This window comes from Gadus morhua, chromosome 19, assembly GCF_902167405.1.
Source record: "Gadus morhua chromosome 19, gadMor3.0, whole genome shotgun sequence".
Classification (NCBI taxonomy): Eukaryota; Metazoa; Chordata; class Actinopteri; order Gadiformes; family Gadidae; genus Gadus; species Gadus morhua.
Window position 1 is genome coordinate 8,425,337 of NC_044066.1, and position 72,089 is coordinate 8,497,425.

At 43.4% G+C, this 72,089-nt stretch overlaps 3 protein-coding genes across 7 annotated transcripts in view; 1 reads left to right on the forward strand and 2 right to left on the reverse strand.

The window, feature by feature from the left end:
- klf4 (Kruppel like factor 4) overlaps window positions 1–4,059 on the forward strand; it is a 6,239-nt gene extending 2,180 nt beyond the window's left edge. For 2 of the 3 annotated variants that reach the window (XM_030341868.1, XM_030341867.1), the window contains exons 3-5: window positions 1–264; window positions 1,035–1,205; window positions 1,949–3,215. The exon at window positions 1–264 is cut by the window's left edge and continues 688 nt beyond it. In XM_030341868.1, coding sequence (XP_030197728.1) covers window positions 1–264; window positions 1,035–1,205; window positions 1,949–2,124 — 611 coding nt within the window. In that variant the 3' untranslated portion in view covers window positions 2,125–3,215. Of the gene's footprint in view, window positions 265–1,034; window positions 1,206–1,948 lie in introns of all 3 variants that reach the window. The other variant, XR_003974000.1, reaches the window with a different exon arrangement.
- Window positions 4,060–4,645: 586 nt separating this feature from the next.
- On the reverse strand, window positions 4,646–14,144 carry rad23b (RAD23 homolog B, nucleotide excision repair protein). Of its 2 annotated transcripts, XM_030341869.1 has the most exons (10): window positions 13,919–14,144; window positions 11,811–11,892; window positions 10,625–10,704; window positions 10,096–10,271; window positions 9,900–9,955; window positions 9,395–9,522; window positions 8,610–8,739; window positions 7,712–7,845; window positions 7,168–7,356; window positions 4,646–4,983 (listed from the first exon to the last, which is right to left on the reverse strand). In XM_030341869.1, the coding sequence occupies exons 1-10, from the start codon at window positions 13,982–13,984 to the stop codon at window positions 4,870–4,872; spliced, it is 1,155 nt and encodes a 384-aa protein (XP_030197729.1). In that variant the 5' UTR covers window positions 13,985–14,144; the 3' UTR covers window positions 4,646–4,869. The 2 variants fall into 2 exon arrangements, with proteins under 2 accessions (XP_030197729.1, XP_030197730.1); XM_030341870.1 differs by lacking the exon at window positions 11,811–11,892 and having other exon boundaries at window positions 13,919–14,135.
- Window positions 14,145–16,280: 2,136 nt separating this feature from the next.
- znf462 (zinc finger protein 462) lies at window positions 16,281–52,439 on the reverse strand. Of its 2 annotated transcripts, none has more exons than XM_030341193.1 (13): window positions 52,314–52,439; window positions 39,227–39,486; window positions 33,931–39,113; window positions 33,648–33,782; window positions 31,818–32,386; window positions 29,782–29,900; window positions 28,369–28,566; window positions 26,412–26,664; window positions 23,135–23,274; window positions 22,166–22,389; window positions 20,266–20,617; window positions 19,670–19,808; window positions 16,281–19,191 (listed from the first exon to the last, which is right to left on the reverse strand). In XM_030341193.1, exons 2-13 carry the CDS (start codon window positions 39,444–39,446, stop codon window positions 18,945–18,947), a joined length of 7,779 nt encoding a protein of 2,592 aa, XP_030197053.1. In that variant the 5' UTR covers window positions 39,447–39,486; window positions 52,314–52,439; the 3' UTR covers window positions 16,281–18,944. The 2 variants fall into 2 exon arrangements, with proteins under 2 accessions (XP_030197053.1, XP_030197052.1); XM_030341192.1 differs by having other exon boundaries at window positions 33,648–33,785.
- Window positions 52,440–72,089: the final 19,650 nt, after the last annotated feature.

A 72,089-nucleotide genomic window follows, 5' to 3' on the forward strand; every position in this document is an offset into this window, starting at 1 on the left:
TCCAGATGACCCGGGTGGGCTCCCAGGGCAGGGGGGACCCCACGCGCTGCTTCCCCCACGGGGGCGGGCGCCTGGCGGGCACGGCCGGCAGCAGACTGTCCTCCACCTCCCCGGACCACCAGGTCCTGGGTCATCACCACCACCAGCACCAGCAGCACCAGCACCACCACACCCCACTGGCCCAGCACGCACAGGGCTTCCACCACAGCTCCCCTCCCCAGGGCTACCCTTCCCCCTTCCCACAGCTGTCCATGCACTACCAAGGTCAGTACCTGTCTGTTAACCCCCAGCCCCGTGGTGAGTGAATGTATCGGCATTTCTTTCACTTTATTAAGAGACAAAATGGTAACCTAGCCGTCATACCCTCGAACGCATTTCGTTTTAATCAGGTGCTGGAAATGAAAACCGATTGCAGGTTTCCTTGTATAAACGTGTTGACCCTCGAAGCTAAAAATGAAATTCAAGCAAATTGAATTTACTTACTCATTTAGTTAACTTGGTCTTCTGGGCTTTTTGAACACGTATTACCTTAACAAGCAGGTTTTTTATGAAATAGAGAAAGCTACTGCCTTATACTCCCTGGTTCTTTTCTGATAATCTGCTCTCAGATGTTTTTGTGGGGAATAAAAAAAATATGTATAATACAGTGATTCTGTGTTATATATATATAGGTAGCCTTAAAACGTCAAACCACCAATCAAGATAATCATGTTTTTGGGTTTTTTTCGTCTCTTTACATAGAAATCCTTTACATAAAGATTGTCCTGAAGAAAGCATACGTGCCCTGTTGACACCTCAAGACCTCAGTTATGTTAGTTTACAGTAAACGATTGTGCTTCTTCCGAGATCAACAGCACACATCCATACTCATGCTGTTAACGTGTTATAATGACTTTGCGTTCTGATCAAAAACAAAGCTGAGAATATCTTCACTCTTGAGACCCTCGTCGATTGGGTCACGGGTTTAGAACAAGGCCAGGCGAACGACTGGTGCTGTGAGGTGATGGTGGCCTGTGACCTTTGACCCCCTGCAGAGCCCCACCTGATCTCCACGGGGGAACGGGTACAAGAGGAGACCAAGCCAAAGCGTGGACGGCGCTCCTGGCCAAGGAAGCGGATCGCCACGCACACCTGTGACTACGTGGGCTGTGGCAAGACCTACACCAAGAGCTCCCATCTGAAGGCACACCACCGCACACACACAGGTGACCTTATGAGCCATACCTATATCTACAAGTATTGTTATTACACATTTTGGATGTTATTGTTATTACGCTTCATATTGTTAACATATTCATATAATATATTATGAATTATAATTAGTTCTGTTATAGACAATTTATAATGAAAAAGTTATGTTGGTTCGGATCTCCTCATGATTTATTACATTATTACTATTATATTATTATATTATATATATTATTATACATAACACACGTTTAGTTGGACTTTGACTTGCTTTTCACCTGCTGAGGGCCAAATGTTGCTTGGTTCCTCCCCTGAATCTCCACCAACCTTTTTGGACATGTTACTCGGTTCATGTTCTGGTGTCGGTTGCTTGAGTGATAATCAGCGCAGCATAGGAACCAGAACGATGACTCCAGTAGTGCAAAGTTCTCATTCCGTGTTTTTAAATGTCCATGGATCTGCTCAACGATTCCACGTCACAAACGATTCCGCATGTGACGTGACAGCAATGTCACATGGTGCCTCGTTACCCACTTTGTGATTGCTTCAAAGTCCACAAAGTTTGAACTTCGTGAAGTTTCTGGACGATTATCAGGCTAGTCCAAACGGCTAACTTACTGTGCCTTTTTCTGTCTCCTCCCTGTGTGTGTTTGTATGTGTGTGTGTGTGTGTGTGTGTGTGTGTGTGTGTGTGTGTGTGTGTGTGTGTGTGTGTGTGTGTGTGTGTGTGTGTGTGTGTGTGTGTGTGTGCGTGCGTACAGGGGAGAAGCCTTACCATTGTGACTGGGAGGGATGTGGCTGGAAGTTCGCCCGCTCGGACGAGCTCACACGTCACTACCGGAAGCACACGGGCCACAGACCCTTCCAGTGTCAGAAGTGCGACCGCGCCTTCTCTCGGTCGGACCACCTGGCCCTGCACATGAAGAGACACCTTTGAGGGGGGCGATCTGGAAGGGGATGGACCCGGAGGATGATGATAATGGGGTGATGGGGGGAGGGGGGGGTGCAGGTGGTGATGGTGATGGTGGTGGAGGAAGGCAAACGCCAAAAAGAACTAAACAAAATCCAAAAATATAACCCCTCCCCCCTTCCCACACTGAAAAAATGCCAAAGTTCATATTTTGAAAACCATTCTTTGCCTTCAAGCAATGCTGGGAATCATCACAAGACACACTGTTTGTTGATAGCTGCTTATTAAAAAGAAAATAATAGCAGGAATCATTCTCCGGGAAAGGACTAGGCCTGTCCTTGTGCCGCTGGGACAGGTGATTCCAACATGTCCGCTCTCTCGATCAGGGCCGGCTCAACTCAACTCTCAAGGGACCAAAACTGGAATTTGTCTCACTTAAAGCAGAACAACCACAAACTTGGATAACCGAGTGCCAAGAAGCACTTGTGACCTGGAGAAAGGATATCGTTGTCGGGCAGACACAGCTATCCAAAAGCCATAGCGAGACCACAAACCCCTGCCAGCCGTCTCTCAGTAATGACACAACGTTTCTTTACAAACTATTACAAACAATCGATATTTATAGAGAAATTTCACCTGCGATGCCATCCAATTCAGGTACAATTCTAATTTATGTTACAGGCAGGTTTTGGGCTCGAAAAGAACGGATTTACGGGAATGGTACCAGGGACCAAGAAAGACAACAAACAGAGCAACAGCATGAGAATGAGAAAGACCTAAAGAGAATAGGACAGTGCCATATGTCTGAGTGTCCTTTTGGAGCTCTACAGTCAGACTATCTTATCAGGTGAAAACCCTCCTTCAATGGTGACGGCAATCTTCAATGCACTGCAGCTGCACCGTGCAATAATTTATAGGAGACACACCAATCATATTTTTGTATTAAATGTGTAACTCTGAACAAAATATTTGTTTTGTTTAAAGCCAAAATATAATATAATCCTTATTTCTTTTTGTACATTTGTAAATAGAAAAATGCTTTCTTAACGTTTTGTATTTTATGTATTTTACATTATAATAAAAACGTATTTGACCGGACTACTTTATTTTCCAATCTGTTAAACTTTTATTCCAAAAGGAGGACTCGGGTTCTGGGTAGATGTTTACTGGTTTAATTCACACAATTTGTTTCTCCTGCTGAGAACATTATAGGTTAAACTCTTTTCATCCCAAAACTATAGGGTCGGACTCGGGGAGTGGATGAGCGCCTTTTAAATGACAACAAAAGGCGATGGATGCGACACACAATATCTACCCTGGATAATAAAGAGTTTGCGCCTCAGGCAATCTCGCACAATGTTCCCAGCTAAAAGGATGGTCAAAAAATACCTCTACAATGTCCACTTTCCATTGTGCTCCCTTTCACCTGCCGGCTGGAAGAATGGGCAGGGAAACCAAGCTACTGGATGACATTCAGCTGTGACACCGTATCTTTCTCAGAGTCAGCATTGTATCTTGTGCGATCAGCTACACACATTGAACAGCTGAAGAATATAATCCTAAACGTTCTACGTTTTTTTTTTATATGAGGTTTTGATCAACCCAAAAATGGTGTGGAGGGTTTTTCTACTAACATGTTACTTGACGGGCTGCTTAATTACATCTGATAAGATGCAAGGTAAAGAAGTAGTTAACAATTTCGTTCCCTGTCTACACATCCCTCCTCGTAACAAATAGGCCTACGAAGTGTAATAGGCCAACATTAGGTCAAAATTTCATGTTACAATGTGAAGTGCTCTAGTGGTGTTGTCTTTTAAAAGATGGTATTCCAAAAACTCAAATGCTGTTTGTGAAATATGCTACTGTATTTTTTTTATATTACAACTATGTGTTTATGTACTGATAAGTGTGACGTTGTGGTAGGCCAACTATCTTGAGTTTTGGTGTATACTGCCCCCTGAAGGTATATATGTGTATGTCGTCTTTCGGACAGAGGTGTCACAAAATGATAAATACGATGTGTAACCTTCATCAGCTATATTAGCAACCGCAGAATGAGCGACTGAAGAAGTAGACGTGTTCTAAATTTACAGATCTACATGTTCTACACTTACATTTACAAACCAAATAAGACTGTTCATGTTGAACATTTGCATAGCCGTATTAGTGTAGTTTGCAATGCACTTCACACAGTATTGTCTTTGTCAGTTTACTACTAAGTAAATAGAATTAGGGTTAGTATATTTAAACCCATAACCCTTAAGGGCCATCCTTTGCAAACAGTTCTCAATTTTAATTGTGTATTCAGACTGCGGATTCCATGTCAGATGGTCCAATAAATGATTCAAACATAACACACTCGATATCAGCAGTTAACCACCAGTTATGACAAAGCTAAAAATCGATATTAACCTGAATGATCAATGACTATTACTTAATGTTGGTGTATTTCGAGGAAATAGAGTAGAGGAAATTCAGCTAAGACAACGTATGGATTCATTCAGTTCATCAAGATCCCACTATCTTGCAGAAGAAAGCAACAACAAAGTATTTGTGATGCACCAAAGTGATTTTACTTCATTCCTAACATTTTTAACTGAACAGTTTGAAATAATCCAGTGGTCCTAAAAAGGAAAAGAGGAAAAACAAGTAATCTTTTTCAGTAAAAGCTGTATAAAATGTGGAAGGCCCTTTACTCATCAATTACGCATATCATGACATAATAACTAATCAACAAAGAACAGATTAACAAAAAAAAGTTAAAAAAATGTCTCAATCATCTCCAAAGTTCTGTTGTAAAAGGAAGTTGGCAGCCAGGTTTTCATTCTTCTCACAAGCAAAGTAGGCCTGAATGACGAGTCCTTCTGGAAACCCGAGGGCTTTTAGCTGGAAACAGGAAGACCAAGACAAATGTCACATCACAGACGGGCGAGACAGACAACTCCACAAGCCAACCGGCAAGAGTCAACTTCTTCATTTTGCAACACTTTCAGTGGTTTCCTCATTTTTTATTTGAATCCCATGACTCATCGACCAATTTTATATCCGCCTAATCAGGCACCCCATCTAGTTCTGGTTATGAATGTGTTCCTTCCAACACCCTGGACTCTTCATGGTACAACCATGCAATCAAACGGTGTCCAGCCCAAAATGGGCTTCATATGTATGGAGAACTGGGGACAGTGTTGCAGTGAAACTAGAAATCCTCTTTGTTAAATATGAAGACGGAATGACAGCCAGAATTGCTGGGCAGGCGCGTGCCGTCCATATGGGCAGGTGGGGCGGCGAACTCCCTGCAAAAGCATGCTCCCAAAAAAAATAGTTCCTCAGTAAATCATTGCTAACCCTGCTCTTTTTGGTCTGTTGATATCAAATTGATGGTGGCGATTCTAGTCGAGTTTAACGCGTCATGCAATGTGGGGCAGGGGAGCTCAACGACCGCGTCCCTCCGTAGGTTTCTCGCATAACCCTGCAGGCTGCAATAAGAATTGCAATCCGCGCTATAAGACGCCCATATGGTCGTAAAGTAGTCTGCCCCATGGTCATATTCTAGGACTGTTCTTTCGGCATTGAAGCCTATTTATTTATTTATTCCAGCAGGTATTAAAATTGTATACCTGATTTCATACCTGATTTAAACAGCTGTTATTGAGAAATACCTGATATCAAAAGTGTTATTGAGAGATTTGCAAACATCGTCGGGCCAAGTTCCAAATTGAAGATCTGCTTGATTGATGACTTGTATTTCTACTTTTCATGTATTTGCAATGCACTCGCTAAGCCTGTTGTTAAATTGTTGTTAGATTGTTAAAATAGAAAATGGAAGAAATAACTTCCCTATAATGTCGAATTTGTCGTTTGCAGAGTTGGTGTTTCCATTGCACATAGGCTATTCTAATTAGCCCGACATCATATGACGGGCTGAAGTGTTGCGGATGGCACTTCAAAAGCGTGCAGTTACATTAGGTTATTAGTTTATTTTTAATTCTTACTCACAATTAGCTTAGTTAACATGTCTTAATGTAGCTCAAAATATGCATGTTAAAAATATATATAAATTGTGGGTGTGGTCATTCGCCAGTAGTTTCTGCCCCACCGAAATGAAGGGGCACCGCACGCTACTGTTGCTGGGGAACATTTTACAAATAAAAAATCCATTGATGTGTGTATCGATAATACAAAAACGTTAAAATGAATAGAGGCTTTAAAGAGGACATACTTTACCACCAGGCGAGTGTGATTGGCCTTTCAAGCCGTTTCGAAAATCTGCCCAACATGACATCACTAGTGGGCGTGTCCACCTAGATCTGTGCTGGATAGATCAGTCTACCAGCCTACCCAGTTGACTGAAGTAAACGTTGCTCATCTATCCAGCACAGATCTAGGTGGGCACGCCCACTTGTGATGTCATATGGGGCAGATTTTCGAAATGGCTTGTAAGGTTAATCACACTCACACCTGGTGGTATAATATGTCCCCTTTAAACTAGGGATGTGAATAACTCAAATTATTCATGGTCGAATAATCAGTGGGTGGTATGAACGATTCGATGTGTGCCGACATTCACAAAGGCAGCCATGGATCATCGACAAGAAATCACTTAATATCTTAAACGCAAAAAAGCAACTATATGCTAAGTAGTTCCAGTCAAATTGTCTGTTCAGCCTTCAAAACGAGAGCTGGTAAATTGTGAAAAAATGCATTAAACTGTAATCAGAAACCGCGGTTATATGCTATAGACCCTATAGTATCTGTGGTATAAAGGATGGGACGAATTTCAAATGATAAATATGTTCTCTTTATGTTGAAAGTATAGACCGTCGCGATTCCCATTGAAACCAATGGCGCGGTGATTTGGTCTTCAAAACGAGAGCCGGTAAATTGTGAAAAATGTATTCAACTGTAATCAGACAAGGCGGTTATATGCTATAGACCCTTGAGTATCTACGGTATAAAGGCTGGGACGAATTTCGAATTATAAATATGTACAAAGCATAACGTTAGCTCTCTAACGTTAGCTCTCTCTATAGTTCAAATTATTTCACATTATTTTGTGATGATCTTCCTCACCCTCTCGATGGCCTCCTTCTCCAGCGGTGTGATCTGGATGTAGTTTCCTCCAGACGGGTTGGAGGGCAGCACTCCTCCTCCACCACCTCCACCACCTCCTCCTCCTCCACCTCCTCCAGCTGATGCTACTTCACCCGTCACCGGCTCGTTTAGCATTTGTATAAACTGCTCCTGATGGTTACTTATTTCCTTATTTTAACAAGGGGACAAAATATAGACGTCATTCGGATTAGATTCAGATCGAGCACATTTACTGTGTGTGGCTGTGACAGGAAATGGACGAAGACGCAATACAAATGCACGCATTATGTGTGTTTACATTTTGAACGATATTAAAGCCCAAAAGCCATTTCACCTCAAACGCTCCACCACAATAGAACCAAAGACAACCAATTTCCATCCAACACAGCCTAACACAGAGATTCACAGAGGGGATGGACTGAATAAACACCCTTCCCGTATCAGTTGTGTTATCGCTTCAACATTTAGAGTTCTTGGAACGACACCCGTTCCCGGGACGCCTGGCTTTGTTATCCGAGGGTACCTGCAGCAGCTCGGGGTTCTCCCGGCCGATCTCCTGCAGCAGCGCGGGCAGCAGGGAGGCGTTCTGCTGGATCAGCTCCCTCATCGTGTGGAACTGTGGCTGGTTTCTGAGGAAGCTCAGGGGGTTGGCCGGAGCTATGCAAAACAAATATAGCGCGGTAAGGTATGGATAAGGAAGTGTAAAAGGAGCCCTATTTTACCACAAGGTCAGTTGTTGATTAGCCATTAAAAGATATTTAAAAATGTTCCCCAGTAACGTCACAAGTGTGAGTGTCCACATAGAAAGACACTACAGATCAACCCACCAGCAGAACCAGCGAAGGAACCAACTTATGGACTGATCCATCCACCAGTCAGGCAGGACCACTATCACTTGTTATGTCACTATAGGGCAGACTGTGTGGACGCTTCCACTTGTGAGATCACTATAGGGCAGACTGTGTGGACACTCCCACTTGTGATGTCACTATAGCGCAGTCTGTGTGGACACTCCCACTTGTGATGTCACTACAGGACATTAAGGTTGGACACTCCCACTTGTGATGTCACTATAGGGCAGTCTGGGTGGGCACTCCCATTTGTGATGACACTCTGGGTGGACACTCCCACTTGTGATATCACTATAGGGCAGTCGGGGTGGGAACTCATTTGTGATGTCACTATAGCTAATTCTGTGTGGACATTCCCCCTTGTGATGTCACTACAGGGCATTCAGGGTGGACACTTCCCCTTGTGAGGTCGCTGCAGGGCACATTTAACATCACAACCCAATCTATCTGGCTAATCAAGAGCGCCGTGGTGTTGCAACAGGACCCCGTTAAACCAAAGCGGGCGGACACGGAGAGTATGGGCTCCACAGCGCTGTGGTGAGGCGGTGCTCTGGGCCGGCGGACACTGACCAGCTGCGGGGCTTGGTGTGGGGCCAGGATTGGAAGGGCTGCTGACAGCGGCTGGAGCCACCGGGGCTGGAGCTGCACCAATAGGAGGGACCGCTGGAACGGCATCTCCCTCCTCCCGGGCCGGGATGCCCTGGAAACCAGCGAGCAGGGGAGCCATACATGGTCATGAACCGGCGCCAAGTGGGTCAGCCCTACAGCACTGAGTGACTGACTGAACGGGCGTTCGTTGACCTTTTTGGAAAGGTCCGCGCATGTCACTCAACATGTTTCCCTAGGTCAGAGGTTGTGTGACACCTGGATTGTTTGGTACTCATCCAAGGACTACAGATGGTTTTTCTTTTTAACCGTGACCAAATGATGCCTGGAATAATACAATGTGTTCATTTTTTCAGATTTTTTTTCGGTGACAGTTGTATTACTAATGCTGTGCAGAGGACGGTAAAACAAATATTAAATAAATACATATTTCAAACAAATTATTTTTAAGTGGATCATTTTGTGGAGCCTTCAGCCAAATAACCCTGCAGTGAATTCAGAGACATGATATTCAGGAAAAGACAGAGCTGGCCTCTTCCCCAAGGATACCGACAGGTAGAATGTAGACTTTGGGCTTCGAACCTTTTTGGCTAGGAGTTAAACACAGCAACACAACCACCAGACTATCCATCCCACCTCAAGCATCTATGCATATCAATTACAAACATTTGATTGTAGTGTGTGTTTGGCTGTATTATATTAAATAGATATCTGAATGTGTTTTTGGCCGCAGTAGCTGAGGGTCTCACCGTGAGCAGATACTCCATGGCCCGGTCCGGGTTGTTGAAGCTGGCCCTGAGCGCGTCCACCACCTGCTCCCTCTCGAAGCCCATCATCATCATCTCAGTCACTATGGAGTCGTACGACTGACCCGTCACTGGAGGGGAGCCGAGGAGAGGACAGCATGGTCAACACGCACACGTGGTCATAAGCGCATCTCATCTAAGTTTGACTCAAAGGGATGCAAATATAATTTTTTTTGTCTAGACGTGTAACTTTTAACATGGCATTTGAAAAAAATATTTCCCTTTAGAGATCTCAGCACAAATTGACCAATACTAAACGTTTTACATTTTATCATGGACTTTCTATAGCACCTAAGGTAAGCACTTTGTCTGCTACAACAACTATATTTGACTACTAAGAAACATAATCGTCATGCGTTTTATTTGTGACACCACTGACTGCACCGCACTGTACACTACATCACACAGTGCATTCTATATGATCTGCGCCAAAACACTTCACGCGTACCCAGTGCTGAAATCGCTTCATCAAATAGATTTGTGTCCGTAGCAGCCTCACTGGTTCTACAAGACAAAGAGTGGAACATCCAGTAAGGTATGGTTGGTTCTACATTAACACATTTTCCAAACAAACCACATTTTTTGTCTGAGTGCACTTTAGAGAAACCAAGTAATTAAGGAACCTGATCCATCCATAATCCTACCTGTTGGAAGTGGCAGATGGCTCCACCGTCGCCGGGGCGGCGGCCTCTTCTGCTGCAGGCTTCTCTGCTGGGGGGGCCTGCTCTGCAGGGCCGGCCGCAGATGGCGTCTCCCCTGGGGCTGGCGCCGAGGGCACCGGGGCGGCCGGGGGATCCACGGCCGATGGGGCTGCTTTAGGCTGGGGGTCCGGGTGGACAAAAACATTCTGTAAAGGTTCTTTTGCTTCAAGGTTTACTTTGACTCAGGTTAGGTTTCAATAAAAGGTAAATGTGGTTATGAACGGCTACTTGTTTCTGCTCCGTCCTATGAAACTAGTATCAGGTAATGAACCAAATACTTCAAACTAAATAATTGTAATATTTTCAATCCATGACCAACCCATGATCAGTAGATTGTGCTCAGTAGGCTTGTTAATAAAGGGCGGTTAATCAAGTGTTGTCCATGAGTACAGTTGCATCCGAACAAAGTGTCTACAATATAAAATTAAGAAAAATAAAACTTGTTTAGAAATCGAAAACGGTCGATCCCTACCTTCGTCACCATGACGACGACAAAACTCTTATCATCGATTTTGTATTCCTTGATCGGCGAGTCATCGCTGAGGATTTTACCTGTGGAGTACACAAGCATACTGAATTAAACATTTATATTTACAGCTATTTTCTTTACTAATCTTTAGTAATTACAATTCCGAGATTATGTAGAGGGCACAATTAGGCATTAAAACAACCCTGTAGGCTTTTGAATGCTTTATTAAATTACTAGCTTTTCATTTTGTTAATCATCTTAAAGTAAATGCAATGATAATACAACTGCAAAAACCGAAAACTGCAAAAATGTAAACTGTTTACATTTTAAATATTAGTAATAGAATTTGGTAGTTTACCCCTTCCGAGCAATACTTTGACATCTAAAACGTATTGGAACCAAGGTGTACAGGACCTCATCTTAAGTATAATAATTCATTTGAATTAGCATCACTACTTACATTGAGAATAGTATGATTGATGAAAATGCCCCATGGTGCATCGCACATTCCCACGCCTAACGTTGAATTGAACCTGCTAAACTCTGCATTTATGTATTTGTATAACACACCATAAGACACCATGTGTCATGTTAATAAGGAATCAGAGAACTTAACATTCTGAGATTTTATCTCCCTTTTCCTTATTAGTCCTCATTTCCATATAAAAACCATTGCTAGATTTCTTAAATTCTCATTTCCCTCACTTGAAGAGAAAATCTAGTTGTCCTAAAGGGGGACCAAGTCCTCGCTGCAGCCCGCAGGAGAGGCACAGGGTTGGCTCTCGGCAGGGGTCAGATGAGGTGTCCCGACCCCGCTGGAGGCCCAACCCCTGAGCCAAGCAGTGGCAGCCCGGCCAAGTGCAATCCATTGAGGTAACAATACAACTCTGTATGTTTACATGAAATAATGCAAGATATGAAGCTACTTTATAAGGTCAGATTGTGCCAGGTTTACTGTCCCTATTACTCACTCTTGGCCACCATAGCACCTTGAAGATGGTGTTTGACGTCATTACTGCAAGAAAAGGTCCAGTCTATCTACAAGCATTCTCCCTCAAACCCCAGCCTTAAATTATCGGCATTCACTTCACTTAGTATAAAAGTGGTCCTTAGGTTACTATGATTCACATGTTTGAACGTTGGTTATGAAAAGGCGTAAAGTGATTAAGAGCCTTGTGGTTTAACATACCAGCGTATATTAGTTTCTGTCCGTTGACTGGAAAACTGTCCTTCCCCTTCTCATGTTCAATCTTTTCTTTTAATGTCTTTACCTGTGGAAACATTAAATAGTAATAATATGATAGTTTGAACCACTGGCCCTTCTGACCACCAATGCGAGCAGAATTTGCACAAGGCCTTTGAATGTATAAATCATTTACCAAATCAATAAAGCAACTTACAATTTCAAGGCAAATCTTTGGATGCCTAAAAAAAGTTCAAGCTAAGCATGTAGATAAAAATAAAATACTGAAGTAAAGAGGGAACTTTTCTTGGAACCACTCATAGTCACAAGCTTGCCAATTTTAAGCTGAGAGAATTGTGTAAACCAAGTTCTATAAAAATGTACCTTTGAACCACTTTCCATACAATGTGTTTTCTAGCATGAATCAAGCTAGTAGAACTACAGTTTGCACCTTTTAGCATTCCTGATGTGAATATATATATATATATATATATATATATATATATATATATATATATATATATATATATATATATATATCACATTATCAGTTACAAGCTTGCATTATATTAACTTAATAACCACCTTCCATGTGTTTGCTCATTCTAAGGTCAAGACTCACTGTAACGTCTCTATATTTCGTACCTGTTTGCAATAACATCATGTTATTCATTCATTCATTTTGCTTATGCACTCATTTCTGTATATTTCTATTTTTCTATTTTATAGTCCTTATTACTCCATGTTTCTTATTCTTCTGGGACTATTTCCTTGCTCCTTCAATGGCTTAGGGAGTGTTGTCTCATGTGGGACAAAAAAAAACACCACTAAAATAAATACCAGTTGAGCTAAGATACAGTTGAGCTAAGTATTAGACCAATTGCTGACCATGGTCCTCCCATTAAGGCCACAAACCAAAGACTATACAAACATGTGAACAAATACAATGTACTTTGATTGCCAGAACAGTCAAATCAAAAATACCAAAGGAATAAGGTTGAACCGGCATTAAGTAGCAATAATGTTGTGTGTGGTCATCAACTCCCATCTTTTCTAGCACCTTGATAAATCCATGAGGCAAGGAATTAAAAGTGAATGTGTTGAAGGAGGTCCTTCAGTCATATTAAATTGGTGTACTTAACAAAGTTTAACCACAACCTTTCTTCTTGGAAATGAGTCATGTCTTGATATTTCGGTATACATAAGTTTAGGGACAATGTCTGTACTTTCCACATGAAGTCCCAAAACAAACCGTTGAGAGACGTTCATTATCTGCACATTGTAGAGCTTCAAACCTGAAGCTACAATCCTAAAGGAATGGGCCCCAATGGTTCTTCTTCATGTTTTGGGTGACCCTTCCTTTTCTTTCTATCTAAATAAAACACGAACCATTTTGTTTTAACTGGCTCTTGTTTCAGGCGAATATGATTCCAATGCCATGATCACACTTCATGGAAAATGTCAAATATCTAGATGCCAAGAATCTTAGGTTAATAGAGAAGAGTTCAATTTATGTCTCAACTCTGCTGCCTCAAATGTTATTGCATGTGAGGAGTTCTGTTTATGATGAACTCTAGATATTGGGAGGGGTGTACGTTTGACACTAGCAAGGGTATGGGACTTATCTGGCGTTACCACACAGGGCTCTTGTGGGGCCACACACTGGAGTTGGTAGGAATCGAAAGTAAAAACTAGTTCAGCTAAAGTTCGGTCTAGATACGTCATCCATATGTGCGTGTCTTAGCAAGCATACATTGAAAATAGTAGTCTCCAGGCTCCTAATCGAGGCTAGGCAGATAAAAAAGGACAACACGAATCAAACTGAGGCACACATCAAGTTAATAGTGTTAGGATATCACTAGGCCTTTAAAGCCTTCATCTACAACTTCCACTGGACCCGTCTAAATGCTGGAACCTACGACCCACTCAGCTCTCTGTTGACAAGCAATTATACGTAATATCGTTACACATGTACGTACATTTCACATCATATACACTGCCAAGGCGTACGCATTTGTTAAACTCTCAACTTTAACAACATGTTTGTAATTCGTCTATATTCTGTGCCCAGTCCGTCCTCCTCCACAAACCCCACTTGGTATTTGAACTCTTACCGTTTCCTCCTCGTCGATGTCAATTTTAAAAGACTGCTGTTGAAGGGTTTTCAAAGTGATCAACATCTTAGCTACTGTCACTATCGATATCTTAAGGGACTTGAAGAGTTATTCTCTATGAGTTATGTATCGCAGGCTCATTACTCTGGACCGGTCAACGCCATTGGGCTCAGCCTTCTTCTTCTGTTCAGTCACACGGAGCAGCAGCTGCCAACTGGCGCTCCTGTAGGTGGGGAACCACCCTGTCTCCCGAGCAATATAGACCTTGATTTGTTAATTATGAGAATATGAAAACAATTATTTGTCTTCATTTTATTTTATGAGAAATATAATGATACAATATTCTGCTAAAATATAGTTCGACTTAAGTGAACTACTTTATTTAGCATTTATTCTTTATTATTGAAACTAATACTTACCAAAACACCTGCAATATATTTCGTAAGTTTACTTTAAAGATGAACAGCTGCTTGAAACAATATTTGAATCATATATGGCCGGATAAATAATCGTCGTACATATCAATTGGATGACTTACATGGCTGCTGCAGTCAAACATAGTGGTTCACATTGGCACATTAAGTTTGGTCAATTTGCAGAATGGATCGAATTCAGCCTTACATTACTGGACAGATACATACTAAATGTAATGCTCTTTTATAGATAATTAAGATAATATTTTCTTAAATAGAATCAACAATAATAAGGATTCTGTCACTTATAAACGTTTCTAATGCCAAAGCTAGAAACAAAATCAACGCTGATCTGATTTAATTTAACAGATTGAATTAATAGCAGCTTGTTTATTATAGTCCTATTAGTAACACCTGATTGGTCTTTTTTAAGATTTGAATGATTCCCCACATGGTGAGGAACCGGTCCTAATGATAGTGGACTCCGACAGTGTGTCCAACACGATGGCCTCCCAAAATGCCTTGACAACTAGTCTAGCCTAGTCAACATGCAGATCCACATCGTAATAGCATTAGTATAGATTCAAATCTAAAGCCTGATGGCAGACAAGCACAAGTCTTCACTTTATTTTCCTTCATAAATGTCAACTAATCATCTTGTGTGGAGCTGAAGGTGCATCATTGACAAACACAAGCTCAGACAGCAGTAGTAAACTTTGAAGTCAAATCAATATTGTGTAGACTGGCAACTGTAAAAATACACTTGTTAAAATTGAAAAGGTTTTGATTGGTAGAATATCTCCATAACGTAACAGGAAACAAGCATAACCCCGCCCCTTTCGGTTTCTGGCTTCCGGCCTAGGTTCTGATGGTGTTCTATTGCTCTGAAGTTCTGACCTTGCTTGTCTATTCAACACAACAATAGTATGACTAAGCCTAATAAGTTTAAAAACTTGCTGTATTTAGTTGATAAATAACCCAAGCCCCTCTGCATTTTACATATTTCTGTGTCATTTTTTAATTTGTCCTTCCTTCTCCTGCGCTCTATCTTCTATCCGTGATAAAAAAGGGTCTCTCTTGCGTTGGCCAGAAGACAATAGGTGGTCTAAATAAGCTGCATCCCAGACCACAACAACAGCAGCATCATCTTTCACTCTTTCGCTCAAGTCTCTTCTCGCGTCCTACGTCCCTAGGGGTCGTCAGTTTGCCGTTCGCCTACACTGAAGTGATTAGTGAGAAGCTTACTGGGTGATCCCTGGGCACTCGACATATTTTTCAGAAGATGATGTTAGGCCTGTGAAGTGAGAGATGCACAACCTCCCAACATATATCGCAGCAGCTGTTGGTTTGTCAGAGATTCAAATACTTGAGATGTATTAATTCAACAAGATGTTACTAGTAAGCCACAAAGCTAGAGAAAGAAAATAATTAAGCCTGGGATCAATGTTGTCTTATAATCTGCACCCTCAGTGGTGATAGGCGCAACATATTACACACACACGCACAGACACACACGCACACACACACAAACTTCACAAGACGTGGGGCCTCTGTGATTGTCTGACTTTTGGCAATTGCATAATTTTCTGTCCTTTTGACATTGGCATCAAGATATTCTTTGGCCAAATGATCAAAAGTTTCAAGAGCTCTAACCCTAACCATATTGTGTAAATATATCAAACAATTTTGTCAAATTATGTGAACTGAAACATTCACCTAATGAATTTTCAAGTTCATGGCTTAACCATATGTTCTGGATTTGAATTACTTAGGAGAATATGAATATGTATGAGGGTCTCTTAATTTAGTAGAATAATGAGCACATGGTCCCATTCCTGCTCAATCTGTTATTGTTACCCTGCTACCAGACTACACATCTACACCACTTTATACTGTAAACTCTAAATATGTAATGTTTAAAAAACAAAGAAACACAGAGCTCGAAAACACAGATTTGACTATTATAACTTTATTATCAAGTTAAAAAAAGACAATGAATTACAATATTTACAGAATATCCAGAGATAAATGGAACACATTTGTAAACAATCATTCTAGGCAATATCACAACCCAACATCAGGTAATCAGGAAAACTTTTTTTTTTTTATCGGACAGAAGGCAAGAAAGAGAAGACTCTAAAAATCAAACTATGGAGGAAACAGTCTGAATAAAATGACAAACGTAATAACGGAAGCAAACTAAACGTATTTACAGGTATCCAGTGTGTCGTAGGCAGGGATTAAGATAGAAGGAAACCGGGAGGTAACATCGATACAGTCTGAATCCACACAGTGAGGGCGTCATAAATAGGTTTTCTTCTTCTTTCCAACGATAAATTAGTACAGGACAGCGACTAGTTTGGAGTACATAGCTTCTATGGACACTACAATAGATCCCAACCTTTGAGTGTGTGTGTGTTGGGGGGTTTGCATGCTAGGAGACAAGCTGCCAGTGCTACACTCTTTTTCAACAGATTTTAAAGGATTGCCCCATAAACAACAAGGGGGCTTTGAGATTCAGCACCAAGTCGCTGGTTTTTAAGCTGAGCTGGGAGGGCTGAGTGACATTGAGGGGTAGTGGTGGAGGGGCTGCTACATTCTTAAACCAGTTTGCCTCTCAGCTATTAACTGGGAGGCACACTGGGACTATTAACTAAAGGTTTGAACTGTTAACCCAATCTACAAAACATACATCTCTTGGTAAATAGTAGAGCAAAGGATGGAAATAGATATGGATTTAAAAAAACTACTTTAATTTGAAAAAATAATACTAATTAAGATTTCAAATTAAAAACCCTATTAGGAATTTGCAATGCTCGACTTGAATCTTTGTACAACCACACTGATTGCACGCTACTACGGTATCTGCAAAATCTGTTTTACTGTACCCAGATGTTGTACGACAGTGTCCTAACACTTGAGAGGGAATTCAAATACCCCTGGCAGGGGTTATTTATAATAATTTATTGTTTTATTTTTTTTTGTTTTAGTATGTGAACACCAAAAATTAAATAAACAAGGTATAAGTATCCTTTCTCAAACACCACATTTCAAACATGTAACAAGTAGTTCTGTTTTCTATACATCGCTGAAGACAAGTAGATTAGTTGGGTTTCACTCATAGAATTCCATGATTCCAGCCAAGATGCCCTATTTCCACCAATCAGGAAAGACAATCACAGCAAACATAGCCAGTTCGATACATATTTTGGTATCAGTAACAAAATTGAGTTCATTATGTTCCTCTCCAAATTTAAAAGCTCAATAGAGTTCCACATGACACTCAAGTCATTTTGTATTTTCAAATGATGCTTGATGGAGATTTTCTTAATTGCTATTGATTTCTAATAAGGCTTTGGGGTATTTAAGCAGCAACTTCAAACAAATACAATCTCTGCCTTTTTTTTTTCGTTGATAATAACACAGCTTCGTCTAAAAAATAAGCACACAAATGCAGGCTCTGACAGTTGTCTTAAAACACATATCGAGTATAGGATTTCAAGTAAGGGAACTTCACTTATGCACCTAAAATAAAATAAAAGTTGTCAAATGTTCACATTAAAGTCCAAACTTCACACTCATCACAAACAAACGTGGAAACGAATTCTGTCATAAATCTCAAATGATGATGAAAAGGACCTTACGCCTGACACTTGGTTCTTTGTTTCAAAGTCTGCTTCACATATTCTTATATCGTACTTGTACAGCAGTACAATGTGCAAATTGTCTGAAGCAGACAGATTAAAACCAAAAGTTGAAAAGGTCAAATCTATTTCATCATCAGCAAAATTAATGGACACATACACATAGTTGAGGAGTGGAAATGTTGGGGAAGAATTCGTATACGTAGTATAATATAAGGGAATCTATAAATATAGCAATTTGCTATAATCTTCAAGGAACAAGGGGATCAGGGACAATTGCAGTTATCTCTAGAAATTAAAAAAAAAACTATTGAAGATTTAAGGTGCAACTATTCCGCAAGGAATACGTATACATAGATAAAACAAGGCTAAGAGGTAAAACTCTGAACTTCAATTATTAAATAAGAAAGGTAGCTCTACTGGGGACAAAAGGAGTTAAATGCTTTTACACCTTACCATTTTCTTTCAGGTAGAGGTTTGGGATTGTAGGGTTTTTCAAAGGTGCTTAAACAATAAATGCCTCAATTTAGTTCAGTTTTGGACGACAATCTCAACAATTACCATAGTAGATGAATCTAGGTGGAATCTTTCGATTGAATATTTCGACAAGCACGTCTAGAGATCTGTTCACTATTGGTTACCAATATATTAATATATAGATCTGTCCTAGGGGACCACACAGTAGGGGTTCAGCCATTTATGAAGAACAAGTCGAATGTGGCATGACCTAGTAGCTCTAAAACGTAACATTTAAAAAAAACATGAACGCTCAAAGAAAAAAAATACGTTATTTTCCGTTTCACATTTCCCTTTCTTCTTTATTTAACTGATACTTCCACTATAATCTTCACCACCAAACTCAGCCCCTTATTGTAACCCATACTTTTTTTTTCTTCTTCTAATTTCTAATGAGGCCCCCAACTCTTTTTTTTTTTGCACCAAACAGTTTATCGTTTTCTTTTTTTTGGTTTAGAGCGATTCTTTGTTTTCCATGTACTGGTCTGGAGTGGTCTGCAAGGAGTCAGCAGAGGGCCCGTTGTCCTCCTCCTCCTCCTCCTCCTCCTCCTTCCTCTTCCTCTCCCCCTGCTCCTCCTTCCGGTGACCAGACAGATCTAATCCGGGGTCCGTCGGGAGGGAGGTCTCCGCGGGAGGAGGGGCCGGGGCCTCCAGGACGTCCGGAGCGGCGCTGGGGTCTGTGTCCATTGGGTTTAACGACCTGTAACGGGAGACATTGTGTAAATACAATGTGGATCGGTCTGCGTACTATCCGATTGATCGATGCCCAATCAATCCAAACCTTTATTCATTCTGGGGGGGAAGGAGACACATTGATTAGTGACCTTCTGACGTACGTGGCGAGTAAAAAAAGTGTGACAGTCAGAGAAAGAAAAGATAAATACATATAAAAAAACAAACGCATAAATACCGATAAATCTGGATAAAATTATATTTTTGTTATCATTGAATATAATGACGGATCACAAGCGCTATATAAAACAAAAATACACTCATCATACACTTTTGAATGATGCTTTGGAATAAAATGCCGACCAAATGGCAAGGATTAAATTACAACCACAGTGCAATATAAAGGTTACAAAAGTAAGTGCGTCACCGAACTGGTACATTTGCATTCATACATTGGGTTGGTTGAGAGCAGACTGGGTAGGTTAGAGGTTGAAGGCAGTACTAACATGCCATGCCGGAGCACATGTCGTTCCCACTCTGTGCTGTTGGTGAAGCAGCGACCGCAGAACTCACAGGGCAGGCGCTTCTCCAGGCCGGTCAGACCACTGCTGCTGCTGCAGCAGCTGCCCGGAGACGCAATGTCTTCTGGGAAATGGAGATCAGATAAGTAGTCAGCCTTGTGCACAGTGGTTTATGAAAATGGAGGGACACAGTTATGGTAGACAGTGATTTTCCATTTATTCGTATTTTATGTGTCCATTCGATTTCTTAAAGAATAGAGGGATTATTTATTTTTCTGTTTTTCTTCTTGTAGCCGCGGCAACGATTGCGGCAACATGGCTTCTTTTTGCAGAAATGGTCATATTATTTTGGTATTTGTAAAGGGATGTATGTCGTTACAAAGCTCGTCTAGGCAATGTATTCAATCAAATAGTTATTTAATAAACTGACAGACGAGATATGGTTATCTATGAGTGTTAAATGTTATATAACCATCAAAGAAGAAGTGAACATATATTATGTGAAACAAAACAAACCGGCAGACAAAATAAATGAGAATTGAACCGAAAAAACAAAAGGTGGCACACCGAAGACCATCTACCTTGAGCGACAGGCTTCTCCGGCACCTCCATGACTGCCACCTCCCCTTCCTCTCTCTCCCCCTCTTCCTCGTGTTCTGCCATCACTCCATCGTTCGCTTCTCGCTGTTCTGCCTCGGCACTCTCTGCCGCCTCCATGTCTTCTCCTTCTTCACCTTCTCCCTGCTCCTCGAAAGACACCCGTCCGTCCGTCACCATGTCGACGGCCATCATCCCCTCCTCCCCCTCGTCCTGATCCTCCTGCTGCTGCTGCTCCTGTGTCTCCCCCTCCTCCTCGGCGCTGCTACTGAAGTCCTTCATCATCTCCAGCTGGTCCAGGTTCACGCGGCCCATCAGCTCAAAGTTCCGGACCACCTGGTCGAAACACAGGAGGGAGGTTTGTATCAGTGGGGTCCCCTTCAAGTCAAGTCAATTTCATGTTTACAGCCCTTCCTCACAGTTGATCTCAAAGGGCTTTACAGTCACACTTCAGTCAACACCCTAACCAAAGCCCTCCCAAGGGCAGGGAAAAACTCGGCAGCCGAGGGGGGAGAAGAAGGATCAAGCCATGTGGGATGTTTAGGACTGCAGAATAGGAGTAATGGGCGGAAACATAATGGTAGCATAAAAAACTGAAATAACGATTATGTAAGATTACTTTGTTAGGACATAATGGCTTAGACTTCCATAAATCCATTAATGGCGGTAGAAAAGTCTGTTTGGTCAAATTCATTGATCGATCGTAGCGATTATGACTCTGAAAGAGTTCTCAAAGAACCGCCCAAAAGTGGAGATTGTCTGAATTTGAAGCACGCAGACTAGAAAGAATAGGCTCACTGAGACAACAAACACAGAGACTTGAGGCTGGGGGGTGGCTTCTGTCTGCAAGTTGTTTTGAAATACACAGAAACCGAAGCTGTTTATTGTGTATTATCTATTCTGGTCTTAGGTAAACCCTATGAGAAAGATTAGATTCCCACATTAGGAACACATATATTCAGATATTATGTTCTCCTTTTCTCACGGGAAATTATTATTTGTTTTCTTCTGCCAATTCATGCATATCACTTCCCCTTTCCAGAGATGGAGTGGTACAATAACGAAGGAAGTACGTAATGCAAATAAAAATAAAAACAAATTATTTAAAATAATATAAAATGAAACAAATACATGAATACATTTTGAAATAAGAAGGGAAATCAAAAAGTACTACAAAAGGATAGGTTTTCCAAAACAAGATGGAAGACGATACGCTAGGAATAACGGTAGGGTTTCCTGCCTTTAGGAAATGCCTGTTGTTGTAGCAGGAAATGACACGCCATCGATATTCAAAGCACACCTTATTAAACCCTCTCTGCGCCGACCCCCCCGTCCTACTGACTCTGAGCCCTACCCTGGAGCGCTCACGTTGCAGAACACAATGTCTGCCCCGACTACACTTCAAACTGAGAGAAGGTAAAGACAAAAGCATGTATGCTCATGTCCACTGTTTTATAACACATCTCTGGGTTAAACCCGAAACCTTTCACTTATCCACTGCCCCGTGTATATCCCTACAGAGCCAAATGTACGCGCCTACCAATCCATGATAGCTAGGAAAGTTTGGAGAAAGACTCTTCAAGCACAACTAGCTACAGGTGCTCTTTCTGCTGAGCTGACCTGTTTTCTCCCCGTACAACACATTACCCTGTACCGGTGACCCCGTGTTGACCTACATACGACTCACACACACACACACACACACACACACACACACACACACACACACACACACACACACACACACACACACACACACACACACACACACACACACACACACACACACACACACACACACACACACACACACGTCGTCCTCGATCCCTCATCCACCAGAACCGGCTACAGACTCGTCCGAAGCCAGGGGGACAGGCGACGGACCTTGTGCTCCAGCCGTAGGTGCTCCTCCAGCTGGTCGCGCCGCCCGCTGTCGTAGTAGCAGAGCTGGCAGTGGTAGGGCCGGAGCTGGGTGTGCTTCAGCAGGTGCTGCTGCAGGGCCTTGTTGCTGGAGCAGGTGAAGGTGCACTGCTGGCAGCGGAACACCAGGCCCTGCAGGTGGCGGGACAGCTTGGAGCGGCTCACCTCCAGGGGCACTGTGCGCTCCTCTGGGGTGAGGGGGGTGGGAGGGGTGAGGGAGAGGTGGAGTGGTGGAGTAACCAAATAAAGGTTGTGAATAGGTGATCGTTTGAGACCGAGGCAACTACTTGCCTCGGTCTCAAACTTTAATGGTTGTTTTCCCTACTTTTTAGTTAATAAAACAACCTGTATAAATGATTCAATGTATTCGGTTTGTGTGTGTGTGTGTGTGTGTGTGTGTGTGTGTGTGTGTGTGTGTGTGTGTGTGTGTGTGTGTGTGTGTGTGTGTGTGTGTGTGTGTGTGTGTGCATGAGTTATAATCACTTTAACTAAAAGACACATATTGATGTGCTAATCTGTGACTCCAGCAGTCCTACTATGTTATAGAAGATCCTCTGGGGGGAGAAGGCTCAGAGCCTGTGGCAGAATACAAAAAACCTGTTCCAGCCTTGTTCCCTTTTAAATTAAGGAGATATTTGACTCAATAAAACTAATTTGACTAGAGCAACCCCATTTCATCCACTCATTCTCAGTGAATAAGCAATCAGGATGGGTTTCCAATACGTGTGTTTATACAGTAGCCTGTCTACAGGACTTTAAACCTTTAAGGACACTTTCTAACAGTTTACTACTGCTGGCCGAGTTTGTGTTTGGCTGTAAAGCCACCAACAGCTGTTCCAGATCCACCCCTTACAGCGAAATGATCGGTTTCGAAATAAATACTGCCATCAGACTTTAGACTGTGCTCCTCGGGGTCTCCCCCCGCGCGGTTACCTCTGTGCAGGACGACGTGGTCGATCATGTTGCTCTTGTGTTTGGTGTGGTAGAGGCAGAGTGGGCAGCGCAGGTCCCTGGCGGGCTCGTCGGGAGCACTGGGCGCGTGGCCCGCCTCCACGTGAATGGTGAAGGTGTTCCTGAGGACACACGGGGGGAAAGGAAGACGGACGTGGACGAGCGGTCGATAGCAATGTGGTTCTGCAGGGAGGGCAGGACCGTGTGGGTGGTGTGGTACGAGGTGCCGAGCGATTTGGATCCCACATGTCAGTAGCCTAGCTTGTTTAGCAAGATGCCCTAATCCCTAGCAGACTGTTAATGACCTGTAGTTAAAGGTTGTATAGGTGATTTGCTTTTTTGGCCATTTTTGCAAAATTACTTGAAATCCTTATCATAACCTGCTTACAGCCACTGAGTTAGAAGTACTGACATGAAAATTAAACAAGTCAATCATCTGTGGAACGGGCAGGGCTCGAAAAACTCCAGCCAATCATTTCCATTGCCACCGAGTTGCATTGGACAGTAAGTACGTCAATCAAACGGTCGTACTGCACTCCCCCTCCCCCGCGCCCCGCGCGCGACCCCTTCGTGCAGTACTCGTGACCCAGAGCTCGTGACCCAGAGCAAGCTCCTGTTTGTTGTTATCCTGCGGTAGCTACTGGAACTAGTTAATCCACATTTGGACCTAGCAGTAGAAGACAATTTCCATGGCAGACAAGACGCCACCATCCCCACCACCACCACCAGCAAAGAGAAGGAAAACTCTTTTTCAGAGAGTAATTGATAATAAAAACGCTGAAAGAGAAAAACTGAAATCAAGAATAATCCTAGGCGCTGCTTTCGAACGTTGGCGGCAACTGAAGGACGAGAAGGGTCTAAAAACCGATGCTTGTGTGGCGGTTGACCTAGTTTCAAAGTTTATACCGTTTAAACTCGGTAATACCGGTGTGGAGACGAGTGTATTACTCGGTGTGAAAATGTCCACACCGCGGCAACCCTAGTGAAAACCAGGACTTCCAATACAATTATATGAAACAAACATACATTTTCTAAAAATAGTAATGATTTATGTGACCGTTTAATGTTTATAACATCTGGTCCAACCATTGCAGCGAGAACGTATTCTCAGCAGGGGGTGCAGGGAAAAAATAAACTCAGCCTGCACTAGACTCGCAACTCGTTACATTGATAAAAAAAGATGTATAGCAGCGCAGCTCAATTACACCAGTGCATGCGCGGACAGTTGAAAATCGATCGTTCACATCCAGCTGCTCACAGAACAAGTTTAGCGCACCACCGCTACCCTCACACTTTTTCATATAACCTTTTTTCAGCACTAGGTCATATGAGCATTAAATAAATGCTGCGTCTCAAAATGCCTTGGACAGCAGCGAGGATGACTCGCTTTGCCACGGGCCGAAACAGTTCGGAGCGACCACAGCCAGAGCGAACACAGCGGGGCAGAGGAGTGTCAGGAATAGTCTTTGGTGTACACATCAGTACGGCCTATTTGCACTACTGTTTAGTGGCAATGCAGTGTTTTATTCGATGCCTTTTTATTTTCGTATATTATTTCAATGAATACAATTTATTTATTCATAAAAAACGGATCTGGTCTTCAAATCTTTTTTCCAAATATAGGTCGTCTTACAATGGGGTTTGTGTTTATATTCGGACCAATACGGTACAGCGGGCGCTCACATGACGTTAAGCATTTCCTGGTGCATAATGTGACGCTTCAGAACCTAAAATCCCGTTTCTCCCCGTTGACACGACAACACATAACCGGCGTTTTCAGAAATCTCCACTTTGGCCGGAGTTTTTAGAAATGATCGTTTTCTGTGATAAGACAGGGCCTCGGACAGGGGGTGTTGCAGCACCCCCAGCACTCCTACTTCCCGCGGTACTGGGTGCAACTTACAGCTGAATGTAGTGCCATGTTGTTAAACGAAAACCTACGCTAGCCTGGCTCGCTCTCGCGCATCTCTGTTCGCGCTCGTGCATGATTGCGCGTCCAGGTACTTGGAATGGGTGGAGTCAGAGTCAGCGTTGAAGGAGAGGGGGTAGGACCATTTGAGTTGTCTATTTTCAAAATCTGCTGGCGTTTCGCAAATCACCTACCCAACCTTTAAATTCACTATAAATCGCTTTGGATAAAGCCGTCTGCTAAAGGACTAAAAGTGAAAGAATATATATTATAATAATATACTAAGCTTGTGTTTTAATTGCTGTGCTGCACTCTTGACCAGTTTGTGTTGTTTTTATAATTAGCTTGTGTTAGTAGCATTTACAATTTTCTCTCCTAAATGACCTAAAAGTCAATTTTACCTAATGCTAGGGGAGGCAATCCTGAAAAACCAGCCTGGGCAATATCGATTTGTTAAGTATCGAACCAAAATAAATCCCTCCCCTCATGACAGGCCTCCCTACAAAGCCACGCCCCCAAAATATTTGACTAGCTCACTGGCTTTAGTCATAGGTCAGCTTTAATTACAATATTAGTAATAATGCTTGATTCATTGAATTGTAATACTCCGGTAGACTCCCGACTAACTTCCCACCACTATGGGTGGTGTATGCGTCTATAAATGAAACGTTTGGCCGGCAGCGGCCTGCACACATCGCAGGCGGCGCAAGGTGCTCTAACAGCCGACGAGAACATATAAACGCTCCCAGTGGGGAGGCAGTGTTTATGTCCCTATGAGTAATGGGTTCCAGTCCCACGTGGGACCGCGAGCCCCTCGGGTGTTTAGACCGTGTGGAGCCTTCATCGTCTTCCAAGTCGTAGAAACGCATTTATACTTTAGTTGTTATTTATTTACACTGTGGTGATATATTCCGTTTTATCCTATTCACTGGAATTGACCTGGCTCCGTCTAATGTATATAGACGCTTCTCAACAAAATCGATAACACTAATGTTTTTTAGTTTTTTTCCAGTGATTATATTTACTTTAAAGTAAATATATTATTCTATTCACAGCATTACAGAAATATTGCCATATGTATACACGGCTCCCTCGACACTAAACACATTTTCTATTATGATTTGTATATCTTGTATACAACTTCAGAAACAAGATGGAAGACGACACGAAGACGTATCGTCTTCCATCTTGTTTTTGAAAACCTATCCTTCTGTAGTACTTGTTGATTGCCCTTCTTATTTCGAAATGTATTCATGTATTTGTTTGATGTTATATTATTTTGAATAATTAGTTTATGTACCGATTTATTTCACCGATGTCCTTGCCCGTGTGCAAACGGTGTGTGCTTACTTGTAGCAGGTGAAGAAAGCGCAGTCTTTGCACTTGAAGAGCTTCTTGCCTCCGTGGCGGTCGCGGTAGTGGCGGCGGAGGCTCTGCATGTATCCCGAGCTGAACTCACAGAACTCACAGGTGAGGACGGCGTCGGGCCGACTGTCGGACGCCGTGGGCGAGCCCCCGTGCGCCGGCGCTGACGACTGCTGGGAGGCCATCTGGTAGTGAGTCAGCTGCTGGCGCACGTCAGCCGGCTCCAGGTACAACGGGTCTGGGGGACAGCACAGAGGTGAGGGGGAGGTGACTTCAGGAGGCATTCAGAGAGGTTAGGTGACATCAGAGAGACGGGGTGAGGGGAGGTGACATGAGGTATAAAGAGAGCGGAGGCGACATGAGGTATAAGGTGAGGGGAGATGACATGAGATCTAAGGGGAGTTGAGGTGACGTTAGGTACAAGGTGAGGCGACATGATATATAAGGTGAGGGTAGGGGACATTAGACATAAGGTGAGGTGAGGTGCAATGAGATAGAAGGTGAGGGGACATGATATATAAGGTGAAGGTAGGGGACATTAGACATAAGGTGAGCTGAGGTGCAATGAGATAGAAGGTGAGGGGACATGATATATAAGGTGAAGGTAGGGGACATTAGACATAAGGTGAGGTGAGGTGACATGTGATATAATGTGGGTGTTGTGACAATTAATACAATTTAAGGGGACATGAGATATAAGGTGAGGTGAGGTTAGATCAGGTATAAGGTGACCTGGTATACCTGAGTTAGCGTCAGGTAGGATAAGTTGAGGGTGAGGTAATGTCAGGTATGTAGTGTAAGGTTGGGTAAGGTGAATGGAGGCAAGGTAAGGTAAGTTCAGGCAAGGTGACTGAGATACATCTTTGTTGTGCTGATGGAAATGTATTCAGGACCCATAGTGTCTCTTCTGTGAAACAATTAACATTTGATAGAAAACCAAAACAGCAGGAAAGGAATAAATGGTAAACAACACAAACACATTGCTGGTGAAAGATGTCAACGCATCTAATCCTATCAATCCGGTCCTACTTGTTCTGCTTGGAAAAAAAGATTCATCTATTCTTGTCAGGCACTTTCAAAAAGACACAAACAGCTCTCTCTAGAGTAATCACAGCCTACAAGTTTCACCTTTATGGAAAAGTACAGACAAAGATAGATCTAGATAAAACCTAGAAAATGTATTGCTGAAGGTAGAATCTAGCACATAATCCCTACCAAAGTCAACGCAACTAGTAGAGCCTGGCATTAACACAGTCGGGGTCAGGGGTCAAAGTCTGCCTGGGGGGCAGCCATGCTATAGAGTACGACTGCATGAACTCATGGCATTGCCTCAGATATAAGTATCCACCGAATGACATGTACTTATGTATTAACAAAGGACATGGGAAACCTCCATTACCAAATTAGTTATAGATCCGTTCATTTGTCTGCTATACCGTGTGTTGTAGTTAAACTAGGGGGCACGGTGGTTGGTACAATGAAGACTCACTCCTCCACATTTCACTTCCTCGTCCTCTGGCCCTCTCCATTCAACAGCGATGATAATGTAATCTTGTCACAATAGCTCATCTTGTGGTACTGTGTGCTTTCACAGCATGCAGGTCCATCCATGTTAGAAGAAAGAAAACAGGCCTTGTTCTGCCAAGGAAGACGGCCACAGATACAAATCTCTGAGTTGGAGGAGTAGTCCACGTGCTAGTTGCTTTCGCAACCGTTTTTAAAATGTAACAGTAGTTCATTTAAAAATCTGGTAGGCTGATCTATGCCACGATACATCCGGATGACAGACCCTCCCAGTTGCGATGTCACAACAAGTGGGGCCACTATTATTTTTAAAACAGCTTGTAACTGGCTTATCCTCACTCCGTCACTCCGCACCATATGTGCTCTTTAAAGCGTACCAGCGTACACTCGCCCCCCGAAGGGGGTCTGAGGGTCTCACCTTCGGGGGCCAGGGCCCCGGGGAGCTCGGCGTCGTCGCCGGCCAGCTTGGGGGTCCGCAGGGCGGCCTGGGTGGCGGCCCGCAGCTTGCTGAGCGTGAGCTCCTCGCCATGGTCCCTGAGGGAGTGCTCCTTCAGCAGGCTGATGGTCGTGGAGGAGAAGGGGCACGACAAGCACTGGTAGGCACTGCTGTGTTCGCCTGCAGCGGGAGGAGGGAGAGGGGGGGGGGTCAGAGGCCTCAACCAGGGGTATTGGAACCGGGGTTGACTGACCGGTGTCCTGGGACGGTGTTGGAAGTCTCACATTCACACATGTAAGGTTGATGGCCTCAGAAGGTATTAAGAAAAATCTTTGATTTGATTTATTTTATTTTGGGCTTTATGGAGGTAGAGCTAGGCGATTTGGAAATATATTATCATGATAATTCTAGGACGAAAATATACAGTTATTTATAATTATAAATGTAAATTTAGTATCAGGCTAAAACTAGTTGACCATTCTCACTGATGTTTCACGCCTCATATTTTATCATTTTAATGGCCATCTTCCCGTCATTTTACGCGTTATACATTAATGTCACGATGTGCTTGTGAACATTATTTATAATTATAAATGTAAATTTTGTATCAAGCTAAAACTAGTTGACCATTCTCACTGATGTTTCACGCCTTATCATTTTAAGGGCACTTCTTCCCGTCGTAATTCATTTAGACTATAAATCTGTCCAATCCCGATAAGTCAAACGACCAGTCAAAGACGATTAACGATAATATGGATTTAATGCCAGTCCCTATATGGAGGTAAAAATTATATTTTAAAGTCTAACATTTCACTTTTTTTAATCTGCAGTTATACTGTGAGTGGCAAACTGCTTATTTATTAATAACTCCAGGGTTTTTCATTCATCTTTCATTCATATGATCAATGATATGCAAATGAATCGCTTTTCTTGGTCAGTCAGTAATGGAGTAGAACATAACTGTCTTCCATTTCGTTATCGTCATTGACTGAACGTTTATAGTACTTAATTTACTGAATCAAATTACTTTGCTTAATTCGACCACTTCTTTCCTTAAACTATGAAAGCAGCAGACCTAATTTACACACCTTTCACATGTTTACCTAAGATAAACATTAATCGGTGATCATATATTTAATTTGTGGCCTAATATTTGCACATTTATCCAACAGTTTATCCTGTAATAGATGTGTCTGTGTGTTTGTGTGTGTGTGTGTGTGTGTGTGTGTGTGTGTGTGTGTGTGTGTGTGTGTGTGTGTGTGTGAGAGTGAGTGAGTGAGTGAGTGAGTGAGTGAGTGAGTGAGTGAGTGAGTGAGTGAGTGAGTGAGTGAGTGAGTGAGTGAGTGAGTGAGTGAGTGAGTGAGTGAGTGAGTGAGTAAGTGAGTGTGTGCGTACCAGCATGTGCTTTGTGGAGGTGGCTCTTCAGGCGGCTCAGGTAGGAGGATTTAAAGGGGCAGAACTTGCACTTAAAGGGCTTGTGGTGTCCGTGGTGAGACTGCACGTGTCTGTCCAGACTGAGGGGAGAAAGCAAACCACAAAAAAAGGGTTACAATATAAAGAATACTTCATTGTAACCGCAAACCACTTTTCCAAAGAAATGGCCAAGAAATTAAAATAGCATATTTTCTTCAAGGATTATACAATCTTCTATTTTGGCCGTATATCCAGCAAACATCTAAGTGCTTGGTTGATTTTATTTCTTTGATATTTTTCCCGGTACAGCAGAATCTTTTTCGTAGTACATAAACCATAAAGAGCAACATCCTGCATTTCGAATGACTTCACATTAAGGAGCCATGTTGCGAACTCATCTACCCACAATCCTCTGGTGGTAATGAGTGTGCAAGAGCCTGTGGGGATTGCGGCTGTGTGTTGAATGCCAACCTCCTAGGTGGCATGGGGGCGGTGTGTGTCTCCTTTCTGGGTCAGGGCACAGAGAGAGGGATTACACCCGGGAGATGAGGACCAGGCACTCTGAGCGATGGATAAAACCCAATCACACTATCGGGAAAAGATATATCTTTCTCTTTCTTAGTCTGTCTCCTAGTCTTTCATAGGGGACAGATCTTTTTAAGAATTAAAAATGAAAATAAACTGCCAGCCTGCAGAATTGATCAGAAAATACTGTTTTGTTGTTGTTTTTTTTATAATAAAGTTAGATACATTTTTTAAGTAGTTAATATTATATAATCCTGCTTCTCCTCAGCTTTACAACATGCTTGCACTACCCACATATAAACAAAGATGGCGGAAAGCAAACAGGTTTAAAGCGTGCATATGATGATCACTTTTAATCATCCATAGTTGGTCAAGTCATTTAGCTCCTCTTATTCTAAGAACAACTAACAAACTGATTGTGTTTTTCTGCACTGTATGTGGTACATGGGATAGTTCTTAAAATAGACAGATTTAGAAGAATATGAGTAATGATATAGATCTGAACTATTGTTCAGTAAATATAGCATAATAGCTTGTTGTTATTTAAAATAGTGACACTTTTTCCATTCAGCATATGTTTTCCATTGGGATTTTTTTCCGTCCACGTTTCGTTTTCATTTGTGTTAAATAAAAACAAAGGGTAGCATAAGCAGCCTTGCTAACTTTTTCTTTCCACCGTTTCCAACTGGCCTTCATGGATTAATTATTACATAAATGCATGTGTATTATCGATATTTTACTGTTTACATATGAGGTGGCCCGCGAAAGGTCTAAATGAAAATTTAGTGGTACACCTAAACCATAAAGTCAAAGGTTGAGAACCATTGATCTAGAACACACATTGTTCATATATTCCATCTCTTACTACTAGATTACATTATTATGCAAAAATAGTAAAAACATATATTTTTTTAACTTGGTCAAACTTTGAATTGTATCTACTTAGATAATGATGTTTGGTTGCTCTACGGCTCACTCTCCAGAGTTCTGTTTCATTCTTAGCATAACTTTCTTCCCACTAGATGAGGGAGCTTTGAGCCCAGTTCAGATATTCAAGCTTTGATTCCAACGTTCCTAAAATAAATCTTTATTTTTTTTAGTTGATTTAGCAAAGTGATTCCCAAATTATAACTCAAAATTCCAAATATAACTGGGGACAGGCACATAAACTAGGCTTAACGTTTTCCTTGCCTCCTTGTTGCAGCCAACATCAAGCACTTCCAATTCTAAATATCTCATCAAGCATTTCCAATACTTTATGACACATTCTGGTGTTCCTTTGGTGTTCTTCCATTGGATTTGGGAAGTTCTTTCTTCTCACTTTTCATTTGGCTTAGGTTCAGAACAGGGGTCGTAAAATTTCTGCCCTGTAAATCCCTTTGAGACTGTAACCGTGGTTACGGTCGATACCGATAAAACAGACCTGACTTGACAAAAATCGACCAGAAATTTTAAACCCATGATGAAAAAGAAGCCCCCCTCTCTCCTCTTACTTGTGTCTGAACGGCGAGACGAACTGGCAGTACTGGCAGCTGTACTTGTCCTCCCGGCTGAACAGCGCCATGGCCGAGTGGCTGCGCTCGTGCGACCGCAGCCCCTGCATGGACATGAAGACGCGGTCGCACTGTCCGCACGGGTACCCCCCGGCCGCCGCCAGACGCTGCTGCTTCGGCTGACCCCCGCCCGCCACGATCGCCCGCGCCGCCGCCACCAGCGCCCCGGCCAGTCCCCCGACTCCGCCCCCGACGGCCGCCGACGGAACCGTCGTTGTCGTCGGTGTCATCGCCATGGCGACGGCGACCGCGGAGAGCTGGTCGTCCCGGTCGTCCTCTGGTGTCAGCAGTGCGACAGGTGGTCCGGCGGTCGCGGCAGGGTCCGGGGTGGGGTCGAGGGTGGTGCTGTGCAGGAGGTCTTGGGCAGTAGGGGAAGGGTCGTCGTCGACAGCATCGCCGTCGTCCAGGCAAACACCTCCAGCACCTTGCTCCGACTCCTCCTCTGGTTGGCCGTTGGGGAGGCTCTCTGGGGGGGGCTGTGGTGTCAGGGGCTCCTCGCTGGTCTCCATCTGGGAACATGAATTCAGTTATTTATTTAATTTGTTATAAGGTAGGTGATGATGCTGAGCTGTCCCTACGTGCCGTCGGCGAGTGATCCGATTGCTTATTTATGGTTTAAGTATGGATTCATAAGGGATTGTAGAGAACGATTTATTTATTTAACACCCTTAAAACACAAAGGCCATTGAGCGGCTTTCGATTTCGAGTCAACCCTCTTCATTTGAGTAAAAATGAAACAAAGGACACAACCATAAGTCTTAAGATACTGAAGGTTGGTTGTAGAATTGTTGAAAAATTTCAGAATTGTCCAAATAATGATTATATTAGCAATGATAATTGAAAAGTTTAATATAAAAAATATGGATTATGGCCACCATTAAAGATAAGCTCTTAGGACATTCTGCCTGTCGCGGATCACACACTTTGGCAACTGTAGATGAACAATTGAAAAACAATCTAGAGTTTATCAATTTTAAACAAGCAGTTTGGCATCAGTATACCACCTGTATATTAAATCAAGTTGTACCATGAAATGCAAATACAGCTCATAATGAACCAGGATTTGAATTACCTCAACTTTGCCTAAACAAAACCCAGTCTGGTCAGACGACATTAGCCAACAGCTTTTGCATACTGCAACTTTCTCCTTCTGCCTCTTAACTTTTTTGCAATCTCCAACCCTGCATAACCTTGACGACTCGCGTCATCACCTTCACCTGTTTCCTGCAATCCAGCAAAACAGCGCGCCTCACTTCCTTCATTCACAGAGGGCCCAGAGGGGCCGGCTCCTGCAGCCACCACCAGAAGATAGCTTATATCGCCTCCAGGAAACTCATTTTAACTGTGGGCCTGACCCTGCACTTCATGCGCTCATAAATAATAATGCAGGATTGACAGAGCCTGTCGTCCTGCATCGCCTTCCGTCCTCCCTCGGTGTGCCGTCTGTTCGACTTAAAACGGACAGGACAGTGCTGTGCAAAAACCTGATTTAAGACAATATGGATGATGTTATAAAATAACATTTAATACGTTATTTTATTTGGCCAACTATTTTATTTGGCCAACACTATATACTATAGTGTATACTTACTCTGCTACTATTACTTTGCCTTGTAACCTGTCTTCTTCAAATGAGTGACAAAGGAACAAGGATCCTTTGTAGGATCCTTTCAGAACTTTGGGGCCTGAAATGCTGATGTATAACCTGTACAGTACAAAGTATCAAGTTTCATTATTCTTGAAAAACTAAAAATATACCACTCTAATTACCTTCACATGTCCTTGTTTCACCTCCCCATACTGGACGTGCTTCCTCAGGTGGTTGCAGATGGCTCGCAGGGTTGGGTGCACCTCCACACAGAAGTTACACCTAAAGCCTATGGGCGCTTTGTTAACAGGGCTCTCCTGCTAAAGAGAAATGTAAGCAACATTGTTAGTACTGCATTGTTGTCCTCCCCATTCTCCTTTAATAGGATAGAAATGTCTGAAGCACTATATTTCTATTTCCCCATTTGACCAGAGAAGATACTTGTAGATAAATCTCATAACCCACCTTCTCAGATTTCCCTTCGGCCAGTTCCAAGGCTTTCTGTTTGCTGAGAAGTCTCCTTCGTTCCTGCTTTAAGGCCTTCTTCTGGAAGTCGTCATTGTGGTCAACGATGTGCTTCGCCAAGACAGGCAGCTCCAGAAACTTCAGCTCACAGTGAGAGCACTGATGCAACTCTGACCCGTCTTCTCCGGCATTTGACTGGAAGTCCCTCTTCAGGTCACTTCCGTGGTCGTCGTTGTAATGCATAGAAAGTAGCTCGATGGTGTCAAAGGACAACTGGCCGCATTTGAGACACTTGAAGGGCGGCCATTCCTCGTCCGCCTGATGATTGGACATAGACTGGACCTCAAACTCTTCCTTGACCTCCTCCTCCTCCTCCTCCTCCAACGCCGCCGTCTCCGGGGGGTTCTCCGGCTCTTTGGCGTAGATCAGGGTGAAGTAGCGGCCGAGCTTGCTGGAGTGCTGCTTCTTGGGGAAGACACCCGGGTGGCGCTTGATGTAGTGCGAGACGATGCTCTTCCTGCTGAACGCCTGGAAGCTGCAGAGGGAACACTTCCGGGTCTCCACCGCCAACCGCAGGTCCTCCGACATCTCCGTTGTCTCCTTCTCCGGCGCCATCACCTTGACGGGCTTGTCGCTGAGCGTCTTGGAAGCTGCCAGGCAGTGAGTGTAATAGGCATCGATGTCGTGGCGCTTCTGGTAATGGGCCGCGAGGCCCTTGCGTATAGGGTTGGTGTACGAACACAGCGCACATTTGAATACGTTGTTTTTGCCCTCTGGCTGTGCCCGGACGTTGTTGTGTTTGATTCGGTAGTGGCGGGCAATGCCTTTCCGGGTGGAGCAGAAGTATTTGCACAGCTGACACTTAAAGATGGCGTGTTTTTCGGACTTAGGGAGTTCATATTCTTTGACCTCCAGCATGTCCGTCACTGCGGATACGTTGCTTACGCTGCATTCTGCTACTGGTTCGCTTTCTTTGCTGGGAGAGAATGATGTGAAAGTATGGGGGAACATTTCGGCGGCTGGTTGATTGTGATACTTCTCATAGTGGATCTTTAGTTTCTCCAAAGTCCCGTGTGTGTAGGTGCATATTTTGCATCTGTATGCTCCATAGCCTTGCCTCTGGGTCTTGCACTTGTCCTCACCCTCGTTCAGATCGGCGATGTGCTCTATGTCGTCAGCAAAGTCTTCCGCAGTTACCTTCACCAACGGATGGCGTTTCTGATAGTGAGTCAGGACACCGTGAATTCGAGAGTTGACGTACGGACAGTGACGACACTTATACACCGAACTCGGGTTGATGTCTGCCTCCTGAGCAAAATCTGCAGCCTTGACCTTCATGCCTGGGTGTTTCTTCCCATAGTGGGTGAGGAGGCCGTGTAAGCTGTTATATTCGGAGAGACATACAGTACACTGATAGGGATTGTTTGAAATGCAGAGGCGTGGGTTTGTAGGATGAGAGATGGTTTCTGGGAGTGGTGAAGCGATGATCAGGGCTCCATCGTCTTCAGACTGCCCGCTGGAAGGTGCATGGTCATTGACCAATTGCTGGAGGATTTTATCCGTCGTTATATTACCTTTGATCATATCAAAAATCACAGATTCCTCTGCTTTCATGGCCCACGGGTGAACCGCTTGGTAGTGACTGGTAATGTCCCAAATGGTACAGGCCTCAAAGGCGCACTCTTGGCATCGGAAGTGCTTGTTTTCCAGGTTGTTCGGTCCTTGCTGCGTGGTCTCTGGTCCGGCCCAAAGCTTGCTAGCCATGTACGTATAGTCCACGTTGTGCTCCGGGTGGCGTCTTTGGTAGTGCAGCAGTAGGCCCTGGGGCTCGGCGTGGGAGTAGATGCACCACTCGCAGTGATACCCCGCCTCAAGGATACCGTCTTGGTAGGCCCAATGCAGTATGGTCATCGCGGTGGCCTTCACAGTAGGGTGCTCTTTCTTGAGATGCTTCTTTAAGGCGTACACATAGGGGGACGTGTAGGGACAGTGTCTGCACTGGAGAGACCGGAGCTCTCCGGAGCTCTCCGGATCCACCGGGGCTTGGGTGATGGTGGTTGCTACTGTGCCCGACTGGACCATCTGAGCGCGCTCGCGCTGACTCCGGACCACGGCGGTGTGACGGCGTACGAGGTCCGCGTTGGCCTTGGCGTCGCGATGCTTCTTCTGGTAGTGAATTAGCACTCCTTTAACCGTGCGGTTGCCGTAGTCACAGTGCTGGCAAAAGAAGAGCATCTCTGCTTCACCCTTTTCGCCGTTACCAATTTTAGGACTTGAGTTAAACGATCCGTCGTAGCCGTTGCTTTGAAACGGCTTTGAGAACTGCTTTGGAGTTGCAATTTGCAAATCATCAATTAATTTCATCAGAACAGGAGTGGGAGCCCCGTGTTTGATATATTTTGCGGTCACTTTTACTTCTGGATGCCTCTTCTGATAGTGGACAAGGACGCCCACAACAGATCTGTTGCTGTAGACACAGTGTTTACAATAGTAGATATCTTCCTCAGTGCCATATGTCGTGGCACCTGAAGACTTCGAAGGCGGGGAAGTTGAACTAACATTAAACGAGGAGTTGGCGGCTGGTGACTGGGCTTTATCCGTTGTGATAATCTTCATGGTTTTTTGTATACGGAAATAAGAGGCCTTTTGCTCAGGGTGTTTCTTCTGGTAGTGGACCAAAACAGAGTGCATGTTGGGGCTAGCGAAGGAACAGACATCACATTCATAGACCACCACATTACCACCCATCGCTTCTTTCAGAGCCTCCGAGTCAACACTAGCTTCGGGAGTCTTGGAGGGCGATTTCAGGGCTGGGCTTGAGGAAGATCTAGGGGTAGAGGTGGCAGAGGTGAAGTTCTTGGGGCCAGAGTTTAATATTTCCCGCAGGGTTTGAGATTCACCCGTTTTCTGAGATTGCTCCACTACATAGCTGGAGAAGATCATGGCATTGTTTATTTTCACTGTGGGATGCATTCTTTGGTAATGGGGCATGAGGCTCCTAACATTAGGGCTAGTATATGCACAGAAGCGGCACATGTAAACAAGGTCTGGCTGGTTAAAGTTGAGCACATTGCTAGCTTCTGGATGGTGATCCATGTAGTGTTGGTGTAGATCGTTGTAATTGGGGTATTCAATGTAGCACTCTAGGCAGCGGAAGACAGCACTATGGTCCTCTGGATCCAGGATGTACTTAAAGCTGAACTTGATGTAAGGGTGCATTCTCTGGTAGTGGGTGCTCACACTGCGGGCAGACTTGTTATGGTAATCACAGTGTTTACAGTAAAAACGGACCGCTCCGGGATCCTCGGAATATTCCGCATTTTCTTGGAAGGTCTCTCTACTATCCTGGTTACCGTTGTCCTGGAGCTCAGGTTGATCCCCGGATACATTTTCGCTATCGTCAGAGAGGGTTAACGAAATGGGGATGTTGCGTGCTTTGGACTTGGGGTTGCTTTTCCTTTTACCTATTCTGCCACCCTGAATGGTGGGTTCGCTTACGTGAATTTGCTGGATGTTATATGTGAAGACTGGATTTATACCAGTGAGGTTACTATCGTCGTGATCTTCCACTCTGTGGCTTCCACCCCCTTCCTCATCGTCGAGTTCGTCGAGATTTATAATCATATCCTGTTGGCTTTGGCTGATCTTACTCTGAAGATTGCTGGCAATTTCGTCAATTCTTGTTCGTTTCTTCACCGAGGACAAATCTAAAGGCAAATCGTTGATGGACTTTCTTGCCCTTTTTCCTGTAGCAGGGTTCTTTTTGGTGGAAGGCCTTAGAATGGAAGTCTGGGTTTTTTGTAAAAAGGTGGGCGAGTTCTCAACTTCAGTATCCGGCTGGTCAGCCGATGCCTCTTCAAAGGCTTCGGTCTCGACATCATCACAGTAGGAGTGCTTATGCTGCTGATGGACCCTGAGGCCTTTCAGTGTGGTGGTGGAGAAACTGCAGAGGGAACACTGGTGGGGATTCGGATGGTCATTCGCTGGACTTGACCTTTTCCCGTTGACTTTAGCAATAACGTTCCCCCCATTAAGGGACTCTGCAGCCGGTTCATTTTGTGTGTCCATGCTGTTGGTTATGTCCATGGTATCCACGTCTGAAACACTGTGGCTCTGCTTGTGAGTGCCTAACTTCAGAGAGCTTGTACAAATAAAGGGGCATTCGTCACATTTATAAACAGTGGTTTTACCAGAAAAGTGGATGTTTTCAATGTGGCGAGAAATGCTCCGCCGATGCATGGTGAGGAAAGAACAGAAGGGACATTGGAAGCGGTTTATCTGCTTTCGGATCTGTACCCCTTTTGTCTCCAGTACCTTGTTGTCCTCGTCAGTCAACAGTTGCTTCACGTCAGCCGACAAGGTCCCGGTGTAACTTGGATCGTCAATGTCAACCAACTCCTCTTCGTCTTCTTCCATGCTGCTCCTAGAGTCTTCTTCATTCCGCAAAGTGGCGTCCGTCTCGAGGACGGGACTACAATTTGAATCGGCCATGGGAAACCTTTTTGACAAAATGGACGACCCCGTGCTATTGGGCATTACGTAATGAAACACTGATGCGTTGTTATCTGGCATTCCTATGGTGTTTACTGGCGTTACTCTACCCGTAAAACCATCTATTCCTCCCTCGGAAGCAGGACTTCTTGGGGAGGAAGGGGAATCCGGCTTGGATGAGCTTGCCTCTCCTTCGAGTTCCTCAACGGAAGAAATGATCTTGACCTTGTCGCTGTGTTCCTTCGCCACGTGATCCGTCCAGCTGTCCTTCTCGTCGGTCTGAAAGTCACACCACTCGCAAGCGAAAGTACCACCGAGGTATGCACCAGCCGAGAGGCAGTCGTCCCCAGCCGCCGCATCGTTTGAATGATCTTCGGCTCCTTCAGAAGGAACCTGGTGGTACGTTATTTGGTGTTTGATGATCCTTGCTTTGCGTGGGGATTTGTACGTGCAATATTGGCAGGAGTACACCTTTGAATGGTCACTGTGCGTTACGACGGTGTAGCTGGGATCTTTCGACGTCTCGCGGGAATTGTGGACTTCCGACTGGTCGTCCCTGATGTTGTGGACCTTTTTGGTATGGTTCTTTAAAAAGGATTTCGACCTGAAGTACCGCACGCAGAACTTGCACTGGTAAAACGACAGGGTGGATTCAGATGGGTCTTTTTGTTTGGGGGTCTCCGAATTTGGACCTGAAACAGATAAGAATATTGTTATAAGTCATCAAAAATAATACTTTTTACTTCATCACTCAGACATAATACAGTAATTATCTACCACTTATAATATAAGGGAGTCATCGTACTCATTCCAGGTAGAGAAGACGAGGAATGCTTGTCGTAAGATTCTTGGTCGTCCTCCTCCTCCTCGTCGGGAACCTCTTCCTCGTCGTCGTCTTTCGGAGACTCAGACTCGTCAGCGTCGGCGGGCTGAAGGAAGGCTGTGTGTACCTCCTGGATATGGATCTTCAGGTCATCGTACGATTCTGCATGGAAGTCGCAGCCATCACACTGCAGGACCTCCATGGTTACGGGGAGGGGGCACTCCCTGGAAAATCAGGGAACCCTAGAAGAGAGAGGAGATTTGGTTTAGTTTTGGGAATTAAGATAATTGAATGTGGCTCATGGCAGGAAGGTAACTGGAAAATAAAATGTAACAGCGTGTGTTGCTTGATGCTAAGCCTTATATCATAAAAAGTACACCTGACAATAAACCTGAACAGGTGTATGTGTCCATATAGGAATAGCAACTCATCTCCTTTTTTCGATGGCAACAGGGACTTTTTTGGTCCGATGGATTTGGTACCACAGATGATTCTATTATTAAAATGTATTTCAAATTAGAGTTGATTTTAAGATCTGCCTCCCAAGTGTTGCTGATGTTCCTCGATTCAGAATGGTGAGATTCTATTTTTGTGGAAGTGTAACATCATCATCATCTGTAAAACAAATGACAACTAAGAGGGATTAATGCTTGGTGTGTTTCAGTTCTGTAACCTTTGGATAAGCGACCAGCTGGAAAGCCAGCTCCACATCCTAATGTTCGGTAAAAACATACTGACTCCTCTGTCAGATTTTTATTAATAACCCTGCTCTCAAAGAAGAAGATTGAATGAAATAACAGAGAGAGAGAGAGAGAGAGAGAGAGAGAGAGAGAGAGAGAGAGAGAGAGAGAGAGAGAGAGAGAGAGAGAGAGAGAGAGAGAGAGAGAGAGAGAGAGAGAGAGAGAGAGAGAGAGAGAGAGAGAAAATAAGAAAAAGATGAGATGATAACACTATGGCTTTATTGCCCTTTCATGCCGTCATGTTATCGTTGTCACTTTTAATGTAAACAATGTATGAAGAACAATGAACAAATTCCTGGTTATTATTTTACTAATGAAATCGTATGTGAGCCTGAAAATCCTAATTTGTTTGTTGTGATGAGCATATTAACTAATAACCTTAGTCCAAGATCCAAGTTGGTAGCCAAATTATCTTAATGAAGGGGGTCTTAGGTGTCCTAATCACTGGCATAACCAAACAAAGGCCCAAATAAACGTAAGGCCCAAACATCAATTGGAATACAGCCATATTCGTAGATGAAACACATGACTGATGATGGGCAAAGAAAAGTCTCTTTATCAAGTAAGAAAAATAATTATATAAAATGCTTCAGCTTTATTCCTTGTCCAAACTATTCTAGGACAAGCAACTTTTCATGACCAGGATTGATGAACTATTCAAAGGGGTCCAATTTAAGTGCTAAAAGCGAAGCATTTTATTTCTTAAACATTCCTTTTGATTCGCCAAAGGGGGCTCATGAATCTGAAGAACCATCTTTCAGAAAAACAGTAATACCTTGCTTGAATAAAAGAGGATTATTCACTCTACAAGAATGACCATTCATGCACACCTCAAGCGTTCTTCAGCTAGAAATGTTCATCATAACATTATGCTGGCAAAGTTTTGAGTGTGGAGAATTCAACAAGCCAAACTCTTGTCTTGAAACATCTGATAGACACTTTTGTGCACTTTTGCAGAGGGTCATGTTAAGGAAAACCAATTTAGGGATCATAGAGTTCAATACAGTAGTTCCAACATATAAAAGCCTTTAAATATATATAGAATATTGGCTTATTATATCTTTAGGTAAACTGATAGATCATACCAAATAGGTGATCATAAATAACTGGACAGTAATACTACGGAGAATTTCGTCTTTTCATTATATATCATTCATAATATTTGCATGAATGACTGCTGTAGTATTTAAGGTAACCAGGCCACCCATCACCAGACCGTACTTCCTAACTGGAGGTCAGTTACACAGGGGCCGGCATGAGATGCCAGCGAGTCCCCAGAGCAGCCTGGAGCCCCATTGTTGCCTCGCCTCGGGTTACGGCCTCACCACGGGGCCCCACCCCACTCCATGGACAGTTTATCTCTACTTTGAACAAAGTTGCACTCTAATGCCGGGTTCCTTGACATGGATACCAAGGGAATCCCGGAGAAGAAAGGTAGGAGAGGAAAAAAGAAGGAAATTAACCCACACTGTCCAGCAAGAAAAGGACCCCCCCCCCCCCCTCAAGCCCCTCCACCATCATATTCCTTAAGAGGAGGCTCTGTCTTATTCAGGGCCCTTTTGTCTCGGAGACTGCAGAGTTAATGGGTGGAGATTGTGTGGCTGCTTTCATCTGCTCCGGCAGAGGCTCTCGCGGACGACCACTGAGTGAGCCGCTCCAGATCCTCCTCTGAGCCCAGCTTCAAGGGCAGCCATTTTAGAGGCCGGCTCTGTGCTTAGGTGTTCAGCCAGCAGCGGCACACAACATGGATCCACCGTTCTGATCCTCTTCCCTCGCGGACAGGGCAGACAGGCAGGCAGTCTGTCACTGGAGAGCTGCAGGCAAGAAAATCTATCTGCCAGATGTACTGTGCCCAAGCTCTCTGGCTGCACGGCTCAGCGGAGGAAACACATAATGCCCGTGCCAATCGCACTTTACCTAGACCTTTCCTTTTCTAGGCCACGTTGTTCATCTCCTTAAGGTCTCTCAATACCGTCCTCTTTAATGGCACAGCGTGCACAACGGCAGTGGTGGAGGAACGTGTGATACACCTCGGCACCAATGTTTCTTTAAGAAGCATAAAAGACCAGAAAAACCTATTTTAAGGAACTGCCAAGTAGGTTCCATAAGAGGGTCCAAACATGTGAAGCACGCATGAACTTCTCCTTTTTTTTTTGCAGCGCTCAAAATACATCTCGCAACCTTGCAGGAGGAGCAGACACGAACAGGTGGAGCTAAGAGAGGAGATATGGGCCAAGGGGGGATACAGAGAGAGAGAGCACAAGAGAGAGAGAGAGAGAGAGAGAGAGGCCTATAAAACGAACAACCTAGGAGACCTGCAATGGGGGAGCGAGGGAGAGGACAAAGCCACCAGTCTCGGCTCCCCAGATTCCAAAGTCTACTGACATTTGTTAATCACCAACCGGTCTCTCTGCATCGGTGTGCGCTGCCAGCAGTCACACCCTCCACTCTGCTCTGCCCTGCCTGGTCGGCAGCAGCTGCTCTGTCTGAACGAGAGGCCTTAGAATAAGCCAGCATTAAGCTGATTAGACGTACAGAGGTTTTTGTCCTTAACCGTCGGGTTTGCTTCCAGCATCTCCTGCCTTGGGAGTGGGGGTTGGAGGGAGGGTGAAGGAGGGAGGATGATTGGTGGATACTGTTGCGTTGCACACACCAAAATCGTTCCAAGATCAAAACACGTATGTGTAACCGACAAGCCCGGGCAAATTATGTTATCAATAATAATATTATTGACCATTGACTGCAGCCACAATGCTATCTTATTCATTTAGCCGAGGGCTATGGAGATGTGTACAACTTCAGAAATAATTACAAAAGAATTATCTCAATGCATCTCGGAAGCATGCGTATGATTGTAAAGTCCGACCTAAAGGCTTTGAGATAGCGTTAAATAATTTACCTTCTAAAGAGGCCCGAGGAAAACCTTTAGAGAAGATACAGGGAGTGGCAGAGGGACACAAAGGCCAAGAAGGACCTCATTGTATTGCAACGGTGGGGGAAAACAAGGTTACATCACCAGATTAACGTTGAATTTAGCCTCCCGCATAAAGAGAAGATAGAGAAGGTGGAGATCAGGTTGGCAGCTGCATACAGCCTTGAGGGCAACACCGGAGAACCTGATATACTAGATCAGCATCTTACCACTGACAGTAAACACCGATTTAATCAACTTCTATCACGCTGTAGAACAGTGGAATTCATCATTTTTATTTTTATTCTATGTTCGTCCCAATATCCACTTTAATGGGGAGTTGTTAACAACAGCTTGGTGAGATGTTTAGCAAATTTAGCCTCAGGCTACATACAGCGTATTACCCTAGGTCAGTATTTATACATGAAGTAAGCCAGCGAGAAGCCTTGTGCAGGCTATTCCACATGAATTAGGAATTCATTTTAGCAAGATGAAACACTGCCCTGGATTAGTGAACCAGTGTCTCCATGAAAATCCTTTATTTCCATGTGTGCTGACACCATGGCTAACTATTGTAAAATCCTCATCCAAAATCAACACGGCAGCTAAGTTTGTTTTTATCTGACAATGGCATGTTGGGTAAACACAAAACAGCCTATCACCACGAACCAAACGAAAACCACCAAAATGGGAGAATGGTGAAGTACTATCAAGACTGATCAACCCACACAGGACGCAATGAGTACAACTTGAAGTGGACCCATGTTTCAGAGTGGATCTGCCTAATCTGTTTGAGACATCACCAGTTTGGCTTGTTGTGTCAAAAACGGATAGGCCTAGAGACTTTACCTGGTCACTCATTTGTTAAATAGACTCCCACGAAGCGGCATTATGACACTGTTATGATAACATTAGTATTTGGGTCGTTGTTTTACAAGCCTATTGGAGATTACATATGTTTACCATAAGTGTTTAGGGGTGTTTGACTCTGAGCCAAAACGCTCTTGGTTTGATCCCAAATGTTCAGTCTAGCCTGAAGGTGTCCTTCAGGAAGCTACTCAATCATGATATGTACCACAGAATTAAAACATAAGAATCACTGTATGTTGCTTTGGAGAAAAAGTCCTAAATGACCACACTGCATATGAATAGTGTTTCATCAACACAGATCCATTCCATCATCCCGTCATCACTAGGGTGATAAGAATGCGATGGACGATGACCTCATGGGCTCCTCCCCCTTCCACTCTGTCATCAGAAGAGCCCAGGGAGCAGCTCCATCTTTTCTTATTTTTAATGACACATGATCACATGACCCGTGAGATCCATGCTCATTTGAGAATGTCTGAATACGCAGAGATGAGGCATCGATCGCACCTGGCCAATCAATGGAACACTCCCATTCAGGGGAGAGGTGAGAAATCAATAGTTCTCAGTAGAAACACTTTGTCATAACATTCCTCCGACATCTGCCTTGATGGAATAAAAATCGGCGGTAATGACATGAAGGAATGAATGAGAGGCAACCATAGAGAAATACAAAATACAATATTAATAACGATAGTAATATGATGAGAACATATTCAAATACAGGATCATCCTCATCAGCACATGTTAAACACCAATGTGGGTGATATTTCAACATTGGTTATTGTGATATGCAACATAAGTTAGAGAGTAGTTTATGAACAAAAGTGTTTCGTAAGGGTCCGTATACTCTAGTATGTGTGTCGTTGACCTGGCCCCATAGTGTTAATATGCTATCATGATGATGCTAGAACAAGTTACTAGCAATAGCAGAGCTGTACGTTTATAGTTTCAAATGATTTCATACGCTTTCTGCCTCATGATGCCAAATCAACAACGTGTAAGAAAACACATTTTTTGTTTTTTTCATCTGTGAACCTACTCTTATATCTGAAAGTGTTTATTATGAATATGAGGAAGCTCAGGTCCAAGACGTGTGCACGTTACACAGTGTGCAATGTACACACACACACACACACACACAAACACACACACACACACACACACACACACACACACAACTGAACTGTAGCTTTAAGACAACGGTGCGTTATTAGCAACATTCATCCCCTGGTACAATTACAAAGTGATGTGCTACATCTATGTTCCCCTTATCATCCAGTCATTGAGGCAAAGAGTAATACTGCGAACAAGGAACTGTCAAAGATTAAGAATAGCTACGGTACATGAAAAATACATTAATTTACTTCCTCAACAGCCTGTGCATTACTTCCTCAACAGCCTGTGCATTGCCACTAGCCTAACTGTATGTTTCAACTGCTCACCTCGAAGAAAACCGCCTGTGGCTAGTCAATAACAATATTTCACAGATTCTCCGAAGCATTTCCTAACCTAGTCTTCTGAACAACATTGGTTTGGGATACATCTCATGCTATTAATTGTCTGTTGGTTCTTCCTTCATTTACTCCTTCCATTCCATTCCATTACGCTGTAATAAAGCATTTAGCCACAGAACGTATTTGAAGTGAAACATAGCAGTGCAGAGTATGGAGGGACACGGTTCATCCGAGTTCATTGGCCAAGAACAATGGTGAAGACAAGAGCTGGGGCTAGGAGACACAGTGATCCAGCATGCCATTCGTTTTCTGCCTGTTGACCTCACTAAAAAGATGACACAGGGCAAACAAAAAAAAAGATGAAAAAGGATTTGCAGTGAACAAACAAGGAATAGCTTAAGAGCCAGAGGAACGCTTGGGAACCAATATTCCTCCGACAATGCTTACCAGGCGTCAGAAAGTAAACTAAAGCTCTAGCCCTTAAATGTGGCATTAGCAATGTTGACGGCATTGTCCTTGAAAATAAAATGCATCTTTGAACGTATTTCATCTCTGAACATTAACACAGAACCTTCATGTAAGAGCAAAGCTGAAATATCAAGGAATTTGATACTGGCAGCAAAAGTCAAACTTCAAAAGAACGAGAGAGAGAGAGGGAGAGAGAGGTACTAAGAGCGACATAGACAGAGAGGAAGAGACAGAGATAGAAAGAGAAGATAGAGAGATGTGCCTAGTTCCTCTATCTGCAATACTATGCTAATCCTAAGAAAATATGGTAATTTGCTGTTTCATGTCTGGGAGCTCCATACTTCAAGGTTAGACAGTGCTTCTGTCATCCTTTCCCTCTCCCCCTCTCTCTGCCTCTCTCTGTGTCTCTCTGTCTGTCTCTCTCTCTCCGACAGATGGTTACCTGACATCACCCACCAGCCAGCCAGCCAGCCTTTAATACTTAATATCACCAATGATATCACTCTTCTCTTCATAGCCGCTATTATTTACAAACCTAAGATGTCTCGGTGCTCCATCCAACAGACAAAGCTGATCCCACGTTTCAGTTTTTAAAAATGGAACAAAAAAGAAAACAACCAAATATAAAAACGAAGCAGCTGTAATCACCGGATGTACTTGTACCCTGGCTGGGAGGGCAGCCTTAGTTTCCCTGCAGCCAGAAAACAGCAAACTTTGGCATCGCAAAAACACTGGACACACACATCACGCACACCGTACTCCTCTCCTGCTCCCGATTCAACATGTCTTCATGTTGTCATGGTGAGAAAAGAACTTCACAAGATTCATACATTCATTTAAAAAAGGAAGGGCCTTGGTTTGTGTGGAGTTCTTGGCCGGCCCACATTTACCTTTCCCCTTAAGAAGCTTCTGAAAAGGTAAGTAGTTGTGCTGCCTCTTTTCTTTTCTTTTTTCCCAATGATGTGACCTTGAGAGTAAAAATCGGTGTTCAAAGCAACAACATAAATGGGTAGGTAAATCCCTGAGCTTAAGTCTCGGGATGGTAAAGGTTAGATGGAGAATACCAGATGGAAAGAAGACCTTCTACCTTTTCATTACTATGCCAACGATAACACTCACACACCACCATCAAGCACTCTTGCAGTTAATATTTGCCAAACATTTGTAACAGTTTGACGCAGTAAGCAGCTGAAACGTAACAAGAAGTCCACTCCGACATGACAGCCAAAAACACAGGAAGCTAAGCTTTTCACGCTGGATAAAAGGTGGAAGTAGATAAACATGCATGGACAGAGTTCACCAGAGGGTGACATCTAAACCTGTTCTAGCAAAGGCCGGCTCAATCGGACTCTCTCTCTCTCTCTCTCTGTCTCTCTCTATCTCTCTCTATCTCTCTCGGCGCTGACAGCATTATCTTCTATATCAAGGCAGAGGCTTGGCCGAGGCTTCACTCTGAGGAGTCCATTTCATACAGCAGCCACAATGTGACCACTGAGACACGGCCACTCACACACACAGGAGTATCAGTGGCCTGCTGGCCGTCCACCATTTTGTGCTCCTCAAGGTCTCAGACCGTCCGGCTCAGCAGAGGGGAATTGCGTCTGCAGCTTGTTCTGCTATCTTGTTTCACAGATGGTAGTGTTTAGCTTTAAAACCACACAGACCTGACCAGGCTGCTTCTTCTTCTTCCTCCTCCTATTGGTTCCTGTAGCCGCCAGTCACCGTGGCTTTCAGGAAATAAACTGAAAAAATGTGAGAAGTGGACTGTCTTCTTCAGTGCAAAGTCATCGATGGCCTATCGACTGGTTTCAGATAACACCATGGAGATATCTGAGGATCAAAGCTCCAAATATGGACTGAGAAAGACCACTCAGTCACATATCCCTACTAGGCCTAAACATGAAGAAGCGAAGTCAACCAGCTGTGTTTTACATGGTGCCAAATAAAAAGTCACATGCCATCAGTATATTTATTATAGTCTGAGTCATGTCACCATCAAAAATATATTATTATATTAACCCATCTATCCCCAATCTAAGTGCAATTCATGTCTGGGGTCTTCTGAATTAGTGCTTTTCCCTCCAATCACATTTCCCCTCAAGTTGTAGCTGGAATATCCGTCATGCAGTATCCCAGTGCAGTTCATGGACAAGGTGGAGGGCATTGGATAAATAGACAGCTGAAGGATGTCCAAGGACAGATCTTGGAGTGAAACCAGGAAGTGTTTTTCCACAAGGACAATCCCTCCAGGAAAGCATACATTCCGTGCGGTCCTGTAGAGCATCTCTCCTAGGAAACCATTTCCTGGAGTTCAAGAACCTGTTGTTTCCTTGTGCAAATACTTTGTCAAACAAGTCAAGGCTGTTTTGTTCTTATATTTGTCTCGATTGAAAAAATATACATGATTGCTTCATTATGAGAAACGACTATAGGTTATTCTTCATTGTTGCCTGGTTAAGTACATTAACATAAATTATTCAAATTAGTGAAATGTAACTTCAGCCAAAGAGACAGAAAATACAATTAATTGTCGGACGTGCCATAAGCTTTTAATTATCTCCTTTAATAGCGAGGCAAAAATAATTTAAATGTTTGCTTGGTTTTACAATTGACTCCAAGAAAAATGGTTATTTTAGTTTTTAGCAAGACCAACTTAATGAAGAACATCCAAAGTTCAACAAGATATGACAGCGAGGACACTAGGCAGGGTTAACCTCAGCCTTCAACGGGGAACTGCCAGAAAAACCCGCCGATGCCGTGCTCTTTTAACTGTTGCCAAAGTTACAAGGGGTGGGTGGGGTTACTAACTGGTCAAAATGGCGAGTGGTCTTCATACTGGCCAAAAGATAGAGGGACCATGGAGCGATGTACAGAATCATTGTACAACAACTTCATGACTATATTCTCAACGAGTTAAAGCAGATATTTATTTTACCTCCAGGCGCACCTAAAAACCAAACTGCTGGAGGTAAGTTTACAAGTTGCGGAGAAGGGAAGACGAGAGAGCCATCGATATTAACTTACCACCGAGACCTCCTTTCTGAGCTCTTAAATATTTAATCGTCCTTGGACAGCTCTGTTGCTTCGTAGGCTGCGGGAGTGGATCCCTTCCACAAGACCACTCCTGTTTCGGCTCAATGAAGGCCTTGTGTCCACTGGTTAGCACATTGGCCAAGGAACGGGCGTCTCCAAAGAATTCTGTGTTTTTTTCCACCATGGCAAGCTCAAGCCTGGGTTTATTTACTGTTATTTGGTGTTAAAGAAGGAAGGGAATGCAACTTAATGTCAGGAGAGAATCAAAGTACCTGTTCTTGCTTAACATTTCCTATTGGGCATAGCATATAATCGAGAGGTTTAAGCCCTTAAGCATTGAAGTGGCAGTTAACCAGTGGCGTAACCGTGGTGTAACATGGCAACAGACAACAAAAACCAAACGCCAGTTCCTGGTTTGATTCAAAGCCATAAAATTCCCAACCGCATCTTAGGTCTTTATACCTTGTTACCATAAGGCCATAAAATGAGACCAGACCGTTAAAAAATAAAGAAGTTGTGAAGACGTTTTTATAGTTTGGTATGAAAATTAAGTTATTATTATTACTACGGTGCATACAGCAGGTCACTTATAGCGCCAGAGAAGCTAGCATGGTTATGATGTCCTGTAACGAGAAGAGACATGGGGACGGGGTGGGGGGGGTGAATGGGGCCAGCGAGTTCCTGGCCACTTACTACTGTAGCGATAGGGCCAGGCCACATCTCACAAGCAATGCATCATGTCACGAAAAAGCACTCGGTGGAGCATTTCAATTGCCTTTTGTATGCGCCTCTCTCACTCTCCAGCCTCCTCCTTCAGTGCCTCAGGTAGAGGAAGAAGGCTGCATCATCGTAGTGTATGTGTGTGTGTGGATAAGAGAAGAGAGGGAGAAAGAGAGCAAAGAAGAAGAAGAAGAAGAGAGAGAAGGAACTGTGAGAGTGATGAGCCACATGAGTACGTCTTTCCACCATTCAAAGAACGACAAAAACCTCTCTTGTTGAATACCTATTGCGTCTTATAGGAGTAGACCTTGGTAAGAATCGATCGCTTCTGTCTTAGTTTTTGGACATAGCCTGGAATATCGTAAGCGTAAAGCTTATGGCGTTTACATCGGCACACTAACCAAGTAGCAGTAGACTAATAGAGTAACAGATATTGTAGCGGCTGACAACGAATGCTGTACACAACTATGTAGTACCACTACTATCAAACAAATGTTTGTCCATTCAAATGATTTACATTGAAGTAACACAAAAAATGATGCCCTTGGCTGAGGTGATACCTGTGTGAGTCACTCAACTCTATTTGAAAAAGCAATTTGAAGAGTTGTTCCATGAAGTTAATAATAACAATGATAGCTTCAGCATAACATTCAACAAGGTTATCACTTCAATGGCCGGGATGAAAAGTTCAACCAACCAGTTACACTACTTACCCTATCCATGACATTCAAGCAGTTTATCGTAACAACCCAAGCTAAAGTTGGCAACCAAATTTTGCTCAGATAAAACTCATGTGAGAACCACCACGCATGCACAGATAATCCATGTGCTGAGGCATTACTCCTAAAAAAAAAACACTAGACAAACAAGCCAAACATGAGATTAGCTTTGGCTCATTTGCTGAGCATCTATCAGCAGAGTGATCAATGTTACTTTAGTCTCTGAGAGAGAGAGAGAGAGAGAGAGAGAGAGAGAGAGAGAGAGAGAGAGAGAGAGAGAGAGAGAGAGAGAGAGAGAGAGAGAGAGAGAGAGAGAGAGAGAGAGAGAGAGAGAGAGAGAGAGATGTGTTGAGGACAGCAGAAAAGCGCCTTCTGGAGAACCTGTTTGCCCTGCCACACCAGGGAGAAGGAGCACGGCCACCATTTTGATTGCTCTTCTCAGCCCTCTGTGTTGTCGCAGCACACCGTGTCAAGCACAGGCTCCTTGTCAGCAGGATTTCTCACACACACACACACACAGTGGCCAGGCGAACCGCAGAGCATAGCACAGCCGGGCAAGTGCGGCTCACACAAATACACACAGACACACACACAGAGACACACAGACACACCACCTTTCTCTTTAACTGGTCCTCAAGCAATACAAGACACCACTAAACATAATGCAAGAACAGGTGTTGGGGAGTGGAGAGGTTTTTATGGGAAAAAGGAGATAGGGGTCAACTGTCATCTAGCAATAAAAAAAGTTAGAAAGAAAGAAAAAAATAGTTAAAAAAAATAATTGTAAAAAAATTAAAAATAAACTGATTATGGACGAAACCGAAGTAGAACTAAAACGAGGGAATTGTCTCAACTTCTCAAAAGGAGAGTTTCTGCGAGATGTTTCGACTCTGGGCCCAGCGTTGGGACCACTTTGTAGAACATTAACCATCAGCAGGCTCTAACCGCTGCACATTCAGCACTGAAACACCAAGCTCCTCCACGTGCCTATGTGTTTCACAATATCTAAAAGGTTGTTAGTAAAACAAATTACCAAATAATCAATACGAAAATACTCGCTATCCGCAAAAAATAAATCCAAAGCATTAAACTTAACCTTGACTTTTATTCCACACAGCCTCGACATGTTATCTAACGTCACTTTCCAGAGTTCAGCTCTGCCACCCTGGGCAGATCAACTTTGTAAAAACACAGAGCAAACACTCAAATAAATGGTGCTTTTAGGTGCCGGGGAAAGGGCTGGCAACCTTTGTCCTGTCGTGGAGGATCCTGCCCGCCTCGCTCCTACGGTGCTCTCCTAGGGAGTCTCATCTGCCTTCCTCCATTTTATGGTGGAGCTCCACGGTGACATACCTGACTCCAGACCACTGACAGCCGCACGCGTCCACAACAATGGTCAGGAGCCCACCACCGCACCGCCAAACTCCGGCTAAATTCAATTCCCAAAACGTTCTCAAAATATATCACTTTCCAAACGTTGGAGAAACATCTCAAAGCCCCATCCCAGATCAGACAGTGTGTTTTTTAATGTACTGAGAGCCGCCGGGAGGTGGACATCACGGCTTTTCTCCAACGGTGAGTGACTGGCCGTGGACCGGCGGCTATGCCAGCTACAATGTGTCGCTAATGGAGGCTCAGCTCCCTCGGCGACTGGCTGAGGCTGGTGGGTTGAGAGAAGCGAAGTACAATCCCGTGCAATGGCCTCTCCATGAAGCTAGCCCTCTATACACACACATTGAACCAGCCGAGGAGACGCGACGCTAATTCCCCCCCCCTGATAAGACATGAGGGAGAGCGATAGCACAACACTGGCGAGCTGAAACATAAAAGTCAACCTCTAACCCACTGTGTCCATTTCCTTGTGTCACTTGGACCTCAAGCCGACGGGCAACATAGCAGGAAGCCGTATAGGTTGGTTAGAATATTATTGTGAAGCGAGGAGAACCACTTGACTTTGACTACATGGGTGCCAGCCCGGTTATTCCTCCCCGAGTCTCCTGCAAGTCCGCTGGTCCTGAACTAAAGAAGAAAGGGGATACGCTCTCTTTCCAGGTCATTATATTCCATGATCTACCATAAACGACGTTCTCGTAGACCATGGAAGCCCAGCTTAGAAACCTTGGTCGAAATTGGAAATACAGTAGAAAAACTCACAGGTACAATCTTCTCCTCCTCGAGCGATCTTCCAAAAAGTTGTCCTCGTATTTCATGCGTGTGGTGCCCGGTCGGTCTAATGGATGATCGCCATCTTTCCTGCTTCTCCTTTGCTGCAGCTGCAGATGACCTGAGATCCGTCTGTCTCTGAATAATGAGCAACCACACAGACAAGGAAGACAATCTGCAAAGCAGGCAGCTACACAAAGAAGTTTGGGAGACTAGCAAGCACCAGAGGGTGCACAAGAGTTTACGATGAAACGAGGGAGCATCACCGGGATGGACAACGTCTAGTACGCCCGAGAAGCTCATCCTTCATAACACTGAAGTCACATTAACCGACGAACCCACTTTTTTTCAGCGGCTCAGTCTGCAGTCGGATAAATATCCAGGGTGCTGAGAATTTTATATAGGCTTTCCATATGTCTGCCGCGTCATGGGGTTATCCACAGTTCATAGTGGATGATGCTCGGGGCAAACATCTACGGTTCAGACCTGAAGACATACAGATAGATAGATTGAGACAGACAGAAACATGTATGCATATAGCTATATAGATAGATAGATGGATAGATAGATAGATAGATAGATAGATAGATAGATAGATAGATAGATAGATAGATAGATAGATAGATAGATAGATAGATAGATAGATAGATAGATAGATAGATAGATAGATAGATAGATAGATAGATAGATAGATAGATAGATAGATAGATAGATAGATAGATACATGGATTGTTAGAAAGATAGATTGATGGTTTTATATATATATATAAAACTATCTATCTAGATAGATAGATAGATAGATAGATAGATAGATAGATAGATAGATAGATAGATACATGGATTGTTAGAAAGATAGATTGATGGTTTTATATATATATATATATATATATATATATATATATATATATATATATATATATATATATAAAACTATCTATCTATATAGATAGATAGATAGATAGATAGATAGATAGATAGATTGATAGATAGATAGATAGAATGGAAGCTTTTAAAATCAAAATTCAAAACAAATATAAAAAATGCAATAATTATATTATCGATATATTATAATGTCTTTATAATAATACTTCCCACCATAATTTGCATTTTATATTCCAATTTTTTATTAAATACCATAATACACCTTTACAAGCAAGTGATTGTGAATTAATGAAGGGTGGTTTTGGAACTGAGAAAGAGGGTACTATTTTTCCGTTGGGCCATTAGAGTAAATATGAAGGCTGCTGCTGTCGCTGTTCTGACCATCAGCATGGTAACAAAGGAGGAGCCCAGGACAAAAGGAGCAGGGTCCCACTCAGATGTATCTCCACAGGGGGAGAAGGGGCGAGGGAGGGAAGGAGGGAGGAGGGAGGGAGGAGATAGCCGTCAGACTAAACCCCAGATATTGTGTGTGTCTGTGTAGATGACAACAGTTAATCTTCGGTTAATTTTGTATTATTCTCGATTTAAGTACTTATATAAGATCATTTATTGGTTGGTAGCTGATCATATGTACATTTTTTTGACTTTTAGCTATAATAATTGTTCGTCAATATGTAATTCTACTGTGCCCACACTTTTAATTCACTTGTAATATCACCTGAATAATTTGTGGAATCATTGCATGCTGTTCTTTTCATGATAAAGTACTTTTATGATTAATCATATCTAGTAATTGGACATGCTCTGAATTGAATAATTTGGGCCAATTGTGTAGTGTGTAAACACATCAAACCCATTGGGGTACAACATGAACCATGTGACACAATTCCAGTATGCTTTTTAATGCATCATTCATTCCTCTTTCGGCCAAATCATCATTCATTCTCAAAAAAGTGTTTGAAATTATTTACAGTGTGGTAAATGCATCTTTAATGGAAAAGTGTTTTGAAATATATTACATTGTGCTAAATACATCTTGATTATTGTTCATGATGGCAGATTGGAACAGAGATAAACCTTCTTCATATACACTATCGGCCTATATATTTGTATGCAACTGGGTTTATTCCAGTCAAAGCATTAAGACCGCATTTGTCATTGAAAAAAACAAATGTCCCAAAAAAGTCTTTGTGAGATTAAGTGAAAGCAATTGCTTTTTTTATAAACATGTTTTATGTTTTTAATAAACGAAGAAAGTGTGTAAGGGACATCCTTTCTAGATATCCGGAACATTTCCAAAAACATCTTTGCCCCAAAAAGACTTGTGATGGAATGCACTGGACGAAGCATACAAAACGTGTAACAGGCACCCAACAGATTCACCTTGCACACAAACACACACACACACACACACACACACACACACACACACACACACACCACACACACACACACACACACACACACACACACACACACACACACACACACACACACACACACACACACACACACACATAGACACACCCAAACATACACACACATGCACTCACACACACACTTACATACATTACAACACACACACACACACACACACATGCTGTGTTGACAGTATGTTCTGCGGTCAGGCTTTATCATGCTGCTAGGACATATGGCTGCTGCGGTAAATCTGATTAATATGGGAAGGCCTGGCATCCATCGTTACAGGACCGGACAGCAGACTGCACAGGGGACTACAGACCCAACCCGGGCTGGCCTGGCCTCCCCCTCCCTCTCTCCCTCTCTCCCTCTATCCCTCCCTCTCTCCCTCACACTCCCACCCACCTCACTCTCTCCCCCCTGTGCCATGCTACCAGGCCCTCATCCAGGAAAGCTAAAAACAGAGTCGTCGTCAGGGATTCAGATGGTCCAAGCTGTGGGAGAGGAGCAATGGGGGGGATGTGGTGTATGTGCGTGCGTGTGTGTGTGTGTGTGTGTGTGTGTGTGTGTGTGTGTGTGTGTGTGTGTGTGTGTGTGTGTGTGTGTGTTGTGTGTGTGTGTGTGTGTGTGTGTGTGTGTGTGTGTGTGTGTGTAGGTGTGTGTGTGTGTGTGTTGTGTGTGTTGTGCGTGTGTGTGTGTGTGTGTGTGTGTGTGTGTGTGTGTGTGCATGTGCTTGTGTGTGTATGTGTGTGTGTGTGTGTGTGTGTGTGTGTGTGTTGTGTGTGTGTGTGTGTGTGTGTAGGTGTGTGTGTGTGTGTGTTGTGTGTGTTGTGCGTGTGTGTGTGTGTGTGTGTGTGTGTGTGTGTGTGTGTGTGTGTGTGTGTGTGTGTAGGTGTGTGTGTGTGTGTGTTGTGTGTGTGTGTGTGTGTGTATGTGTGTGTGTGTGTGTGTGTGTGTGTGTGTGTGTGTGTGTGTGTGTGTGTGTGTGTGTGTGTGTGTGCGTGTGTGTGTGTGTGTGTGTGTGTGTGTGTGTGTGTGTGTGTGCTTGTGTGTTTGGAGAACAGATTTAGAAGGTTACCAGTGTGGTTTTGGTGTGCTGGTACACTCTGCACACCAAACCCCATATTATCCTCACAACATAAACGTCACAATTGTGATGCATTTAAATGTGATTGCAAGAAATAAATATACATTTTTCTCCTCCTTTAAAGGTGTCCAGTATGTGAGTGAACATCTTGCCGCATTGTATCATTGTCTGGTAGTGATCATCAATCTGTTATCATTGCTTTTATAGACAAACATATGGATAGTTTAGGCCATTGGTTGTCGTGAACTGTGGTAACGATGGCATCTGTCTTTCCGGTTAATAAGTAGGTCAGCACAGGAGACTCGTGAGGAGATATTGGAGGAGATACAAGAGGGAGAGGAACCTTGAAGATGGAAGCTACTCTGGGTATTAACAAGTCTATCCCCTCTCTGTCTCTCTCTCTCTCTCAGTCCCTCTCTCTCTCTCTCTCTCTCTCTCTCAGTCCCTCTCTCTCTCTCTCTCTCTCTCTCTCTCTCTCTCTCTCTCTCTCTCTCTCTCTCTCTCTCTCTCTCTCTCTCTCTCTCTCTCTCTCTCTCTCTCTCTCTCTCCCCCTCTCATCTCTCTGTGTCTCATCTCTCTCTCTGCTTGAGTGATTTAAACTTGCATCTGCATCACCTATTTCTCACATGTCTATTTTTGTCAATAGTTAAATTAAATTTCAGTTCATTACGAATTCTACTGAGAATATCTCGTGGCAAAAAAAGCATGTCAGTGTGAGATAGTGTGAAATGAGGAGTGTGTAATGTTTTCAATGCTCAGATACACACAAAGCAGAATTAGAATAACTGTAGCGCCAGCTGAACAAGCTAAGGCAGATACTCTGAAAGGGGCCGCCATACTGCAATATTTATTGAACTTTATGATCTGACACATTCGGCCCTATTTTAACGGTCTGAAACGCAAGTGGGAAGCGCAAAGCGCAAGTAGCTTTGTGGGCGGTTCTACGGCGCTATCGCTATTTTACAGGCGGATAAATGACACTTGCGTCGCGGCGCAAGTGTCAAAAGGGTTGGTCTGAAGCAGCCTAGTTACCCGTAGGTGTGGTTTGGGCGTAACGTGCAACAAACCAATGAGAGTGCCAGCTCCCATCCCCTTTAAGAGCCATGAGCGCATTTGAATCGGACGAGTTGATATTTTGACAGCGCGTCTGCAGTCTCCGATGAGACAAATGCACATGAATTTCAAACTGCAAATGGCTCAGTTTATTGCCAAATAATATGGCCTAATTCACACATGGAATAAGGGGTTTTCTTCCACAACTTCAGAAATACTGAGTCCTCAAATAAATTTCGGCAAAGAAAACGTATATGATATAACATGTGATATGCGGTAACTGTGGTTCTATTTAATGATATACGTAATACATTATAAACATTGTTTCTTATCAGTATTGTATGCTATCTTCCTAATATGCATGTGTCCCCGCGGTAATAGACATTGCCATTGATTGTATTATGCGTTACGTGTTTAGTTTGCGTGTGTTTAAACAGAGCACACACGCGCGCATTCATTCGTTCTTTACACTCACTCGCGGTAAAACAATGTTTTTCACGATCAAATACTCATCAATCCTAAAAGTTATGGGCATGTAGGCCTACACGATGTCTCTGTCAAGAAAATATGTGTTTGCTGTACGGTGTTTGCAGATGCATTGATTTAAAAATACAACTTATTACCGCTGCATCAGCTGTTCTTTCCCAAATAATTTACCAAGAATGTGCGGCTAGGTAGATGGGAGAAGCAAAGTGTATACGCGAGGTGCACAAGCAATCCGTATGCATCGCATGCGCATGTATGCATGCGCCCTTAAAATAGCATCTGAACAACGCGCCACTGACTTTAAACCAGGTATTTCCTGGTCAGTAGCGCAATGGTATTCAGAAACGGCAAAATACCGTTTGCGCCAGAACACGCCTCCTCCTTCCGCCGAACCGCCCCTTGGGGCGCATGATCAATCCCTAATTTACCGGCGAGTGGCGGTGGTGGGAAAAGAACGCTCTGCGCCAGTTGTAAACTAGCAACGACACATGCGCCAGTGACTAAGTCACTTGCGCCGGATGCAAGATAGGGCCCATTGTGTTTACAACTCAGAACACACTCTCCCACATAAAGGACCCCTATTTTACAACCAGGTGTCATGTCGTTGAGCCTTTACAAGCCATTTCTAAATCTGTCCATTTGTGATATCACAAATGGCAGTATCCACTCGGACGTGTGATGGACCGATGGACACCTCAAGCCCACCCCTTCATGAAGTTCACCATCAACCCGACGCACCCACATTGTGATGTCACAGAGGTATTTTCAAATATATCTGTAGGTTCTATGTATTTATACGTATGCTTTCCCGAAACACAAAACATTGGTCACGCTTCATTACAAAAGAGGGGCTGTATGGCGTATGTATTCAATCAAATATATTGCGTTATTTTTTTTTGTGTGTACACAGGACGTAAAGCAAACACACCTGTGCACACACATGTGCTTCCTTGAAGAGTTCAATTTTGCCGCATAAAATAATATTCGATAACAAAGCATTTGCTCCATAAGTTTGAGATGCACCATAACCTGTTGGTAAGCCTTTTCATTATCAAAAATTCAATGGCAATTGAATTTCAATGGCAAACTGAATTACAAACAATACAAATGTTGCTGCTGATCACCAGGAAATCCATTCAGTTTCATTTTTTCTCCTTTATTCTTTGATTGTATTTGTCCTTCGAGCAATTGCTAAGAAATTACAGACATAATAACACGGAAAATCATGCATTTAGGGCACGCCTGCGTAGATGAGAAACCATTCTAACACACTGTATAATAGACATAGCTCCTGTGTAATATAAAAGCAATTTTCTGTTTCTCTTTTAAAAGAAAAATGCTCTTTGAAAGGAGGAACAGTTGTTAAAAGATTGCATGATAAAAGAACATGCATTCATTTTATTGTTAATACGATCAACCATTTATCAAATGTAATCTCCTTGAATGAATAATACATTTGGATATTAAAACAATGTGAATAGAGTATACTTGATACATATAAATATATATTCTTTTGTGTGCAATGTGTAGACCAGACTAACTAAGATACAACACAAATATCACATGAAATAATACAATTGTAAACCTATTTACAATTTATTACACCACATCTCATCCAGTTCAAGAGTGAGCGATTAACATCTATGTTATTGTCAGTTACCCCAAACAGTGCAGACACAACGACAGAGACAAACTATGTTGATACATGTTATTGTAATGAGTAGATGGCATCATCAACTCTTGGCCCTTGTATGATCCTGTTTTATCTCTTCTCTCCTTCACAACTGGAGGCAGAAGGGTAACGGGACACACCATTTGAAGGACAACCAATACTAGGTGGAAAATTCTATGTTCTGCCGCAATCCAGATCCGTCTCTGATCTTAGCGCCAGATCCGGCGCTAAGATCCTTTAGCGCCCAAATCAAGGTTTCCACCTGGTCTCTGAGTGGTTCAACGGTTTGTTTGGGTTAGGGTTTATGGTGAAGGTTAAGGTTAATGGTGAAAGTTAAGGTTTACGGTTAAGGTTAGGGTTTATGGTTAAGGTTTATGGGGAAGGTTAAAGGCACCCAGTGCAACTTTCAAGGCTTAAAAATAAACATTCCATTTCTGAACTGATAGAAAATCGATAAAAACAACAATGCCGCCATTCTCTTTATTTTTTGTAACCTACAATAAATAAAGCAGGCTTCCAGTCAATGGAAAAATGGCTTCTCCCCACCGGCGATTGTTGTTGTTTACGATTTTCTATCAGTTCTCACCACACAGCGACGTCTCATCTTTGCTCCTTGAATGTCGATATGTAATGGTATGGAGTTATTGAAACTTACTACGTGTAAAAAAAACTAGAAATTGAATGTTTATTTTTCATTGAATGTTTACATAAAGTTGCACTGGGTGCCTTTAAGGTTTATGGTTAAGGTTAGGGTTTATGGTGAAGGTTAAGTATATGGTGATGGTTTATGATGAAGGTCAAGGTTTATGGTTAAGGTTAAGGTTTATGGTGAAGGTTAGGCTATACTGTGAAGGTTAGGGTTGGATTCTGGATTTTGATTAGGTTTAATGGTTATAGGATTAGGTTCAGGGTTTATGGATACATTTAGGGTTTTTGGTTAAGGCTAGGGCTAGGTTCAGGGTTTATGGTTCTGGTTAGGTTTATGGTTCCGGTAAGGGTTTAAGGTGAAGGTAAGGCTTTGTGGCTATGGTTAGGTTCAGGGTTTATGGTTAGGTTGGGGGTTAATGATTATGTTCATGGTTAGGGTCAGGGTTAAATTTTGGATTTTGAGACTAGGGGGCCCTCGTTACACTGGCTCACAGACCTCAGCCCCCTCTCCCCGTCAAACAGGCCTCAAATATGATATTGTACTACCTTTGTGACATTTTTTGTGTTTGTGTGTGTGTGTGTGTGTGTGTGTGTGTGTGTGTGTGTGTGTGTGTGTGTGTGTGTGTGTGTGTGTGTGCGTGTGTGTGTGTGTGTGCGTGTGCGTGTGTGTGTGTTTGTATTAAATTTGTTTGCACTTGGAAATAATTTGCAGCTATTTCACACTTTTGGGTTCATTTAAAAGTCTAGTACTATTTAATCTTCCGTAGTTAAACTGTAATGCTTTGCGACACGCAATGACGCCATTTACCACTACAAGATAGTCTCTGGGGCCTTGTAAAGAGACTCCCTAGGGTGCTGTCAAATTGGAAAAAAAACCTTTATACACTACAGTTTTTCTCCCTAATTTGCTACCGTCAAAGCAGAGAAAAACATGCAATGACTGGATAATTGGGTAGTAAGTTGATCAGCTGTAAGCAACTTAGCTATTGATTTATGTTAATGGTGTCAGAGCAGTCCTCTCAACTAAATGCATGAGTAAATGTCCTGATTCATCATTTTTAATTGTGGGCATTACCCTGTTTGTTGCCACCAGACAACCTTGATATGTAGACACTATAATAGATCATCATTCTCTCAGAGGTTCTCATCAATATTTCTAATCAATGAGGGAGAGATTGATACTTTGGTTTATAGAGGTGATGAATGCAATGCATGGATAAAAAAGAAGAAGATATATGCGAATGCAAAATGAAATTCCAGGCAATTGATTTTAAAGAGGATTTTCGACTCCACCACACTTTCTCCGTCTCAAGCTCTTCATCCTTAAGTCCTTAAGTCCAGCCACCATTAACATCCTTATCAATAAATAAAATACATTTATCGTGTTGCTCTTTATCCCTCTGCACTTTTGTTTGTGTTTTGTTATGTAAATGACAATCCTCTGTTAATGTTGGACTGTCGAGAGGATCCTATTCTAGACATCTCTAGAGACAGACTAGTGGTCTAGGCTTTTTCGAGATCTTTCTGTAGATCTGTGTGTAGAGGAACTTCAGCCTTTGGTCTAGAGGTTCCTCTTCTAGACATCCATAGAGACAGACTATCTAGCCTTCTATATATCTTCATCCTTTGGTCCGGATTGTTGTTAGATCTTTCTCCAGGTCTTTCTCAGTAGGAGCTCGGCCCAAGGTGACTCTCTCTGCTCCTCTCTCTGCTCATCCTCCTCCCTATCGATGTACTGAAGGTTCTCCTTCTCCATTGAAGACCGATACAAATACCCCCCCCCCCCCCCCCCCCCCCGGCCCCCAGGTGATGCCTCCTTATCTAAACTACAGGGGAAAGGGGGGAGCAGAGTGTCCAGGAGAAAGCGACGGCACCAGGATTAAAAAAAAAAAACTGCTGCATCCGCTGTTCCCCCCGGTCCATTGACGGATGGATAAAACCTTGGACCTCACCTTATTGAAAGAGGGGGAGAGAGAGAGAGAGAGAGAGAGGGAGAGAGAGAGAGAGAGAGAGAGAGAGAGAGAGAGAGAGAGAGAGAGAGAGAGAGAGAGAGAGCATCCAGGGAGCCATGAAATCCATAGACCCTGCCTTTAAATGGGTTTGTAAGAGGCTTCCGCGCAGCGCACAGCGGCTCAAAGAGCCCATTAAATAAAGAAGCCCGGCTCCTCAGCGCAGGAGGAGAAAGAGGAGCAGGAGCTGGGATAGATCCATCAGAGAGGAGAGGAGAGGAGGGAGCAGGAGACGGAGAAGGGAAGAAGGTATAGCTAATGATGGTCCGCGGGCCGTGGTGAGATATGGGGAAATCGTATCAAATAATGTCAACCATCAACAGCAGTCTCTGTCTTTTCCCCTTTTAGTGCTCACCCGTTATGTTCCCTCTCCCTCTCCCTGTGGATCAATACATCACAGGCTGTTTATATTTATATATGGGGAGGGGGGGTGTCAGCAGGGTGGAGCCTTCGACCCCCTGGGGCTGAATGGTCCGTGACGAGAGGGACAGAGGGAGAGAGAGGGAGAGAGGCCCATAGAGAGGGACAGAGACAGAAGGAGAGAGAGGCACTGAGAGAGGGATAGAGAGAGGGAGAGACAGAGAGGGACAGAGGGAGGGAGGGAGGGAGAGAGAGGCCCAGAGAGAGGGACAGAGACAGAAGGAGAGAGAGGCCCTGAGAGAGGGATAGAGAGAGGGAGAGACAGAGAGAGAGGGAGGGAGGGAGGGAGGGAGAGAGAGGCCCAGAGAGAGGGACAGAGGGAGAGGGAGGGAGGGAGAGAGACATATAGAGAGGGAAAGATAGAGAAAGAGTTATAGAGTGACACAGGAAGAGAGAGACAGAGAGAGGGACAGAGAGAGAGAGAGGGAGGGAGGGACAGAGGGAGAGAGAGAGAGAGAAAGGAAGTGGGGAGCTGCCTGGGTACATTTGAATATCAATGTGGTCAGAGAGGATGGAAAGGTGTTGTAAGGTGGGGGGGAGAGAGTAAGAGAGAGGGGGGGGGGAGAAACAGTGGGTGGGGACGGGGGGGGAGTAGACCGAGAAGGGCCTCTGGCAGGATACTGGGAGAGAAGGAGAGAGAGAGAGAGAGAGAGAGAGAGAGAGAGAGAGAGAGAGAGAGAGAGAAGAAGAGATGGAGGCAGAGATTTGTCATTTATTCTCCGTTCCACCTGCTCCCCTGTCATGCATCCTGCCTGGGGGACGTTAGGGGGGAGGTGGGGGGTGGGGGTGGAGGGGTGGAGGAGGAGGCCACCACGTCGTCAAAAGAAAAATAGAAAGACACGAATGAGCGGAGAGAGAGAGAGAGAGAGGGAGAGAGAGGGAGAGGGATTGGGAGGGGAGCAGGTTTGGGGGGGGGGGGGCGAGAGGGGAGGGGGGAGACAAGGAGGAAGACAAAGAGGAAAGATAGGATAAACAAACAGAAGAAAAGATGGATGGATATGGAGAATGAGGAAGAGGGAGGGAGGGTGTGTGAGACAGAGAGAGAGTAAGAGAGAGAGAGAGAGAGAGAGTTGAGACAAATGTACAAGGGCCATTGCGTATTTCAGCTGCCAGGTTCCAGCGATGCAGTGGGTATAACAACAGGGGATGGCAGGTATGTAAATAGGAGGATGTACCAGTATGCCACCAGATTACTTTTTGCGCATTTGCTATTCATATATTTGCAAGGTGACTCACTTCAGACAAAGCAGGTGATCAAGAGCTCCCTCTCACTCTCTCTGGCCTCATGCCTCTCACTCCTTCTCTGTCTCTTCTCCCCCTTCCAATGGTGAAAGGCGAGGAGGAGAAGAGGGAAGGAGAGGAGAGCGGGGTGTAGTCTTGATGGATCCACAGCCTCAGCAGAAGTCATAAGCCTGGCAAATGCCGCAGCCCACAACTGCATGCACGCAGATTTGATATGTATTCCGTCAGCAAACCCCATTTAATCCATTTTGCTGTCAGCTCCCCTTAAAAGCATCTAAACTAATGCAGGAAGGAGAGTTCAGAGTGGAGCTGCGAGGAAATCCAAGGGGAAGACACTGTGTGGCTAACAATCACAAACAAGCCACTCAGAGAGAATGTGTGACTTCGTTCCTCTTCCTCTACTCACACTCTATTTATGCATAGGCCAGATCTTCTGCCAATCTCTTTCGCTTTGGTTATTTCTTGTACCGAAGGTTGAAACTCTTGGCAACTGATCCTAGCATATCACTTCTGCAAATCCACACCTTGACTCAAATCACAATGACATTCCCATATATTTAGAACTACATTTTGACATTTCATGGACTGCATGCTTGCATCTTCACTAGTCATTTAACTTCATTATTTTGCACAGGGAAGGTATTCCAGGAACCTGGTTGAAGCTAAAGCTACTCTCCCCAGCTGATGCTACTACTAGCCCCCTGAGCACGACCTTCTCCCCATCTAGCGCTAGTCCAATAGCCTCCTGAGCGCTACCTGCTCCAAAGCAAACTCTACTCTAAACCCCCTGAGTGCTACCTATACACTAACCTGGAACCTATACGTCTTCTTCACATGATCAAAAGCCTGCCTCCACCCAGATAGCGCCTCCTATATTTTCTTGTTGATGGTGATGTCACTTGGGATTACCGCAGCATAAATTCATTTCCTGGGTCTTTGTCCTTGTCACAACGTCCTTCTAGTAAAACCAACACTTTGTTTGTTTCTTGTCTGAGGCTCGGAAGTCCCTCAGGCTCCTGCCTCTTGTCGTTCCCAATAACCCTGTTAGTGGTGTCTATACCACCTGCCGCTCCCACTGGAGGCTTGCTCGTCGTAAAGTCTCTCTGAAGACACAACCTGGTTGAGTCACCCGGTGTATGCAGTCTCCAACCTGCTTCTTCTCGCCCTGATACCTCGATGTCGGACTGTATTGAAGTTGTCAGTTGTGGATTGCTTCGCGCCTCTCGCCTCAAACTGCAACTTGCATTGTGTGTCTGATGTACAATTTGGTTATGGCTGGTTGAATTTGTGTTAATAGTTTTTACATTTAGCAGGCAACCTTTTTATCGTAAACCACTTCCAAGTGAGGCTGAGAACCCATAATAAAATACAATCACAAGTGGAGCTTGTAACTACACTAATTCTAAGCACTGCGTGATCAAGTAAAAAACAAACAAGTAAAATAGAAATAAACAGAAGTGAGCAGTTTCATAGTTCATTTTAGTATTTGTGGAAGTCAAGTTGTTATAATTATATCTCAGAGATACAGAGAGAGTACCTCTCAGCAAAGTCAGTTCATAAGATTCTTTGAAGATATTGGTCTTCAGTTGTTTTCTGAAGAAAGGGAAGGAGATTGCGGCTCCAAACGATGGGTTAAATCATGCTATCCCCACTGAGCTGACATGACACTCAGGACTTGTTCCTGTGTTTGTAGTTCCCAAATCTGTGGTCTCTAGCTGTAGTTCTTGAATGTTCTCTTCCAGTGCCTCTCTGTTCACCACCTTCTGACGTCCCTGATGGAAAGCATGGTTCCAGTTTTCCCTCATAGATCAATCATCCTCGGGATCCCGGTTTGATGCCCTTGATGTAGAAGAAGTGGTTGATGGTAGGCTCTCTCTTCAACCCTTTTGAACTCTTGAGGATGCATCAGGCCAGCAGTCAGCAGAGCGTTGTGGGAACATATAGTGTAACTTGATGCAGCTCTTGGCATCGAATTGTTCTGAAGAAAATCTGCCATTCTCGAATTGATGCTTCCTGTGTCACGTGCGTCAAAATGCAAGTAAGATGCATGATCGTTTTGGCTCACATTATCTCTATTTAACCTGCATCTTACCGCATCTTAAGTTGAAAATATGTATCTAATAGATGTTGAAAATGGACATTGAAAGTAGATACATAATAGATGTCTAAAAGACATCTAAGCATAGCTTTTTCTTGACACAATATGAATTTTATAACTTTTAAAGGTCCAAAATAGGATCTAAATTAAATCAAAAATAGTCGCATAATGGACATCTTTATACAGCAACAACAATCACAGCAATTCAAGTTGGAATTGGACACACAGCACTCCAAGTAAATTACTGATATACATTTGGGATATTGAATTTGATCCCCTGTGTTTCTGTTTCAGCCTAAATTATTTCCTCTGCTATTAACGTATGCTCTAGGTATTGTAAGACATCCTTTGTGAGATGCGTGGGTCCACTTAACGGCACATATTTGACATATATTGATTCAGGATGTAATCATGTGCTTTCTGTCACTTCTAGTGGCTAAAGAGTCATACGATGCTATTTCTTCTCCTCCATGCTCTTCCATCACTCCTCACTTTAAGGCTTTTAGTGGCCCAGCTGCCGGCGTGAAGCTGGGAGTAAACTTGGATTGGTTCTTTGGACAGCAAAGTATGCATCACTCCAGTGCGCTGTCCTATTTCCCTGGTCTTCATCTTCTCCTCTCCCTCTGTGTTCTCTCTCTGTCTTCGTCTCTTGCTGTCTTTGAACGCATGTTTAGATAGATGGGAAATAAGAAATTGACAGAAGAATAAAGAAAGGAAGATGAAGAAAGAATGAATGGACGAAAGAAAGAACAGACAGAATGAGAAAGAAAGAGACAGAAAATGAGAGGGACAGAAAAAAAGAGACCGAAATAGAGGAAGACAAAGCGAAAGAGGAAGACAAAGCGAAAGAAAGACGAACAAACAAATACACAAATTACCTTTCATTCCCTGAGCCCCCTTTTTGGTACTCACTTGGTGTTCTGGGGCCATTAAAGTGATGATGTAATGCAGTTGGGTACCCAACGTTTGCCTGTAGATGCAACAGTAAATCCTCATCAAGACCTTTCCAAGACCACATTATATGCAAACGGTAAAAATAGATAAATACACATTCAGCGGCTGAGCAAAGAGTGCCAGCGCCCTCTTTATACACAAATATTACTGCAAGAAGGCCATGGCAAGTGGGACAAGGCAGAAAGAAATCAACAACGGTGCTTATGCTCCCAGTGTGTTTATTTAGCCAACACAAATCAACACAAGACACAAATGGAAAACATTACAATGGAAAACATAATTGAATGCAAAGGCGACACAATTTCTGAATTAATAATAAACTATAATAATATTTTTACGACATATTTAAATCTTTTTATTTTAAATTATCTATATAATTGTTTCCATTGTAGTTAATTTGTCTGGTTCAAGAACAATTAACCGCCTTCCACCTGCAGTACCCTCGCCTACCACCAGTGTCTTGTCTACTTGGAAAAACAGTGCAACACAAACCATGCTGAGAGGTCCAGAGAGCCAACACAGACCTGCACACTCATGAGGAGCACCCTGGAGCTCAGCCACTAAAGCAGTAAGATCCAGTCTGGTCCAGTCTCAACAACGACATGTTCAAGCTCAGGGCACCGAGTTCCATTCAAGGTTCAGCAGTCCAGGGCAGGTAGGGATGGAGCGTTGTTCTATTAGAAAATTCTCCAATAATCTCCCTGGATCAGTGTGCTTGGATGACTTATTAACTCTACACGGTGCGATGGTGGTACAGGGCATTCAGCTGTTAACGCCTTCTCCTCCAGTCCAGTGCCACCTCTGCAGATCCATGTCCTGTTTTGCCCCAATGTGGTATATTATCCCAATACGACACAACTTAATAAATTGTCAATGCCATTTTATATTTGTTCATTTAACGATTAACACAGTTTTGCCTTGTTTATGTTGAAGTCATTTTGTTGACTCTTGAGACAATCCTTTGAAATCCAACCACAACAGAATCAGTAAATACAGGCCCGATGTCTGACGTCCTCAACAGGTTTTCTAGCCGTACACTATTGTTGCCAATGCCAACCGGCTCAAATCCAGCCCCCCCCCCCCTCCATACGATATATATCCTGGGCTCATCACCACAGGATCACCTCAGATCAGGAGATCTCGTAACATGTTTGAAACCATATAAATTATTAAGGCGTAACTCACAAAGCACATCGCAGGTTGTTGGCATTTAATTCCACTTCTTTGTCGAGATTTCTTTTTCCCCGGGACAGTTTGGCGTCGTCAGCAGATTCCCGCCACTGGCATGGAATTCTCAGAGACAAGTGCGCGTGTCAGCACTTTCTGCCTCCTCAGCCCTGTGAATGTGTGTGTGTTGGTGTGTGTGTGTGTGTGTGTGTGTTTGTGTGTGTGTGTGTGTGTGTGTGTGTAAAAGCGGTGTCACATTTGTCAGCCGTGGTGAGACCCAAATTATCAGGACAAATAAAATAGTGATGTGGCTGAATATGAAGGAATAAAAAGAGGTTGTCGCCACGCTAGGCTTTATGCTGAAAGATATCTCCACATCACATAAAGGAATACGGTAACGCAGACTGACTAGACTCCGGTGGAGAGAGACGGGTCTGTATATGGGTTGATTGTACATACATTGAGTTGCCTTTTTGGTTTCCTTGTCCACACATCCCCTTCACATGAATGAGACATCGCTCAGCGGTATTTAATAAATAAATGTATGGAATAAATAATGCAGCATGAATTGATGCTGCATTTAGCGCCAGGATAGGAAACAAGAGGGTGAAGGTTCTGAGAAGCAGCTGTTGTCCTTAGCTTCCCAGGGCGACAGCTGTTGGTCGAATATTTTACCAAGAGTGGCACACAAGAAAGCTCTACCTGTGAGCATGTGGAGCAGACAAAGTTGAACCGGTAGGAATCTTGCACGTCGGGGCATGGGCCAAGAACCAAGTGGAACAACACCTGACTGGTTGACGTTGGCTTGCTGAATTTTGAATCCGAATCTACGGGATACGGGACAGAAAGACAAAGACAAAATAATTGATTTACATTAGTGTTTTATATCTTCTATTTTTCTGAATCCATTTACAACTTCCAGAAATCCATCACCTTTTCAAGCTACACAATCGTATTCACACTTTACTCTGCTTTCATGCAGATTTTCCACAATGCCCCTCTTAGAGGAATCAAGAATGGATTTTTAATCAAGAATGGATCAAAGCGTGACCCCAAAGATCAAATCTTATCATTTGATTCTGATCTGCCTTCAGGATCCAGAAACCCCCTTATATTCAGAAGAGGTCAGCTTGTTACATCAAAGGTTTACACACCCTTATAAACTCAATTCACAAAAGGGGTCTTTCTCTTAAGGCAGCATAGACCTCGGACCCAGCAGTCCTACCAAGTCTTAGAACCTCTGGTTAGAGGTTCTAAGAGCCTCGGCTCAAACACCAACATCGGCCTTGTTCCACGCATCGTTACAGGGATTCCACTCTCATTCGACCGATGTAAACATTTTCGCACTTCCTAGCTTTCCATAAGTGTACCTTTACAGTGGCCAAAGTGGTGCGTTGATTCAAAACTTTTCCATACACTTTTTTACAGTTAACTACTGCTGGGCCAAGTATTTCTTTGCTGTTAATTGCCAATCTGGTGCTCAGTGATTCATGCCTGCAGCTACCTGATTGGTCGAAACAAATATGAATAAGAGATTAGATTAATATCAAAAGTCTGATTGCAGACTAGCTTAAATCCGCACAGTACATAGCAGAGACTTCTACATAGGTCAAGTTGACTGCATTATTTTTGGTCCATGTGTTGAATGTTTTCAATGCCTTTGGGTCTCTGGATGCGACAAAAAAAAACTTCTGCAAATGCAAGGTTCAAGCCCTAGGCTTCTTTGCGTTGGAAATGAAACGACTTATTTTGAACGGCCACGCAACTTCACAACCAGAGGTGTGTTTAGCTAAGCAAGTCTACCAATTAGCAGTAACATTTGTTTCTGCATGGAACGGCATTAAACTTCCCAGAGCGTATGGCTTTAAGCAGAAACAAAGCCCTGAATACGGCCTCTTGCTGCTCGGGGCCAAGGACGAGGCCTGCATACCCTATTAAATAGGTGTACTAAGATCCATTTGGTGATGGATGTATTTTTAAACTGGTACTGTATACTTGTATATATCTGTATGTGACCAAATGCACCACTCTATTTGCCACAAGCGCCACCATTACTTCACAATAAAACAAGGAAATGTTTAATGAGCTGTGATGTAGTTTTACAACGAAAACACTTGGGAAATCATTTATTGAACGGTGTGGATTTTTTACATTTCTGTTCTTCAGACAAATCAGCACCCACACACAGACACACACACACACACACACACACACACACGCACACGCACACGCACACACACACGCACCAAAGAAAACGTATGACTCAAATCATTTGAACTGTGAATTTAATCTTGCACCTGAGCCATGGAGTTTCTGATGTAACAGGGGAGAAATGGAGAGGGACAGTATTGTTGCTGTGCAAATTCACACGCAATTGTGTGTCGGTTATGCAGTGAATGTGAGGTTTCGGCAAGCCCCTTCTTGGAGGGATTAAGGAACCAGTACAGCAGCGATGAATCAGAAATCTGTGCAACTGTAATCCTATAATTCTATCGATCAGGCCTCACAGGGCATCGTTATGACATTATTGATCCGCCAACCGGCCTTGCCCACCACCTCCTCCTGAAACCCAAACAACCAAAGTCATGGGTTGCTGCTTTTCTTTTTTTTTTGGAAGGGAGACGCCTGTCTCTCCCTTCCTGCATCACAGCTGGGACAGCTATACATCACCCCTAACTTAAAACTGTGGGTCACAGAATCATTCAAGCTTGATGTTTGGAAATACCCCTACCCCAATAGACACAATTATCAATAAACAGGGGAAAGCCTGGTCCAGTGGTTTGGATGTTGGACTCCCAGCCTAGAAGAGTACCGACCCCAGTGTCCACAGACTAATTTAATGATGCATTCAAATACAAACACTGTAAGCCGCTTTAAAAGCATAAACGCATCAAAATGACTCAACATTCTGAACAGTACCAAATAGTGAATTTCCTAAACTGTCATATAATAATGTGTCATTGGGAGCAACAGAATCTGGGAGCCCAGTCGGAAAGGTTAATGATAGCTGGATCTGTTATTTAGACTTGTCTGGATCCTCAGGAATGGCGAATGGAAATACAGGCTCTGGGATGATCATGGAATTGGAACTGAAGCTGTCGGATCGAAAGGAGAACACTTTTTTAATGTGTCAATTTCTCGTCTTTATTATAAAGTGTGCAAAGGCCCTTTTGACAAAACAAACTGAATTTTATTGGTTGGTTCGTAAACAGATTTGCACTTTCAGTTCTTGCCCTTTTAAGTCATTTGAATATAATAAATATATGCCATTGGAAGGATGCTTTCCTCCAATGGGTCCTACTGTACTATGAATGTAATATTCTTGGGAATCAAACCATGACCCTGTCAGTGTTAATGCAATGCTTGAGGCAGTTGAGCAAGGCAGGACCCTAAATACATGAGTGCTGACAGGGTCAGACAGGGTAAGTAAGACAGATCTTCATTTTGAAGCGCTCAATGCTTTAAGGGTTATATTTCTAGCAAACCACTTTTACATTCAGAGAAAAAGTAAGAACTGAACCAAATAAATTCCTTAAAACGAAGTGCATGACTCTGGAACCTGCAACAAATCCAAACTCACATTTACATTCAATAAGCGAATGTTTGAACCCCATTGGAATATATACCTTCCGTAGTTTACTGTGTGTGTTTGAGTGTATGCGTGGGAGAGAAGGAGATGAGCGAGAGTCGTATAAGTAAGAAATCCTATATCTTTATCCTCTAAGCAATCATACTGGGGAGCTGCGTGGTTACATTTAGGAGAAGATTGTTGTTGGGTTCGAACTTGTTTGAACCCCCACTGAATGAGGCTAGAGGCATCTCATCAAGCTGTCTCTCAGTTTTATATGCAAGGCAGACGTCTCCATTCACTTCAACAGAAGAACCCAGGTGCAGGTCCTCTCGCTCACACTGAAGAACTCAATCAAATCCAGGACACATTCGCTCCTATTGAGTCTCTCTCTCTCTCTCTCTCTCTCTCTCTCTCTCTCTCTCTCTCTCTCTCTCTCTCTCTCTCTCTCTCTCTCTCTCGCTCTCTCTCACTCTCTAAATCTCTCTCTCTCTCCGTCCTTGGTCGGCGCTCCATACCTCTGCAGGAGAGCGGTCGATGATCCTCTGGTTAGTGGGAATGTGTATGTGTGTGTGTGTGTGTGTGTGTGTGTGTGTGTGTGTGTGTGTGTGTGTGTGTGTGTGTGTGTGTGTGTGACTGTGTGTGTGGTAGTTTGTTCAGTCCCTGCTGCTGTTGAATATTCAGAAACGGAAAGGTTATTTTTCAAAAAGAGCTGGATGAGTGTGTCTGGTGCGTGTGTGTGTGTGTGTGTGTGTGTGTGTGTGTGTGTGTGTGTGTGTGTGTGTGTGTGTGTGTGTGTGTGTTTGTGCGTGTAAATTTGTCTCAGAGAGGGCGGGAGAGAGAGCGACAGAGAGTCAGTGTGTATATGTAAATTCATACATGCGTGTGTATGTCGATGAATGACTGTCTGAATGTATGCGTAAGTATGTGAATGTATATGTGTGTGTGTGTGTGTGTGTGTCTGTGTTGGTGTCTTTGAGTGAATATGTGTGTGTCTGTGTTTGTGTGTGTGTCTGTGATTAAATATGTGTGTGTATGTGTGTGTGCATTTGTGTGTGTGTG

Excerpts from the sequence above, each read along its gene's own strand:
- rad23b (XM_030341869.1), bottom strand. The coding sequence starts at position 13,984 with ATGTTGATCACTTTGAAAACCCTTCAACAGCAGTCTTTTAAAATTGAC. Across the intron at positions 10,705-11,810 it reads ACAGAAACTAATATACGCTG|GTAAAATCCTCAGCGATGAC; the intron begins GTATGTTAAACC and ends TGTACTCCACAG. Across the intron at positions 9,523-9,899 it reads TGAAGCGATTTCAGCACTGG|TGACGGGTCAGTCGTACGAC; the intron begins GTACGCGTGAAG and ends GCTCCCCTCCAG.
- znf462 (XM_030341192.1), bottom strand. The coding sequence starts at position 39,446 with ATGGAGGTCCTGCAGTGTGATGGCTGCGACTTCCATGCAGAATCGTAC. Across the intron at positions 33,786-33,930 it reads CCGAAGGGAAATCTGAGAAG|CAGGAGAGCCCTGTTAACAA; the intron begins GTGGGTTATGAG and ends ATTTCTCTTTAG. Across the intron at positions 32,387-33,647 it reads TGAAACAAGGACATGTGAAG|ATGGAGACCAGCGAGGAGCC; the intron begins GTAATTAGAGTG and ends TCATGTTCCCAG.